Source organism: Dendrobates tinctorius, unplaced genomic scaffold, assembly GCF_039654945.1.
Source record: "Dendrobates tinctorius isolate UK_male_01 unplaced genomic scaffold, ASM3965494v1 ptg000032l, whole genome shotgun sequence".
Taxonomy (NCBI): domain Eukaryota; kingdom Metazoa; phylum Chordata; class Amphibia; order Anura; family Dendrobatidae; genus Dendrobates; species Dendrobates tinctorius.
The window spans coordinates 13,198,784-13,270,872 of NW_027361700.1; positions in this window are offsets into that span (position 1 = coordinate 13,198,784).

The following is a 72,089-nucleotide window of genomic DNA, read 5'->3' on the forward strand; positions in this document are numbered from 1 at the left end:
AGTATGGAAAACCAGGCAGAGACAAGAAACAAGAGAAGTACTAAAAGGCTCAGAATAGCAAAGACTAGACATGGCAAAACAGGCAAGGCAGAGAAAAGAGGAAGGACTACAAGTCAAAGAACAGCTAAGGCGAGACATAGCAAAACAGGCTAAGGCAGAGAACAGCGGAAGTACTACAAGACAAAGCAAGGCAAGGACAAACATTGCACGAGAGACAACACAAGACATGGCACGAGACAAGAGGCAGAGTACACGACAGGACAGAGTGCAGAGGCACAGAATAGAGGGAGCGGCCGAGCAGCCCAAGCAGCCATGCAGGGAAGCAACACGGTAATCAGGCCCTGATCATAGGGAGGAGCGGTCTGATATAGCACCATAGCACCTGCAGTTCCGGGTCAGGATCATGGAAGGACTTCCGGTTCAGATCCTCCAGGATCATAGAGAGTATCGCTAGAACAGCCTGGGTAGAACCATAGAGGAGGTCACATGGTCAGGGGTTTCCAGGAATACAGCGGATTGCAGAGTCAGACAGAGATGGATGGTTACCCAGCAACAGTGTGCAGCCATGAGGTAAGGCACGCGTGCACACTGCTCCAGGCAACTTGCAGCATAACAGACATGGCGGACATGGCAGACATGACAGGCGGACTCTGTTATTCCACGGAGTCCACACAAGCTGGCGTGTAAGTGAGACCTGTTAATGTCACAGGTCACTGCTATATGTAGCACCGCTCAGAGCGAATGCAATGTCTGCCCTGGTGATAACCACCAACCAGCCTAAGAACTGTGCTGGTATGCGCACACAACAGAGCGCGGCCCTGCTCTGGCAGACACAGCGGTACATAAGGCCTTTACTGGCCAATGCCCCAAGGCGCTAGAGAATGGTGAAAGACTAGACTGCGGTGCTAAACAGTGCTAGAACTATGGTGCTACTCTGATCCCTGAACTCTAGCTCATATGTATCAGAAGAGGGGGAATCTTAATGAGTCAGTCACCAGTCTCATACATCCATCATCTCACACACACTAAGCGTTATAGCATCAGAGTGTATCATAGGGCGGCCGTGCGAACCTTTTATAGCTGCATCCTTCCGGGACCCCCCTGATGGTCCAATCCGAGCTGGAGAAGGACCTGAACATGTGACCTCCGATCTCCAATGAGAGATCGTCCCATGGGCATGCTCAGTGGACCGGTCTGCAAACTCTGTCTTATGAGGAAAGGTTGCAGGATTTGGGAATGTTTAGTTTGCAAAAGAGAAGACTGAGAGGAGACTTAATAGTTGTCTACAAATATCTAAAGGGCTGTCACATTGTAGAAGGATCAACTTTATTCTCATTTGCACAAGGAAAGACTAGAAGCAATGGGATGAAACTGAATGGGAGGAGACACAGGTTAGATATTAGAAAAAACTTTTTGACAGCTAGAGTGATCAATGAGTGGAACAGGCTGCCACGAGAAGTGGTGAGTTCTCCTTCAATGGAAGTCTTCAAACAGAGGCTGGACAGACATCTGACTGGGATGATTTAGCGAATCCTGCTTTGAGCAGGGGGTTGGACCAGATGGCCCAGGAGGTCCCTTCCAACTCTACGATTCTATGATTCTATGATTCTAAAAGGAGGACTTAGTCCCTGGAGTCGTTCGCTGTTGACTAGCATGCGTTGCTATAGCTGCCAGGCGTGGCAGCAGCAACCAAAGCTACAATGCTGGTGTGAGCAGAGTGCTGGGATCGACGAGTCTGCTGAGCAGGCTCCACTGCGGTCGGAGAGGAATGGGAGACTGCTTAAGAAAAAAAAGCTCGGGATTCCTGCTGTGCAGTGACAGGAACTCGACGCCTAACATTACCAACCCCTAGGGCCCCCTCCTCTCTGAGCCTCGCTATGCTCAAATGCCGCAATAAGGAGCGGAGTGTGGATGTTCTCCACTGGCTCCCAGGTCCAAGCCTCTGGACCATGGCCCTTCCAATCCACAAAATAAAACTTTTTGCCCCGCCTCACCTTGCATCCCACAATGGCATTGACCTCAAACTCGTCCAAAGACAGGTCTGATGTCCCGGCAGATGACTCGGAGAACCGGGCCATGTGAACAGGCTTAAGGAGGGACTCGAGGAAGGTGTCAGAGATAGCCAAGTGTGGTAGAAGGGCCAGGCGGTAGACCACTGGATTGATCTGCTCAAGGACCTTGAAGGGGCCAATGTAGCGTGGTGCAAAACTTAGTGGACTCGACCCGCAGCCTGATATTACGGGTAGAGAGCCACACTAAGTCGCCAGGGGCAAAAGTCAGAGCGGGACGCCAATGCGTGTCGGCAGACGCTCTCATTCTCTCCTTAGAGGCCCGGATGGCATCCTGAGTACGGTCACAAATGTCCCGAGCCTCCACTGCCCAGTCTGCCACCCTTAAATCATTGAACGATGCTGGCATCAGGACAGGGACGCGCGGATGCTGGATGTAGTTAAGGAGGAACGGGGTCTGACCGGTGGAATCGGCTACAGCGTTGTTCAGGGCAAATTCTGCCTATGGTAGTAAGGATGCCCACTCATCTTGACTGGCCGAGACAAAATGTCGCAGGTATGTGACCAGGGTTTGGTTAGCTCTCTCAACCAACCCGTTTGTCTCGGGGTGATAGGCAGAAGACAAATTTAGCTCAATACTAAGCAAACTGCAGAGCTCCCTCCAAAACCAGGACGTGAACTGGGGACCCCGGTCACTAACTATCTTGCCTGGCATACCGTGCAAGCGAAACACGTGTTTTATGAACAACGCCGCCAGGCCTCGGGCACAAGGCAGCCGCGAGAGTGGCACCAGGTACACCATTTTAGAAAAATGATCGGTGACCACCCAGATCACCATGCTGCCACTGGACTTGGGCAGACCGACCACGAAATCCATGCCATCTCCCAAGGTCTGTCCGCCACCGGTAGGGGGTAAAGTAGTCCGGCCGGTCTCTGCCTAGAGGACCTGTTCTGGGCACAGGAGACGCATGCCCAAATGTACTCTCCCACGTCCTGAGCCATATGCGGCCACCAATATGTCCTTGCCAGGAGTTCCATGGTCCGCTTCGTCCCAAAGTGACCGCCAACCCTAGACGCATGAGCCCACGAAAGGACCTCTGGCCGCAGGCGGGGAGGGACAAAAGTCTTGCCCGGCGGGACAATTAGCCGAGGCGCAGCCTCGTTCTCCTCCGCTGACATCACGGAGCGAGAGAGGGCCTCAGCCCGGACATTCTTCTCACCGGACAGAAAATGCAGGGTGAAACGGTAATGGGAGAAGAAAAGTGACCATCTGGCCTGTAGAGAGTTCAGGCACTGGGCCATTTGCAAGTACACCAGATTTTTATGGTCAGTGTACACCTGAAAGGGGAACTGAGCTCCCTCCAGGAGATGCCTCCTCTCAGAGAAGGCCAACTTCATTGCCAGCAGTTTCCTGTCCCCGATGGTGTAGTTTCTCTCCGCCGGTGAAAAGGTCCTGGAGAAGAAGAAGCAGGGATGCTTCCGACCTTGAGCATCCTTCTGAAAAAGGACTGCTCCAGCACCGACGGACGAGGCATCTACCGTCCATCGGGACGGTGGAGGATAGGAGCACCAGCAAAGTGGGTCTTGATGGCGGAGAAGGCCTCGGAGACTTGTTCCGACCATACCTTAGGATTGGCTCCCTTTTTGGTGAGGGCAAACAAGGGAGCCACCAAGGTGGAGAAGTGGGGAATGAACTGGCGATAGTAATTAACGAACCCCAAAAAGCACTGCACCACCTTAAGGGAGTGGGGTTCTTGCCAGTCCATTACAGCCTGCAATTTGGCAGGATCCATAGCCAAACCCTGGGCTGAGATACTATAGACAAGGAACAGCAAGGACTCGTGCTTAAAGTGACACTTCTCCAACTTGGCATAGAGAGAGTTCGCTCGCAGGCGGTCGAAGACCTTGCAAACATCTCTCCGGTGGGATGCCAAATCTGGAGAAAAGATAAGAATGTCATCCAGATAGACCACCACTGAGGTGGAGAGCATGTCCCAGAAGACATCATTCAAAAGTCTTGGAAGATGGCTGGGGCATTTCAGAGGCCGAAGGGCATGACCAAATATTGTGGCCATCCCTGGTGTTAAAGGCCGTCTTCCATTCATCCCCTTCGCGAATACGTATCAGGTTGTAAGCCCCCCATAGTTCTAGCTTGGAGAAGATCCACGCCCCACGCAACCTGTCGAACAACTCAGATATCGGGGGCAGAGGGTATTTGTTCTTAACGGTTATAGCGTTAAGACCCCTGTAATCGATACAAGGACGCAGTTCTCCACTCTTCTTCTGCACAAAGAAGAATCCCGCCCTCGCTGGTGACACCGACTTCCTAATAAACCCTCTTGCCAGGTTCTCTCTGATATATTGTGACATGGCTTCCATCTCCGGGAGAGACAGGGGATACACTCGACCTTGAGGAGGCTCTGCACCTGGCAACAGGTCTATAGGACAGTTGTGGGGGCGATGGGGCGGAAGGGTCTCTGCTGCCTTTTTAGAGAATACGTCAGCGTACTGTTGGTAGTGATTGGGAGCGCGGAAAGATCCGCGGGGACCTCGGTAGAGGCTACCTGAATGCACTCCCTCACGCATCTACCCTCGCAGACTTGCTCCAGCCAAGTATTCTCCCCGAGGACCACTCTATGTGAGGAGAGTGGCAACGTAACCAGGGAACTCCTAGGAGAACCTGATTGATGCTCTCGGGCATAATGAGGAGAGACAAGGCCTCGTGGTGGGATGGCGACAGCGATAGCCTAAGGGGAGCAGTCTGGTGTGTAATTTGGGAGGGCAGAGTCGAGCCGTTCACCACTCTGATGGTAATGGGGTGAGGTAGTAGCACCAAAGGAACTGCGTGCCGTTGGGCGAAGGCAGAAGACATAAAATTGCACTCTGCACCGGAGTCCATGCAGACCTCTACCTCCAGGGTGGACGCTCCACTCTCTAACGTCCCTTTAAAGGACAGCTTGGAGGAGAAAGCTCCAGTGTCTAGTAGGCCTACTCCAATTACCACTAGACGCGGGCGTTTCCCGACCGCTGTGGGCACCTGTTGGCCAGGTGACCAGGCTGTCGACACTGAAAACAGAGGGTGGAAGTACACACCGAGCGTGACTTGGAGCCCGTGCGAGACACCTCCATGGGCTCAGGAGGCATGGACCCCTGATAAGGAGGTTCCAGGGGTTTAGAAAAGATGGGAGCCAACTTAACCCTCGATCTGGACTGGGAGCACTCCATGCCGCGCTCCGTGAAACGGAGATCTATGCGGATGGAGACGGTAATGAGCTCCTCCAGATTAACGGGGACCTCCCTGGTAGCCAGAGCATCCTTGACGTGCTCCGCCAAACCCCTCCAGAACACCGGTATGAGCACCTTGTCAGGCCATTTCAGTTCGGACGGCGCAATGGCTGACTGAAAAGGAACCCTGTGTCAGTGCTAACAACAGCAGTGAGGTGTCATGCGTGACCCCTGGCCCCAGAAAAACCTGTTTCAGGGAGACCAGGACCTGGGAGGCACTCTGTACCACGGGGTCACCACGCTCCCACAGTGGGGTGGCCCATTCCAGAGCCCTGCCCAACAGGAGGGAGATGATGAATCCCACCTTAGCCCTTTCTGAGGGGAATCGTGTGGCTCAAGCTGGATAGAGCACTGGCTTACGAAACCCCTGCAGGAGGCGCTGTCAGCCGAGAACTTGTCGGGCAGCGGGAGACAGGACAAAGTCAGGGCAGGTATGGACGTGGAGGCGCGGGAGACAGCTTCTGCAGCTGCCTGAACAGCGACCGCAGTGACATCTGCAGCTGAGGCTGACCGCTCGAGAGCTGACAACCTGCCCTCTAGCTGCAGGACATATCCCTGCAGACGCTGCTCGTCCGTCATTCCTAGCCAGACCCTGGCGCTGTGGTAATGTTAAGGGCTGGCGGAACCCAATAATAAAGATGGTAATAGGATTTGAGGTGTGTTCGCAGCCCGGGGTCCACCATGCAGAGGTGATAACCTGCAGCTAAGCAATGAGGAGAGATATAAAGTATGAGAAAGCCGGATATCGGCGGGTAACCCCTGACCCAGTGCTTGCAGAGGCAGATTCTGTTACTCCACGGAGTCCACACCAGCCGGCGTGTAAGCAAGACCTGTTAACGTCACAGGTCACTGCTATATGTACAGTTGTGGCCAAAAGTATTGACACCCCTGCAATTCTGTCAGATAATACTCAGTTTCTTCCTGAAAATGATTGTAAACACAAATTCTTTGGTATTATTATCTTCATTTAATTTGTCTTAAATGAAAAAACACAAAAAAGAATTGCCCTAAAGTCAAATTGGATATAATTCCACACCAAACATAAAAAAGAGGGTGGACAAAAGTATTGGCACTGTTCGAAAAATCATGTGATGCTTCTCTAATTTGTGTAATTAACAGCACCTGTAACTTACCTGTGGCACCTAACAGGTGTTGGCAATAACTAAATCACACCTGCAGCCAGTTGACATGGATTAAAGTTGACTCAACCTCTGTCCTGTGTCCTTGTTTGTACCACATTGAGCATGGAGAAAAGAAAGAAGACCAAAGAACTGTCTGAGGACTTGAGAAACCAAATTGTGAGGAAGCATGAGCAATCTCAAGGCTACAAGTCCATCTCCAAAGACCTGAATGTTCCTGTGTCTACCGTGCGTAGTGTCATCAAGAAGTTTAACGCCCATGGCACTGTGGCTAACCTCCCTAGATGTGAACGGAAAAGAAAAATTGACAAGAGATTTCAACGCAAGATTGTGCGGATGTTGGATAAAGAACCTCGACTAACATCCAAACAAGTTCAAGCTGCCCTGCAGTCCGAGGGTACAACAGTGTCAACCCGTACTATCTGTCGGCTTCTGAATGAAAAGGGACTGTATGGTAGGAGACCCAGGAAGACCCCACTTCTTACCCCCGAGACAAAAAAAAGCCAGGCTGGAGTTTGCCAAAACTTACCTGAAAAAGCCTAAAACGTTTTGGAAGAATGTTCTCTGGTCAGATGAGACAAAAGTAGAGCTTTTTGGGCAAAGGCATCAACGTAGAGTTTACAGGAGAAAAAAAAAAAAAAGGGAAATTCAAAGAAAAGAACGCGGTCCCTACAGTCAAATATAGCGGAGGTTCCCTGATGTTTTGGCGTTGCTTTGCTGCCTCTGGCACTGGACTGCTTGACCGTGTGCATGGCATTATGAAGTCTGAAGACTACCAACAAATTTTGCAGCATAATGTAGGGCCAAGTGTGTGAAAGCTGGGTCTCCCTCAGAGGTCATGGGTCTTCCAGCAGGACAATGACCTTCAAAACACACTTCAAAAAGCACTAGAAAATGGTTTGAGAGAAAACACTGGAGACTTCTAAGGTGGCCCGCAATGAGTCCAGACCTGAATCCCATAGAACACCTGTGGAGAGATCTAAAAATGGCAGCTTGGAGAAGGCACCCTTCAAATATCAGGGACCTGGAGCAGTTTGCCAAAGAAGAATGGTCTAAAATTCCAGCAGAGCATTGTAAGAAACTCATTGATGGTTACCGGAAGTGGTTGGTCGCAGTTATTTTGGCTAAGGCCGGAGTCACACTACAGCGAGATACGGCCAAGTCTTGCAGCTTAAAACCAAGCTCTGGCACCAGCACTCCGGAGCGGAGCGTGTAGCTCCATGTATTGCTGTGCGGCTGCACGCTCCGCTCCAGAGTGCCGGCGCCAGAGCTTGGTTCTAACCTGCGAGACTCGGCCGTATCTCGCTGTGTGTGATCCCGGCCTAAAGGTTGTGCAACCAAGTATTAGGCTGAGGGTGCCAATACTTTTGTCTGGCCCATTTTTGGAGTTTTGTGTGAAATGATCAATGTTTTGCTTTTGCTTCATTCTCTTTTGTGTTTTTTAATTTAAGACAAATTAAATGAAGATAATAATACCAAAGAATTTGTGTTTGCAATCATTTTCAGGAAGAAACTGAGTATTATCTAACAGAATTGCAGGGGTGTCAATACTTTTGGCCACAACTGTAGCACCGCTCAGAGCGAATGCAATGTCTGCCCTGGTGATAACCACCAACCAGCCTAACAACTGTGCTGGTAAGCGCACGCAACAGAACGCCGCGCTGCTCTGGCAGACACAGTGGTAGCAGCGGTACGTAAGGCCTGTACTGGCCGATGCCCCAAGACGCTAGAGAACGGTGAAAGACTAGACTGCAGTGCTAAGCAGTGCTAGAACTATGGTGCCACTCTGATCCCTGAACCCTAACTCATACGTATCAGAGGAGGGGGAATCTTAATGAGTCAGTCACCAGTCTCATACATCCATCATCTCACACACAATAAGCATTATAGCATCAGAGTCTATCATAGCGCATGACGGGGCGGCCATGCGAACCTTTTATAGACGCATCCTTCCGGGACCCCTGATGGTCCAATCCGAGCTGGAGAAGGACCTGAACATGTGACCTCCGATCTCCAATGAGAGATCATCCCACAGGCATACTCAGTGGACCAAAAGGAGGACTTAGGCCCTGGAGTTGTTCGCTGCTGACCAGCATGTATTGCTATAGCTGGACCAGAAGTGGCAGCAGCAACCAAACCTACAATGCTGGTGTGAGCAGAGTGCTGGGATCGACGAGTCTGCTGAGCAGGCTCCACTGCGGTCGGAGAGGAATGTGAGAACGCCGAAGGCAAAGCTCGGGATTCCTGCTGTGCAGCGACAGGAACCCGACACCTAACAATATTAGAAACATTAAACAAAAATTCCTGGGTCATCCACTCTGAAAACACTTTGTGGAACACCATGGAAGTGAATTGCGATCTATGGAGTCATAGGTCTTGAAATTGTGTCTCAACACTGTAGGTGGGGGTAACTATATTACTCTTAAGTCCCATGCAGAAATCAAATGGATATGTACTCTTGACACTCTGATTCCTAGGGGTCTGAGTAGCGAAATAGAACTGTTTGGCTTTTACTAATTTGATTTGATTAATACCGGACATATAAAAGGACTCCTATTGCCAGAAGGACCATCCCTGAGAAAGGAAACCGTGTTTCCGAAACACGTTGAATGCTTTGTGGTCCTTTCTACTATGCGTACCCAGTCTTGGTCACAAGGTGTCATGTGATCCACCTCGTCACACAGGTCCTGCTCCTACAGTTCACAACCAGGACGCAGCTACCGACCAGAGTGACCAAGATCCACCGCCGACCGCTGGAAGTATCGCAGCCTGCAGTACTGTGGAGAGTCATTAATCAACACAGCCACATCAGTCCTGCATCAGGTAAACCTTCACAGCATGTAGCTCTTCACCATGTGACTTGATCTACTGTGTACTGCCGCAGATTTGATTCGGAGGAGCTGCCAGCGGCCGGGGCAGTTTTCCTCACACTCTTGAACATATTTCTACAAGCCGTACCATGGCTCAATGTTTCCTCTAGACACAGGAATCAGGACTATTTGGAAAATCCTTTATGCCAGGACCTATCATACATCTTTGTACGGTCATATTTAACCCTTGCTGTGTGGTCCTAACTAGTGGTGTTGTGCAACCTACTATCTGGAAGTGATTATTGAAGATTTCTAACGGCTAACCCTTTCTATCTTTCTTGACAGCTGGGCCAAGTGCAATAATTAATAACAAATTGACCCTATATTTTTTTCTAGCTTTTTTTCAGCTTTTATTCGCTAATATTGTTTTTTTTTTTTTGCAATATCTAATAATACTGTGCATGTAATTTTCATGGATCTTGTTGATTAATATCATTAAATCCCCCCCCCCCCACCTTTTTCTTTCACTTATCTTTCTTTTCTCCCACAGTGGGCCTTACTAGCGCGAATCTATTTATTACTTATTTACCTAATTTGACAACCTTGTGGTTATTCTCTAGAATCGCAGCAGTTCTCAACCCCACTATACATCAGCGCTACTAAACCATATACATTTTTAGATAAATAAAATAGTTACACTTCTTGGAAAAAGGATAGGACAAAACAAAGGTGCAAACATGAAAATTGTATCAGACTGGAAGGGGTTAACTTTACATTTTCTTAAGTTTTGAAAATATGTCTATCCAATGTTGTTTCCTGTTAATATATTAGACATAGATGGGGATGCATTTGGGTTGCTGCAGGCTACATAGAACAGAACTACTGGCTAGCAACAGAATCAATAAAGCTAAATGACATGCTGCCAATGAATTAGACTAAAATATATTTATTCCCATTTCTGGCAAACATGTATATCTAATTTATCTCTGCAGACAGTGAATCAAACTGAATATATTTCCACCCAATTCTCTAGGGCACGGCATTGCTAAATGCAATAATTGCTGTAGAATTAAGTTAAAAACAAACTACGGTACAATTTTTTTGGGTGAAAAAAGAAAACTAAATCAATGTGTTTGCATAAATATGCACACCCTTAAACTAATACTTTGTACCTTTTGAATGTATGACAGCATTCTGTCTTTTTTGGATTGGAGTCTATTAGCATGGCACAACTTGAATTGACAATCTTTGCTCACTTTTCCTTGAAGTAGTGCTCCACATTTCTCAGATTGTGAGGGCATCTCCTTTGTACAGCACCCTCTCAGGTCACCCACAGATTTTCAATTGGATGCTGGTCTGGGCTATGGCAGGGTGGTGCCAAAACTTTGATCTTCTTCAGGAAAATACTTTTTTTTTATTTTGACGTAAACTTAGGGTCTTTCTCAAGCTGAAAGGTTAAATGCATCTTCATCCTCAGGGGCTTTAAGGTCTTTATGCAAAATTGACTGATATTTGAAACTGTTCACAATTTCCTCAACCTGTACTAAAGCCCCAGTTTCACCTACCAAAATCAGTCCCAAGCATAATGCTGCCTCTACCATGCTTCACTGTGGGTAATGTGTTCTTTTGGTGATGCGTTGTGTTGGCATTGCAACAAACATATCTTTTGGAATTATGGCCAAAAAGTTCACAGGTTACGCACAAACCAAGAGAGGAAAACACCTGAACCCAATAGGACCCGGTTCAGACTAGAAAATACCCTAATCTGAGCCTGATTTGTCCCTGCCTGACTGTACAAGTTGGTACCTTTAGGCTATGTGCACACGCTGCAGTTTTTGCTGCGGTTCCGCTGCGGTTTTGGCCGCAGCAGAACTGCAGCTGTTCTGCAGACAGTGTACAGTAGCATGATATCCTATGGGATTTACATTCTACGGATTTTTAACTGCGGAAAAGCTGCGGTTTTGAATCCGCAGAAAGAAATGACATGTCAATTCTTTTCTGCAGATTCTGCTGCGGTTTACCATCTCCTCCATTGTAGAGATGATAAACCGCAGGGAAAACCACAGGCCAATCCGCAGGTAAAACCGCAGGTCATTTTACCTGCGATTTTACCTGCGGTTCCGCAGATAAAAAGTCCGCAGACCAATCCGCAGCATGTGCACATAGCCTAAGTATACACTCACTGGCCACTTTATTAGGTACACCTGTCCAACTGTGTGTTAAGACTTAATTTCTAATCAGCCAATCACATGGCGGCAACTCAGTGCATTTAGGCATGTAGACATGGTCAAGACAATCTCCTGCAGTTCAAACCGAGCATCAGTATGGGGAAGAAAGGTGATTTGAGTGCCTTTGAACGTGGCATGATTGTTGGTGCCAGAAGGGCTGGTCTGAGTATTTCAGAAACTGCTGATCTACTGGGATTTTCACGCACAACCATCTCTAGGGTTTACAGAGAATGGTCCGAAAAAGAAAAAAAATCCAGTGAGCGGCAGTTCTGTGGCCGGAAATGCCTTGTTGATGCCAGAGGTCAGAGGAGAATGGGCATACTGGTTCGAGCTGATAGAAAGGCAACAGTGACTCAAATTGCCACCCGTTACAACCAAGGTAGGCAGAAGAGCATCTCTGAACGCACAGTGCGTCGAACTTTGAGGCAGATGGGCTACAGCAGCAGAAGACCACACTGGGTACCACTCCTCTCAGCTAAGAACAGGCATCTGATGGCTACATTCAGCAGGATAATGCGCCATGTCATAAAGCTCGAATCATCTCAGATTGGTTTCTTGAACATGACAATGAGTTCACTGTACTCAAATGGCCTCCTCAGTCACCAGATCTCAATCCAATAGAGCATCTTTGGGATGTGGTGGAACGGGAGATTCGCATCAGGGATGTGCAGCCGACAAATCTGCGCCAACTGTGTGATGCCATCATGTCAATATGGTCCAAAATCTCTGAGGAATGCTTCCAGCACCTTGTTGAATCTCTGCCACGAAGAATTGAGGCAGTTCTGAAGGCAAAAGGGGGTCCAACCCGTTACTAGCATGGTGTACCTAATAAAGTGGCCAGTGAGTGTATGCAATGGCGCCCCCACTCAATGCCAAATTATCCTGAATGTTCTTAACTGTAACCTCTCTATAGACAATGTGTAACACTAAAACAATAATAACTATAAAGTGAATTACACAAAAATCTGAGGAAGAGGTACAGGCCAATGAATGTGTTCACACACACAGGAAAGACAGAAGAAAATAAGAAGAACCACACGACAAATGGAATAAATTGAAAGCCTCTCAGACTCCAAAAATAAAAGAAAGGAAAGGGTACTGGAGAGGAAGACACACAAACAAACCATAGTAAAATCAGCAGAGATTAATTAGGTAAAATAATACCTTAGCTGAGGAGCTGGAGTTCCAAACACCCATCTGTCTTGAAATATAGGCAACAAAGAAGGCAGGTGCAAGGTGAGTATAAATAGCCCATCCCAAAAAAGTGATAGGACATAACCAAGTAGGGAAGTGAGAAACACCTGAATAGAAATAAAAATAGAAAGGAAAGAGGAGACAAAAGAACCATCAACAGTGGGACAGAGACCAAAACCTAGGCATGATGGTATTCCTTGGTATATCTAATGCCCTGGAAATTGTTTTGCACCATTCTCCTGTCTGATAACTTTTAACAAAGAAATCTCTTTGCTATGTTATTAGATGTTATTGATCTTGAATTTTGCAATGAAATGCAGCTAACAAAATGTCAGGAAAATTTTACTAGAACAGGTAAACTTGATATGGAATTCATCAGAATCACTTTAAAGCACAGCATTGATTTTTTTTATTTCACTACTGAAGTGGTATCACTAATGCTCGTTCCCTACCCGTAGTAAAAGACTAAGGGTACCGTTACACTTAGCGATGCACCAGCAATCCCGACAACGATATGGATCGCTGGTGCATCGCTAAGTGGTCGCTAGTGAGCTGTCACACAGGCAGATCTCACCAGCGACATAGCAGGGGTCGGGGGTCGCTACTTACCTGTCAGACGAGGCGATCCTGATGTCCTCCCGCCCGCGTCCACGCGTCGCTCGTCGGCGACACAGGAAGCCCAGCAGGAAGCGCCCAACGAGAAATGATCCAGGACCTTCTCGCGCGACCAGCGATAATCAGCAGGGGAGCCGGTCAGAGGTAAGTATCACATGTAGCGATATCGCTAGCAATATCGCTGCTACGTCACAAAATCGGTGACTTTACAGCGATATTGCTAGCGATATCGCTATGTGTAATGGGGGCTTTACAGTGGGGAAAATAAGTATTTGATACACAGCTGATTTTGCATCTACAAAGAATGGAGAGGTCTGTAATTTTTATCGTAAGTACACTTCAAGTGTGAGACAGAATCCTTTAAAGAAATTCCAGAAAATCACATTGTATGATTTTTACATAACTAATTTGCATTTTTTGCATGAAATAAGTATTTAATACTATAGAAAAACAGAACTTAATATTTGGTACAGAAACTTTTGTTTGCAATTACAGAAATCAGTCATATCCTGTAGTTCTTGACTAAGTTTGCACACACTGCAGCGGGAATTTTGGCCTACTACTCCATACAGGTCTTTTGCAGATCTTTCAGGTTTCAGGGATGTTGCTTAGCAACATTGATTTTCAGCTCCCTCCAAAGAATTTTGATTGGCTTCAGGTCTGAAGACTGGCTAAGCCACTCTAGGACTGTGAAATGCTTCATACGAAGCCACTCATTAGTTGCCCTGGCTGTATGTTTTGGGCCAATGTCATGCTGGAAAACCTAGCCACAACCCATCTACAATGCTCTTACTGAGTAAAGGAGGTTATTGGCCAAAATTTCAAGAGACATGACCCCATCCTTCCTCCCTTCAATTGCTGTAGTTGTCCTGTCCCCTTTGCAGAAAAGCACCCCCAAAGTATGGTGTTTCGCTCACCATGCTTCACGGTTGGGATGGTGTTCTTGGCATTGTACTCATCCTTCTTCTTCCTCCAATCACAACGCATGAAATTGATACCAAAAAGTTCTATTTTGGTCTCATCTGACCAGATGACCTTGTGCCATGTCTCCTCGGGATCATCCAGATGGTCATTAGTGAACTTCAAACTGGTTTGGACATGTGCTGGCGTGAGCTTAGGTGCCCTGCAGGATTTTAATCCATGACTGCCTAGTGTGTTACTAACGGTAATGTCTGAGACTGTGGTCCCAGCTTTCTTCATGTCATTGACCAGGTTCTCAAATGTAGTTCAGGGCTGATTCCTGACCTTTTTCAGAATCATCCTTACCCCATGAGACATGATCTTGCATGGAGCCCCAGACCGAGGAAGATTGACAGTCATCTTGTGTGTCTTCCATTTTCTATTAATTGTACCAACTGTGAACCATAATGAAAGAAAGTCTGAGTATGATGTTGTCTGAGCAGCTATGTACTTCATTCGCATAATGTAGCCTAGTTCTGCTGACAACTGTGCTCTAGAGGTGGGAACCTGGTATTTGCAAGGTCTAACCATTTTTGTAACAGCAAGAAAATGGAGTAGCTTTACTAACTGTACAAGGATTAAGTATGACTGACAATGCATCAATTTCTCATGAGGGGCTTTCAAGACAACATTGTATCCCCTTCGTGATCATGCCAAATTTTTCAAATCTGACGTGCCATTTTATATAAGGCTGGAATGTTTCGCTATATCACACTGATTTTGATATTCTTTTTTTCATGACATATTATGTTTTATGATAATGGTAAATTTAGGGTTGATATATTTTGCGTTTGTTTATAAAAAATATCAGAAATTTGCAAAATTTCTAAAAATTAACCATTTTCAAACACTGAATGATTATTCCTTCAAGGCCACGTTTACACATTCAGTATTTGGTCAGTATTTTATCTCAGTATCTGTAAGCCAAAACCAGGAGTAGGTGAGAAATCCAGAAGTGGTAACGTGTTTCTATTATACTTCTACTCTGATTGTTCCACTACTGGTTTTGGCTTACACATACTGAGATAAAATACTGACCAAATATTGAACGTGTGAACATGACCTAAATATAATATAATAAATGCCACATAAAGTTAATAAATAACATTTGCCTCATGTCTGCTTTACATCAGCACCATTTGTAAAACTTTCTTTTATTTGGTTACAATGTTAGAAGCCTTAAAATTGTAACAGTAGTTATTCATTTTTTCAAGGCAATGTACAAAACTTAATTTTTTAGGTACCTATTCAATTTTGAAGTACCTTTGGGAGACATTTTTTAAAAACAAAAAAAGACCATTTTAACCCCTTCATGACCCAGCCTATTTTGACCTTAATGACCTGGCCATTTTTTGCAATTCTGACCAGTGTCCCTTTATGAGGTAATAACTCTGGAACGCTTCAACGCATCCTAGCGATTCTGAGATTGTTTTTTCGTGACATATTGGGCTTCATGTTAGTGGTAAATTTAGGTCGATAATTTTTGCGTTTATTTGTGAAAAAAATCAGAAATTTGGCGAAAATTTTGAAAATTTCGCAATTTTCAAATTTTGAATTTTTATTCTGTTAAACTAGAGAGTTATGTGACACAAAATAGTTACTAAATAACATTTCCCACATGTCTACTTTACATCAGCACAATTTTGGAAGCAAAATATTTTTTTGTTAGGAAGTTATAAGGGTTAAAAGTTGACCAGCGATTTCTCATTTTTACAACAAAATTTACAAAACCATTTTTTTTTAGGGACCACCTCACATTTGAAGTCACTTTGAGGGGTCTATATGGCAGAAAATACCCAAAAGTGACACCATTCTAAAAACTGCACCCCTCAAGCTACTCAAAACCACATTCAAGAAGATTATTAACCCTTCAGGTGTTTCACAACAGCTAAGGCAATGTGGAAGGAAAAAATGGACATTTTAATTTTTCCAACACAAATTTCCTTTCAGCATCAATTTTTTCATTTTCACATGGGCAACAGGATAAAATGGATCCTAAAATTTGTTGGGCAATTTCCCCTGAGTACACCGATACCTCATATGTGGTCATAAACCACTGATTGGGCGTACGGCAGGGCTCAGAAGGGAAGGAGCACCATTTGACTTTTTGAATGGAAAATATGCTGGAATATTTAGCGGTTGCCATGTCGCGTTTGGAGAGTCGCTGTGTGCCTAAACACTGGAGCTCCCCCACAAGTGGCCCCATTTTGGAAACTAGACCCCCCAAGGAACTTATCTAGATGCATAGTGATCACTTTGAACCCCCAGGTGCTTCTCAAATTGATCTATAAAAAAAAAAAAGTACTTTTTTTTCACAAAAATTATCTTTTAGCCTCAGTTTTTTCATTTTCACATGGGCAACAGGATAAAATGGATCCTAAAATTTGTTGGGCAATTTCTCCTGAGCACACCAATACCTCATATGTGGTCATAAACCACTGTTTGGGTGCAGGGCAGGGCCCGGAAGGGAAGGAGCGCCATTTGACTTTTTGAATGGAAAATTAGCTCCAATCGTTATCGGACACCATGTCGCGTTTGGAGAGCCCCTGTGTGCCTAAACATTGGAGCTCCCCCACAAGTGACACCATTTTGGTAACTAGACCCCTTAAGGAACTTATCTAGATGTGTAGTGAGCACTTTGAACCCCCAAGTGCCTCACAAAAGTTTATAACATAGAGCAGTGAAAATAAAAAATCATTTTTTTTCCTCAAAAATGATTTTTTAGCACGCTATTTTTTATTTTCACAAGGGTAACAGGAGAAATTGGACCCCAAAAGTTGTTGTCCAGATTGTCCTGAGTACGCTGGTACCCCATATTGGGGGGGGGCACTGTTTGGGTGCACGGCAGGGCGCAGAAGGGAATGAGCGCCATTAGACTTTTTGAAATGAAAATTGGCTCCAATCGTTAGCGGACACCATGTCGTGTTTGGAGATCCCCTGTGTGCCTAAACTTTGGAGCTCCCCCACAAATGACCCCATTTTGGAAACTAGACCCCCTAAGGAACTTATCTAGATGCATAGTGAGCACTTTGAACCCCCAGGTGATTCACAGAAGTTTATAATGCAGAGCAGTGAAAATAAAAAATCTTTCTTTTTCCTAAAAAAAAATTTTTTTAGTCTGCAATTTTTTATTTTCACAACGGTACCAGGATAAATTGGACCCCAAAAGTTGTTTTCCAGTTTGTCCTGAGTACGCTGGTACCCCATATGTGGGGGGAGACCACTGTTTGGGCACACGTCGGGGCTCGGAAGGGAAGTAGTGACATTTTGAAATGCTGACTTTGATGGAATAGTCTGCGGGCATCATGTTACATTTGCTGAGCCCCGTGTGCCTAAACAGTAGAAAACCCCCACAAGGGACCCCATTTTGGAAACAAGACCCCCCAAGGAACTTATCTAGATGTGTGGTGAGCACCTTGAACCCCCAAGTGCTTCACAGAACATTGTAATGCAGAGCCGTGAAAATAAAAAATCATTTTTTTCCCTCGAAAAAAATGATTTTTAGCCCGCAATTTTTTTTTTCACAAGGGTAACAGGAGAAATTGGACCCAAAAGTTGTTGTCTAGTTTGTCCTGAGTACGCTGATACCCCATATGTGGGGGATAACCACTGTATGGGCACACGTCAGGGCTCGGAAGGGAAGTAGTGACGTTTTGGTATGCTGACTTTGATGGAATGGTCTGCGGGCATCATGTTACATTTGCAGAGCCCTTGATGTTCCTAAACTGTGGAAACCCCCCACAAGTGACCCCATTTTGGAAACTAGACCCCATAAGGAACTTGCCTAGATGTGTGGTGAGCACCTTGAACCCCGAAGTGCTTCACAGAAGATTGTAACGCAGAGCCATGAAAATAAAAAATCTTTTTTTTTCCTCAAAAAATGAATTTTTAGCTCGCAATTTTTTATTTTCACAAGGGTCACAGGAGAAATTCGACCCCAAAAGTTGTTGTCCAGTTTGTCCTGAGTATGCTGGTACCCCATATGTGGGGGGAAACCACTGTTTGGGCACACGTTGGGTCTCAGCAGGGAAGTAGTGACATTTTGAAATGCTGACTTTGATGGAATGGTCTGGGGGCATCATGTTACATTTGCTGATCCCCTGTGTGCCTAAACAGTAGAAACCTCCCACAAGTGACCCCATTTTGGAAACTAGACCCCCCAAGGAACTTATCTAGATGTATGGTGAGCACCTTGAACCCCCAAGTGCTTCACAGAAGTTTATAACGCAGAGCCGTGAAAATAAAAAATCATTTTTTTCCCTCAAAAAAAATGATTTTTAGCCCGCAATTTTTTTTTTCACAAGGGTAACAGGATAAATTGGACCCCAAAAGTTGTTGTCCAGTTTGTCCTGAGTACGCTGATACCCCATATGTGTGGGGGAACCATTGTTTGGGCACACGTCAGGGCTCGGAATGGAAGTAGTGACGTTTTGAAATGCAGACTTTGATGGAATAGTCTGCAGTCGTCATTACGTTTGCAGAGCCCCTGATGTGCCTAAACAGTGGAAACCCCCCACAAGTGACCCCATTTTGGAAACTAGACCTTCCAAGGAACTTATGTAGATGTATGGTGAGCACTTTCAACCCCCAAGTGCTTCACAGAAGTTTATAATGCAGAGACATGAAAATGAAAAAAACATTTTTTTTCCACAAAAATAATTTTCTAGCCCCCAATTTTTAATTTTCCCAAGGGTAACAGGAGAAATTAGACCCCAAAAGTTGTTGTGCAATTTTTCCTGAGTACGCTGATACCCCATATGTGGGGGTAAACCACTGTTTGGGCACACGTCGGGGCTTGGAAGGGAGTGAGCACCATTTGACTTTTTGAACGCAAAATTGGCTGGAATCAAAGGTTGCACCATGTCGCATTTGGAGACCCCCTGATGTGGCTAAACAGTGGAAACCCCTCAATTCTAACTCCAACCCTAACCCCAACACACCCCTAACCACAACCCTAACCCCAACACATCCCTAACCCTAATCCCAACCCTAACCCCAACACACCCCTAACCCCAACACTAACCATAACACTAACCACAAGCCTAAACCTAATTCTAACCCTAACCCTCTTTTCAACCCTATCCCTCTTTTCAACCCTAACCCTCTTTCCAACCCTAACCCTCTTTCCAACCCTAACCCTCTTTCCAACCCTAACCCTCTTTTCAACCCTAACCCTCTTTCCAACCCTAACCCTAACCCTCTTTCCAACCCTAACCCTCTTTCCAACCCTAACCCTAACCCTCTTTCCAACCCTAACCCTCTTTCCAACCCTAACCCTAACCCTCTTTCCAACCCTAACCCTAACCCTCTTTCCAACCCTAACCCTCTCTCCAACCCTAACCCTGATGGAAAAATAAAAATAAAAATATTTTCTTTATTTTATTAGTTCTGCCTACCTATGGGGGTGATAATCGGGGGGTTCATTTACTTTTTATTTCATTTTGATCACTCTGAGAGTGATCAAAATGAAATAATGGAATCTGCAGCCGGCAGATTCGGGCGGGCGCACTGCGCATGCGCCCGCCATTTTCTAAGATGGCGGCGCCCATGAACCGGAGCCGCCGGACACCGGGAGCGACGGGGGGACTTGGAAGGTGCCGGGGGAGGTGAGAGGGGGTGAGGGGGGGATCGGAAGCTGGCGGGGAGCGAAGGGAATGGGAGGGGGGGCAGATGATGACAGCGGCGGCAGATCGCCGCTGTCATTCAGTGGCAGGAGGGGCGATCGGCGGTGGGGGGGGTCAAATCGGTGTCTCCAGCCATGTCCGATGCTACTGCAGCATCGGCCATGTCTGGATTGTAATATTTCATCAATTTTCATTGATGAAATATTACTATCGCTCTGATTAGCTGTTTCACTTTTAACAGCCAATCAGAGCGATCGTAGCCACGTGGGGGTGAAGCCACGCCCCCTGTGGTGAATTACAAAGCCCCCTGTATCTGCGGGTCAGGTGACCTTTCATTGACCCCGGTCACCTGACCCGCAGGGGGGCTTTGAATTCATGACACAGGGTATGCGTCATAGGTCGGATTGGCACCGACTTTCATGACGCATACGCTGTGTCACAGGTCGGGAAGGGGTTAAAAACAGCACCACTCAACATATTCAAAACTACTTCCAGATACAGCTGACAGCTGTTGCATTTATAACAGTCGGTGGATGTTATTCACTTATATCTCAGGTCAGATGTAAGTCACTATAGGGTTAAAATCTAGACAGTGATGAATACAGGCAGAAAAAGCCCATTTTGCTATAACAATATATGGGCTCTTTGCAGACCATTAGTTCTGTTTATGACAGAATCTGCTTGTTGCTTTGGAGGTGTTAGAAGGGTCCCTTACCTCTTGGGCCGTGTGCGACTGCACAGGTTGCACCAGTGATATGTCTGCCCCTGAATCTTGAACAGTGGTATCCAAAGTTATTATCAAAGTGGAATCCCGGAAAAAAATTCCACCACTAAGAAGCCCCAACTATTTTTCTCATCCAAAGAAACTTACAATCTATTTTCTAGATATGAATTGTTTAACTATTTGCAGCCCTCATGAGAAACATCTTTGAAAAAGCTAAAATATGATGGCACCTGCTGCTGCTGCTGTCTTTTTGGCATCCTTTGACTAGGTTCAATGATACAGCAGACAGTCAGTGTGCAAATTGTTAAATTGCAGACATGCGACTGCTATGGACAATACCATTAAATTAGACATTCTAATTAATAATCATTACACCTTTCTATTTGTTAATTATACATAAATTGTGAAAGTAAAGTATTATTAAATAATATTTTATCCATGTTTTCTTTGCTGTCCATTGATACTAATTATTAAGCCTGTTTTTCTCTATCAAGTTACCTTTCGTAATATAGAAATACTGTATTTTGGGGCAGTTTGAAAAAAATAATGTTGCATATTTTCTGTAACAAAGACAAAGAAATATTTAAGCATGTACAGTATGCTATAAAATAGACTAGGGCTGAATAAAAATAATAGATGTCCCTGCGACAGATATAACAGAAAGGCAGAAATGTAATGCCAATAATCATACAGTTGCACAAACTCTCCTGGGTTCAAATTCCACCAAGGACAACCTATTCCAGGAGTTTACATGTTCTCCCCGTGCTTGCGTGGGTTTCCTCCAGGTTCTCCGGTTTCCTCCCACATTCTAAAAAGACACACTGGTAGGGAATTTAGATTCTGAGCTTCCATGTGGAATAGGATAGCGCTACATTAGCAATGCATAATAAATAAATAAACTCTGTACGTGAATGAGTTTTACTTTTTTCTTTTTTTTTTACCAGTAACTGGAATTGTGTTTATATTTAGCTTTGAATGATTTTTTTTCTCTTTTTTTTTTTGTCACTCAGCTCGGTAATTTGCAACTGTAACCCTTACACATAAACCATAGACCTCTATTGCAAAAAAACGTATACCACACAGTTTCTTGGATCCTGAGATTTTCCTATAAAGTACTTCATAAAAGCATCCCGTCAATGATTTGGTCTTCCAATGAATATAAGAAAAGTGTCTGTTTGGTGTATGAATATGGCATCTATGGATCTTTTTTTCAAAATGTTAAAAGCTCAAAACAGCCCCCAAGGGAAAAAAAAAACAGAAAAACTAATGTTAATACACAGATCAATTCATGTTTTGCCTCTCAATAAAAAGAATTTTTCTATACATATCAAAAATTCTCCCCATTTTGCTTTTTTATACTGTTTTTTTTCCTTCATTGGCTTGTCCCTCTCTGTGATTTCTGTACGCTGTCTGTCCCCAGCTGGAAAGCCAGTCCTAAGGCAGTGACTGTCTTCACATTATAGCCCTGTCAGAAGCAGTTATTGATGGGCTGCCCTGTATTGTATATTCAGAGCTATTGAGAGCAGGCCTAGGGAGCACTTTTCTCTACTTGCTTGAAAAGGAGAAAGATTCACATATTTAAAAGAAGAGAAAGAATAGACTAGGGGAGTTACGGCTGAAGTGGGATTTGCCATATATCTAATAATATTCCCAGAGGTTCCATCAGACAGGACAAGGTAGTAAAGATAAAAAAAAAAGCTTAGTGAGATGTTGGAAAATTGAACAGTGAGTATACACAAACAGATGCCTAATCTGAAAGGGCAGATGTAGAGTGTGAAGTGCAATTACACATAAAAAGGGGGCAGTTATACTGTCACAGTCATGAAATTCTATATATTTGTCCAGCCTCCTATACTTCAATCATAAAATGATACTTTGCAGCATGAGATAACTGGACGTAAACAATGCTGTTTGGAATCTAGCTTAAAATATTCCTATTCACAGAAATAACAAGACAAAGACACCTAACTAATCTGCATAACAGAAAATTATCACATTTGCAATGATTTTAAGTAAATAGTGCTCCCTATAGACATTAAATCATCAGCATTGACATGGAGATGAGGCACGAAGGGTGGTTGAAGAATTGCTTACTACTCTACGTTTGCACAACTGTATTATTGTGCAAGGTGTTGTAGACAATGTAGACAAAATATCATTGACCATTTAGCCACCGTCTATTGCCTTTTGAGGGCACAGGTCACTAGTTGGCAGCAAAGTTTTTTTTCATATTGCTGTATTAGGCCAGGTTCACATTGCGTTATGCAGACCGTTCAACGTATAGCGTTGACAGTCTGCGTTAACGCTATAGCATTAACGCGATCTCGTTAATGCTGTACCGCTAGCGCAGATGCTTTATCTGTGCTAGCGGTGACGAAGCCTCAGACGTTGCAGTCTGCATCCGAGGCTCCGCCACTGAATGACGGCACATCACGAACGCGGGCCGCTTTACGGCATGCGTCGCGATGCGCCCGACAATGGAGGGCTATAGCAGCGTTAACGGACTGCGTTATGTGAACCCAGCCTTAATGCTTCTGGAATTGAGCAATAGCAGATCAAGTCCTTGGCACTGGGAGAACCTGAGTAAAGCACAGTAGTTTCATAACCATTACTGTCTTCTCTTTTTCAGCCCATATAGAGCACAATGATCAATGGTCCCCACAATCACATGATCACTGGGTGTCTCCCTGCGATAGTGTTGGGGGGGACTTACCAGGTGGAAATGATCTTTGCTAGTTACAGTGAAAAAATTGTAAGACAGCTTATGTCTGGCCATGTGAATGGACCATTAAATGAGTGCTCATTAATGCTTGTATACGGTAGTCAATAGGACAATTTCTGCCCATAAACAAAATAGCCAGTGAAAATAGGGAAAATATTCCTTCTCAATTCTAAATATGGCACCCAAAATAACATTACCTGGGCAACCTATCAATCAGGAAATGTACAGTATATACTGGTGCATAAGCCAAGGTTTTCAGCACATTTTTTGTGCTGAAAATGCCCCCCTCGGCTTATACAGGAGTCAATTGTCCCAGAAAGACGGCGGGGGAGGGGGAGCAGAGGAGCAGCGGGTCACAGAGGCAGGAGCCGGCGGCTGCGGCTAAAGCCTGTGCCACTGCTGTAATAGCGCACAGTGCTAGCCGCAGCCGCCGGCTTCTAGCACACATTCTACTTACCTACCTGCGCGCCCTTGCTTGCACTGCATCTCGTTCGTTCCGGCACCAGCATCTCTTCCGGCCGAGCGATCACGTGGCCCTGCTCATTAAGGTAATGAATATGCACGCCTCTCCACTCCCATAGGCATGGAGTGCATATTCATTACCTTAATGAGCGGGGCCACATGATCGCTCGGCCGGAAGAGATGCTGGCACCAGAACGAGGGCACGCAGGCAGGTAATAGGATGTTTTTTTGTTTTTGTTTTTTTTTTAACAGGAATCATGCATACAAGGATAGGGAATAAATAGCCATACGTACAAGGATAGGGGATAAGGAGCCATGCATATCAGGACAGCGACGGGGGAGCCATGCATACAATGACAGGGACGGGGAGCCATGCATATCAGGCTAATGATGAGGGAACAATGCATACCCGGCTTATGCTCGAGTCAATAAGCTTACCCAGTTTTACTCGGGTCGTCTTATACTCGAGTATATACGGTATCTAAAACCACCTTGAACTCTTTCAACAAATTAACCGTCACAGCATCCACAGTTCCAAAGCTCTTATAAAATTGAAACCTAATTTCTGATGATGGTAAAATCTTCTTTCTTTTAATTGTAGTGATTGCCCCCTTAGCACAATTACAATCATAGGTATTAGAAGGCGAAGACATTCCTGCAATGCATGGATAGAAAAAGTGTAATTACTAAAACAGAAGTGTCAAGATAAGTGACAAGTCCTCTTTCATCTGTTTGATGAATTTTTATCCATTGATTTAACTGTAGTCAATTAAAACTGTGAACAACTGCACTTAAAACATATGCTAGATCATTTTGGGTATTTGTTGTTCTGCTATGTAAGAAATGATTTTTTTTAATTCTTTTTTATTCATCATCCTTTTCTGACATATTCCACACTGCCATTCAAAGAAATATCTCGCTCACTCCATCTCAAGTCACTAATGAGGTTTCCAATCTACATTCCCAATGTAAGCACTAGGACAAATTATGTACTGTACACATTATATAAACTTCATGGTGTTTTTCAGAAAAAAATGTTTTATTACATGCATATACTTGATGTTCATTGAAAGAGTTTTTATTCTATTAAATGTATAGAATTGCAACACACTTGTAAAAGAAGTAATTTTGCAATTTACCTCTAACTAAAAATCTCTTTCTCAAGAACAAAGATTTTTAATTCTATAGTGCACTGCTAGTGGCCAAGATTAAGGCCACCTCAGAGGTGGCCAATTTCCTTGGTAAGGAACAAACACTTGCACAAAGTTTGCTATACACATTGAAAGCAGTGCTCTGAAGATGACCACAATCTTCAGGACCGCAACACATTTCTAGTCCATCTTCTGTTTCAATATCCACTGTATGATACACATATTTTTTTACTTCATTGAGGAAATGTAACACTCAGCAATACCAAGTACAATTTATTTTTACATTTTGCTTGGAGAAAAGGGTGGCGAATTTAAACAAAAATTTAAAACATGAGTATGAAGTATTTTTTTAAGGTCCCTGTAACCCCAAGGGTGGTTTGCATGTTAATGACCAGGCCAATTTTTACAATTCTGACCACTGTCCCTTTCTGAGGTAATAACTCTGAAACACTTCCATGGATCACGGTGATTCTGACATTGTTTTCTCATGACATATTGTACTTCATGATAGTGGTAAAATTTCTTTGATATTTCTTGCATTTATTTGTGGAAAAAAAATCAGAAATTTGGCAAAAAAATCTTAAAATTTCACAATTTTCCAACTTTGAATTTTCATACCCTTAAAACAGAGAAATATGTCACACAAAATAATTAATAAGTAACATTTCCCACATGTCTACTTTACATCGGACAATTTTGGAAACAAATTTTTTTTTTGTTAGGAAGTTATAAGGGTTAACAGTTAGGCTATGTGCACACGGTGCGGATTCTGCTGCGGATCCGCAGCGTTTCAGGCTCTGCAGATCCGCAGCAGATTTAGGTGCGTTGTACAGTACCATTGTTTTCAGTGGTAAACTGAAAAACGCTGTGCACATCCTGCGGATTTGCTGCGGGTTCAAATCCACTGCATGTCAATTCTTTGTGCGGACTCCACTATGGTTTCACACTTTCTCCATTGTAGAGGTGTGAAACCGCAGGGCTAAACCGCAGGCTAATCCGCAGGTCTTTTGATTTGAGAATTTACCTGCAGATTTTTACAAAGCCGCGTGGAAAAATCCGCAGCACCTCAAACTACGTGTGCACATAGCCTTAAACAGCGATTTCTCATTTTTACAACACCATTTTTTTCAGGGACCACTTCACATTTGAAGTCACTTTGAGGGGTCTATATGATAGTAAATACCAAAATTGACACCATTCTAAAAACTGCACCCCTCAAGGTGCTCAAAACCACATTCAAGAAGTTTATTAACCTTTCAGGTGCTTTACAGGAATTTTTGAAATGTTAAAAAAATGAAAATTTAACTTTTTTTTCACAAAAAATTTACTTCAGATCCAATTTGTTTTACTTTACCAAGGTTAACAGGAGAAATTGGACCACAAAAGTTGCTGTACTATTTGTCCTGAGTAGGCTGATACCCCATATATGCAGGTAAACCACTGTTTGGGCACATGTCAGATCTCAGAAGGGAAGGAGCGCCGTTTGACTTTTCAATGCAAAATTGGCTGGAATTTAGATCGGATGCCATGTCACATTTGGAGAGCCCCTGATTTGCCTAAACAGTGAAAATCCCCCACAAGTGACACCATTTTGGAAAGTAGACTCCCTTAGGAACTTATCTTGATGTATGGTGAGCACTTTCAACCCCCAAGTGCTTCACAGAAGTTTATAATGTAGAGCCATAAAAATATTAAATCAGAATTTTTTGACAAAAATTATCTTTTCGCCCCCAATTTTTTGTTTTCCCAAGGGTAACAGCAGAAATTGGACCCCAAAAGTTGTTGTGCAATTTGTTATGAGTAAGCTCATACCCAATATGTAGGGTAAACCACTGTTTTGGCACATGGCAGAGCTCGGAAGGGAAGGAGCACCGTTTGACTTTTTCAACACAGAATTGACTGGAATTTACATCAGACGCATGTCGCATTTTGAGAGCCCCTGATGTGCCTAAACCATGGAAACCCTTCCAATTCTAACTCCAACCCTAACCCCAACACACCACTAACTCTAATCCCAGCCTTAACCATAACACTAACCACGAGAAATTGGACTCCCAAAGTAGTTGTGCAATTTGTCTTGAGTAAGCTGATACCCCATCTGCGGAGGTAAACCACTGTTTGGGCGCATGGCAGAGCTCGGAAGGGAAGGAGCACCGTTTGACTTTTTCAACACAGAATTGTCTGGAATTGACATCAGATGCATGTCACTTTTGGAGAGTCCCTGATGTGCCTAAACAGTGGAAACCCCCCAATTCTAACTCCAACCCTAGCCCCAACACACCCCTAACACTAATCCCAGCCTTAACCATAACACTAACCACAAACCTAACCATAATCCCAACCCTAACCCTAATCCCAACCCTAACCCCAACCCTAACCCTAACTTTAGCCCTAACCCTAACTTTAGCCCCAACCCTAACTTTAGCCCCAACCCTAACCCTAACTTTAGTCCCACCCCTATCCCTAACCCTAATGGGAAAATGGAAATAAATATATATTTTTTATTTTATTATTTTTCCCTAACTAAGGGGGTGACAAAGGGGGTTTGATTTCCTATTTATAGCAGGTTTTTATAGTGGGTTTTTATGTTTGGCAGCTGTCACACACTAAAAGATGCTTTTTATTGTAAAAAATAGTTTTTACATCATTACCACATCTTGAGAGCTATAATTTTTCCATATTTTGGCCCACAAAGTCATGTGAGGTCCTGTTTTTTGCGGGACGAGTTGACGTTTTTATTGATACCATTTTCGGGCACGTGACATTTTTTGATCGCTTTTTATTCTGATTTTTGGGAGACAGAATGAACAAAAAACAGCAATTCATGAATTTCTTTTGGGGGGGCGTTTACACCCGTTCCGCGTGTGGTAAAATTGATAAAGCAGTTTTATTCTTCGGGTCAGTATGATTACAGCGATACCTCATTTCTATCATTTTTTATGTTTTGGTGCTTTTATACAATAAAAACTATTATATAAAAAGTAATTCTGAGAGCTATAGCTTTTTTATTTTTTTGCTTATGATGCTGTATGGCGGCTTGTTTTTTTGCGGGACAAGATGACATTTTGAGCGGTACCATGTGTCATGAATTACCAGGGAAGATATATTCGTATATCCCACTGCTGCCAACAATTTGTCACAAATTACCACGAAGGTTATATTCGTATATCCCATCGCTGCCACCAATTTGTCACGTACCCACTTCTTAGCATGTGACTTGGGGTTGCGCCTGCAAGGGTTAATCTGTCTCCTCTCACTCAGTCCAGCATTCAACCTGTGTTCTATGCATCAGTGGGAGCATAAATCACACCCTGACACAGACCACACACCCCGCTCATACACGCTGCCACCACTCACCGAACACATGGGCAATGAGTCCCGGAAGTACTACTACTACTACTATGTTCCAATCATCAGGAGCACACCCTCTAAGGCTATGGATTCTTTAGAGCAACAAGGTTCAGACTTATTAAAGTTTTAAGCTTTAATATAAAAGGTACAGTGCTTACAATAAAAAGGATATAAAAATCGATATAAAAAGTGACATACAAATATGCAAAACAGCGATAAAATAAAAGGGAGAAAACTTACAGAAATATCGAACTTTGCATTCTGATTCTCTGCCCCCGAGGGAGGAGGGAATATGAAATGGAGCACAACAGCTAGGCTGCCCCTCACTGTGAACCCCTTTCTTTGTGTGTAGGCCTAATTTATAGATGTGACTTGGAGATACAATTTTTAGACCTGCCTCTCATGTTAATATTCTAATTGTTGGTTTGTGACTGGACCATGGCTATTTTACCAATGAATACATTAATTTTTCTCTGAGACTCTTTGTGTAACCTTTCTCATAGATAGATAGTGTCATTCTCCAATTGGCATCTCTTCTTCAAAAGAGCTGGAGGGTATGAAATGTTTCCATTTGTGGTTCTCAGTAAAGCCCCCTTGTGAGATTGGAGACAGGAGACTGCCTTCTCAGGATAACATGAGGTGATGACCTGTGTGGAGAGCTGCAGTGTAAGGACAGTTGTGAATTTACTGCTGGTCATACATCCATACATGTACATATTTCACTACACCATGTTTATTTATAGTCTTCTTTTTGATTGCGTGTTATTCCACTTTTTGTTCGGCGGTATGATGATAAAGCATTGGTTTTTTTTAATGGTGTTCACTAAAGGGGTTATCTAGTGGAACAGTTTTATTGGTCGGGTCGTTACGGATGCGGCGATACTAAATATGTGTACTTTTATTGTTTAGTTTTTTTATTCAAATATTGATTTAATTATAGAATACATTTTTTATTATTATTTTTTAAAAATATTTTTACAATTATTTAAAAAAAAATTAATTTAATTCTTACTTTTACATTTTGTCCCACTATGGGACACTAATTTTGTGCAGGATGATCACTTCTATAGCATGAAGATCTGTATGCTATAGAAGCTGTCAGCTCTGCATCTTCTGCACACTGACCTGTGAGACTTCCTGACATGCACTGCGCATGACAGGAAGTCTCTCAGGCCTGGCGACCCGGATGTCATCATGACAACATTGGGTCTCCATGGCAGCGATCGGGACCCTGCGTCATGCTGCGGGTCTCTTATCCAAAGTCAGAGGGGCTGACAGAGCTGACAGCCCCTCTGCCTGCTCCCAGAATGCTGCGATCATGTTTGATCGTAGTATTCCGGGGGTTTAAGTGCCGGGAGCAGTCCTTGACGGCTCCTGGTACTTAGTGCCGGGTGTCAGCTGTGAGAATCAGCTGACACCCATCTGTGAACATGACTGATCGCCTATGACGTACTATCCCGTCCATGTGAATTAAGTCCCGGGGCACATGGATGGGATAGTACATCATCTGGCAGAAAGGGGTTAAAGAACTTGAATCTGTAATTGCTGGATCTGTACATACTTAACCCTGCTATTCTGTTCCCTCCCATGTACTATACACTTGTATTGCTCCCGGGTCACTATGACCCGGTTTACTAAATCTTGATTTTAGATACTCTAACTCAATTATTTTTATACCTTTTGTTTACTAGACTGTATGGGAACATGTTTGGAAATAAAAAAATGAAATTGAAATCTTTATTTTTTTTTATTCAGAAAAAACTTAGTAATAAGCAAAACGAAAAATAGCAAACTACACATATGTGGTAAAAAAAACAAACCAAAACAAGCAAATCAAACATTTTGTGAAAAAAAATTAAAGATAATAAACACTTCAATTTGAACATATTTACATGGTAATATTACATTATGTATTCTTGCAAGAAGAACAAAAAACATGGGCTTTGCATAAGAATTTTTTTGCATTCAGAACATGTAATACTTGTTTTATTATCACAAGAATAAGGGCAATAGCTGCACCTTTTTCTTTTTATTCTTGAAGCACCGCTGGTAGAGGCTATGGGGATAGAAGTGCTTGTGGAGGTCATGGTTTCACTTTCCTGAGCATGTTGCTGGATGCTCTGTACAAGGCCTGCTGCTCCTTCTGTTCTGGGTGTGACCTTTCTTTTCTCAATATACAGCCTAACCAGTGATTTTCCAATAATAATAATAAAATCTGAGAAAAAAACAACCAGCTTCAAAAACAATATGAGCTTCTGTACTACATCAAAACATACCAGTGCTCAATGTCCAGCCATCTAACATGCTAATCATTCAGTCAGAGCAGTGAGAATACTACACCAATTGTAAAAACATTGAGTCTTTCAAATGTAAGTAGCCCCCTGCTTCAACAAAGAAGGAGCCAAGGAAAAAAAACAGCTCTTAGCTGAAAAAAGTTTTTCAGCTTTGCAGACAGTATGCGGTGACCTATAGCTTACAGAATCACACAGTAATAACACTAAGAACATGTAAAAATATAAAACAAAAGTATTCCTTTACAATATACAATCTACCAACAGAATTTAATAAGAAAAGCATAACAAGCTAGATACCTGTAAAAAGCCATGATACAGCCCTGAACAGAGATGTGTACAGAGCTGCTGTCCAAAGAAACTGAAAGGCCAAATCGCTAAGTGTGCTAGCATATGTGTACTGATAAGATCAGAGAAGACAAGAACCCTTCTGAAAACAAGGAGATAAGCCAGGAAGACAGACTTAAGGGGGTTTTACACTAAGCGATATCGCTAGCAATATCGCTAAATCGTCACTGGTTTTGTGACGTTATAGCGATATTGCTAGCGATATCGCTATGTGTGATACTTACCAGCGACCGGCTCCCCCGCTGCTCATCGCTGATCGCGCGAGAATGTCCGGCTCCATTTCTCGTCGGGCGCTTCCTGCTGAGACTTCCTGCTGTGACGACGAGCGACGCGTGGAGGCGGGCGGGAGGAGGTCAGGATCGCTGTGTGTGAATGGTAAGTATCGTGCGCTGCGTCGCTGCTGCATCGCTGTGAGGTCTTTCTGTATGAAAGCTCACTAGCGATCATTTAGCGATGCACCAGCGACCCTGACCGGGTCGGATCGCTGGTTGGATCGCTGGTGCATCGCTAAATGTAAAAGGGCCTTTAGGGTACCGTTACACTAAGCGATGCACCAGCGATCCCGACAACGATATGGATCGCTGGTGCATCGCTAAGTGGTCGCTAGTGAGCTGCCACACAGGCAGATCTCACCAGCGACATAGCAGCGGTCGGGGGTCGCTACTTACCTGTCAGACGCGGCGATCCTGACGTCCTCCCGCCCGCGTCCACGTGTCGCTCGTTGGCACCACAGGAAGCCCAGCAGGAAGCGCCCGACGAGAAATGGACCAGGACGTTCTCGCGCGATCAGCGACAGACAGCGGGGGAGCCGGTCGGAGGTAAGTATCACACATAGCGATATCGCTAAGCAATATCGTTGCTACGTCACAAAACCAGTGACGTTACAGCGATATTGCTAGCGATATCGCTATGTGTAACGGGCCCTTTACTTAGCAAAAAAAAATAATTTGGAGGCCTTTAGAGCTCAGCTTTACAAAATAAGGCCCTCTTACACAGCGCATTCTGCGCAGTCCGTTTGCGCAGAGTATACACGTGTAGTGCACACCTAGTGATCTCTCTGGATGCGCTCTACATTTTAGTATAGACTGCGCACCAAAAATAATCAATATAAAGCCATTTTTATGGTGTGCAGATCTCAATGCATACACCCGGCAGAGTGTGTGTACGACCCCATTGAAATAATTTAGGAAATAAATAAATTGATATACAATAGTAGATGCAATAAATAGACCCAACCTCAAGTTTTAGAAACTTATAGAAAAATATCTACAGGGCCACACAAATTCTCTTACGGGTCACTAACCTGACCCGAACATAACAGCAGGGTTTTAAAAAAAAACCACAACATTCTACAGGCAGGTGCCAGCAGTGGCACCTGCTCTGCAACATAATCGCATGTTTCATGTGCCAATAATATCTGTTCTTCAGTTAGAAAAAAAGTCAATTTGAAAATGGCGCCCGCCGCGGCTGCGCAGTAGCAGCTATCAATGTATATAGCTGTGATCCGATAGCTGCTACTGCGCATCTTACTGGAGAAGAAAAAAATTCTCCTCCAAGATGGCACCACCCACACCTGCGCAGTAACAGCTCTCGGTGCCATTTTCAAATTGAAAATCTAGCTGAATAACATGAAGAACAGGGATTATTGGCACATGAAACGTGATTATGCTGCCTGCAGAACATTTTTTTTATATATATGTACAGATATTCATTATGCAAACTAGAGGGCAGGTCACTGAGGGTCTGCATTATGAATACCTAATCAGAGCCCCACATAAAGAACCTCCCTCCAGGCCCGCCCTGGGTCATGAGCCTATCACAAACTAAAAACTGAAAATAAAGATTAAAGAACCACAATATGGATTTAATCAACCAAGGTATCATTTTAATCAGTATTACTTCGCAGACCTGACACTGTGTGTAGGTTACTGTGCACAATCCTGCTGACAGGTTCCCTTTAAAGATATAACATAAAAATGCACAACATTCAAAATTATTATATCAATGTTATTTTACTCTGATTTTCCTAAATGGTCTATGCAAGTGAGTCATTATAATCAAATTATCAACCGTTAGCATATGAATCACAGTTTATAGGACAATCCTCCCAATGATGTCAGTATTTAAAAAAAAACTAATAAAACTCAGATTGCACTGTTACAAATTGTTATGCACAACAGAATTTCCAAACCCTTTTCATAGGTTGTAAAGAACTGAGAATGGCAATTTGTTGACTTTGCAGAACTAAGATGTCACATTTACTGACATCAAAAGCATTTTCAATCAAAAACATCTTAACATGCCAAGTTACATGTGAGCACAGAACCTCTTCTTTGATATCACTTTTGCAATTCTTGCATCCACTGAATGTGTGAATTTTTAGATAGTTTATGATTGAATTACCTTTGAAGGGTGTAAGACTAGCCTCCCAGAGCTGATGCTTTGAAGGGAACTGCCCCCCACCCTCATAGATATTTTGCTTGGGATACTCAAGCAAAAAGGGTTGAGATCACTAGAGGATGATGGCAACGCCATGATTTTTTTCTCCTTTTATGCCCATAGCATCCAATGACTTAGATGTATTCTTTGCAGCATGAGATGGTGCATTGTAATGCATGAAGATGATTTTGCAATAGATGGCACAGTTGTTCTTTTTGTAACATGTAAGAAAGCGGTCAGTCAGACACTGTATATATATCTTGCCAATGTAATTTTCACATGTTCAGGGACCCTAAAGGGGCCTACCAGCTTTCTCTCCATGATTCCGGCCCAAAACATGACTCTACCACTTACATGCTGATTTCACAACCTTGTAGGGACAAGGTGGCCATCCACCAACCATCCTCTACTCCATCCATCTGGATCAACTAGGGTTGCACAGCACTAAACAGTAAACAAAACTATGTTAAAATTAGTAATTAATTTCTGCTCGTGAGAACTGTTTAAGGATGCCAGAATAGTAGGTTTATGCATAACTACACATCTATACCTTGAGGCTGGAGGGTTTCTTGAGGTAGCAGCTTCAAATACCTATCCAATATGTTATTGAAATGAACATATGTCTTATATGAAATGGTAATCCATAAAGAATTCAGATAGTATTATGCACTGAGTATGCAATAAAATGCAAAAATCATGACATGCACACAAGGGTCGAAGGAGAGTAAACAATAAGACTGTTTATGTAATAAACTCATATAGTGTGTGTCAGGGCATGGCCAGCATATATATAAATTGCACAATGCCTGTATACATTAGTCCTAGGAACTAAGAAACATGCTGCCCCTATATCCCCTATACAATAGTGCCAATATGCAATAGTAGATCCACATGTTGAATGGTCAGCATTACATATAAAGTGCAACAGTGCACTTTATTCTCTCACATTATGCTGTGTTGTAGAAGTTCCAAACAGAGATCTTTGGCTGCATTAGCTGTGTCACTGCCAAATATATACCTTATAGCCGCAGCCTAAATGTGATGCACTGTGTTCTAATAAACTCGCACCTTCTCTCCTCAGGATATAAAAATATGTAACAGAAGTGTGCAGGTATATGGAGTAGGCTCAGGAGATGAGCCCACTCCACGCAGGGGAGGTGTCGGCAGTGAGTGTTACACAATCGGCTCTTGCCTCTAACAGCAGAGATTGGAGCTATCTTTTTTGGGGGTAACTACTAGTGTTGAGCATTCCGATACCGCAAGTATCGGGTATCGGCCGATACTTGCTGTATCGGAATTCCGATACCGACTTCCGATATTTTTTCAATATCGGAATTCGGCATCGGAATCGGAAGTTCAAAGTTGATTGACAGCCTGACGTCATCATGATGCGCGGTGTGTGCGCATCATGATGCGCCGTCATTTCGGGCCTTCCGGGGGTCTCTGCCGGCCTGCCGGGGGGCTGTGCCGGCCTGCCGGGGGGCTGTGTGGACTGCCCGGGGTCTGTACCGGCCTGCCGGGGGGCTGTGCCGGCCTGCCGGTGGTCTGTGCACCCTGTGGGGGTCTGTACCGGCCTGCCGGGGGGCTGTGCCGGCCTGCCGGTGGTCTGTGCACTCTGTGGGGGTCTGTACCGGCCTGCCGGGGGGCTGTGCCGGCCTGCCGGTGGTCTGTGCACCCTGTGGGGGTCTGTACCGGCCTGCCGGGGGGCTGTGCCGGCCTGCCGGGGGGCTGTGCTGATGTCCGGGGGTCTGTGCAAGCATCGTCCGATGGGACTACAAGTCCCATCGGGCGATGCCTGCTACCATGACAGTGATTGACACATTAGCCAATGATGGGACAGTAGTAGTCCCATCATCCGGCTAATGTGTTAAATGTTAAAAAAAAAAAAAAAATACTACATGCATGCTACATACATACTACATACTACATACATACTACATGCTACATACATACTACATACATACTACATACATACTACATGCATGCTACATACATACTACATGCATGCTACATACATACTACATGCATGCTACATACATACTACATGCATGCTACATGCATGCTACATACATACTACATGCATGCTACATGCATGCTACATACATACTACATACTACATATATACTACATGCATGCTACATACATACTACATGCTACATACATACCACATACATGCTACATACATACTACATATATACTACATGCATGCTACATACATACTACATATATACTACATGCATGCTACATACATACTACATATATACTACATGCATGCTACATACATACTACATACATACTACATGCATGCTACATACATACCACATATATACTACATACATACAATACATTCATACAATACATACATAGACATACAGTACATATAACATAGAGTAACATACTTACCAATACTTGTCACATTGTTCCCCGAAGCCATTGTCTTTTCCGGAATAAATATTAACATAACAAACCACAAAAATACTCACCCACGATCCGAAGCAGTCCACGAGTGTGTCCCACGACGATCTTGGGTAGAGAACTGCAGCATCAGATGATGCTGCCGTTCTCTACGGGCTGCAGGAATCCAATGACGGAAGGTAGGTATCCTTCCGCACTGTATTCCTCCGCCACTTAAAAAAAAAAAAGTCCCTAGTCTCACTTTATGCCATTGCTGCGTGGGAAATTCCCACACAGCAATGGCATAAAGTGAGACTAGGGACTTTTTTTTTTTTAAGTGGCGGAGGAATACAGTGCGGAAGGATACCTACCTTCCGTCATTGGATTCCTGCAGCCCGTAGAGAACGGCAGCATCAGCTGATGCTGCAGTTCTCTACCCAAGATCGTCGTGGGACACACTCGTGGACTGCTTCGGATCGTGGGTGAGTATTTTTGTGGTTTGTTATGTTAATATTTATTCCGGAAAAGACAATGGCTTCGGGGAACAATGTGACAAGTATTGGTAAGTATGTTACTCTATGTTATATGTACTGTATGTCTATGTATGTATTGTATGAATGTATTGTATGTATGTAGTATATATGTGGTATGTATGTAGCATGTAGTATGTATGTAGTATGTATGTAGCATGCAGTATGTATGTAGCATGCATGTAGTATGTATGTAGCATGCATGTAGTATATATGTAGTATGTATGTAGCATGTATGTAGTATGTATGTGGTATGTATGTAGCATGTAGTATGTATGTAGCATGCATGTAGTATATATGTAGTATGTATGTAGCATGTATGTAGTATATATGTAGTATGTATGTTGCATGTAGTATTTATGTAGTATGAATGTAGCATGTATGTAGTATGTAGTATGAATGTAGCATGTATGTAGTATGCATGTTGTATGTATGTAGCATGTAATTTTTTTTTTTTACATTTAACACATTAGCCGGATGATGGGACTACTACTGCCCCATCATTGGCTAATGTGTCAATCACTGTCATGGTAGCAGGCATCGCCCGATGGGACTTGTAGTCCCATCGGACGATGCCTGCACAGACCCCCGAAGCCTGCACGGACCACCGGCAGGCCGGCACAGCCCCCCGGCAGGCCGGCACAGCCCCCCGGAGCCTGCACAGCCCCCCGGCAGGCCGGCACAGCCCCCCGGCAGGCCGGCACAGCCCCCCGGAGCCTGCACAGCCCCCCGGCAGGCCGGCACAGCCCCCCGGCAGGCCGGCACAGACCACCGGAGCCTGCACAGACCCCCTGGCAGGCCGGCACAGCCCCCCGAAAGGCCCGTACAGACCCCAGAGAGGCTGTACAAGGGCAGGAAAGGGTTTTTCTTATTCCGATACCGGAAGTCCCATAGACTTGAATGGGACTTCCGGTATCGCAATCGGCGATACCGATACTTTTTTTTAAAGATCGGCCGATACCATCCGATACGATACTTTGAAGTATCGGACGGTATCGCTCAACTCTAGTAACTACTTAAATGCTACTTTTAGAACTATAGTGAACTTACATTGAACTTATAATATAGAAATTGGTATTTGTCCTTGTAGTTCTTCAAATGAATGCCTAGCAGTGTGCTAGACATAATTATGCAAGAAGTCATGAGATTGTAATGGAAAAGATCACATAAAGGATTGCCATAATAGATGATATGTTTGGCTGGCTTTTCTTTCTGTGTTCAACAAATCCATTTGGAAAATGCATTCCACTTTTTATACAGCTCAAGTCAATGCTGCTGAAGTAAGGTTTCCCCAGTGTTTGGAGATCCTGGTATATTATAATGCAGCTATCGTTTTTTCTATATTTAGCTTTGGCAGAATCAGTAAGGACATTAAAAATTACCCATATGGCTACATGTTATACTTAGATACATGATCCCTGGGTAACACAATTTTAATTTATTTACATTAGATAATTGTTTTTGACTAACGCTTCTGAATCCAAAAGTGACCTCAGTTTTTCCATAACACAACAACTTTTTAAGCTACAGGATATCCTTCCTTTGTATCCAAAACCATAGAAAATGTACATAAAATGGAAAATAATGCATAAAACAGCCTGCCTGTAATGTTAATTTAAAGCTATTTTGTTTATACAAAAGGTATATTGTTACTGTAAGTCAAATTATGTGCAATTAGAAAAGTTATGCAGCAGTTAAGGTAAGAATTCACGCATAAAACTTTTCCTGAAGCATTCAATATGTGGACAATCTCACCTGATGTTCCAACAATCGTCAGCCATAATATGTACTTCCCTTCTACTCTGATACCGTCCATCCATGACCTTCAAATCCTGGTGGAATCGTTCACCCTGATCATCACAGACTGCACCAAGGTTTTCAGGAAAGTTGGCAAGAGGGTTAAACAGAAAATGCACCTTGATGCTCATGTTGCAACCAAGCATTTTTTAGCGCTCCAGGAGTTACTGGCAATTTTGGTGTAAATGTTTGCTTGCGTATTTCCAAGAAAGTCCTCAACAATGTTTTTGAATGATAACCAAGCATTATTTTGGAGTTTTGACATTATCCAATGAAATGTTTATCTTTGATGAGCTGCCAAATCTGTGGCCCATCAAACATACCGGCCTTTCAAATGACAGGCTAGGAAATGCTAAAAATAGGTATTTGAAACAGTCTCCATCAGTTGACAAAGCTTTAACAAATTGCTTCATGAAACCCACTTTCACGTACAGGGGTGAGAATATAATATTCTTTCTGTAAACAAGTGGCTCATGTAGAATCTTTGGATCACCAAGATTGAAGTCAGTTCTTGGAAGCCAAGAATGTTTCCCACATGCACAGAAAACAAGGATACTTGGTGTAGACGAGTTGCTGACCAAGAAGTAAGCATACCATTTTAAGGCCAACACTGTTGATCCAACTGTGTTTGTGATATTGCAACAACTCAATAACTCTCTTTATGTCTCTGTATTCTTCACAGAGAAACTGAATAGCCATTTGGGACTGCACCTGTCATGTCCGCCATGTCCGCCATGTCTGTGATGCCGCAAGTTGCCTGGAGCAGTGTGCACGTGCGCCTTACCTCATGGCTGCACGCTGTTGCTGGGTAACCAGCCGTCTCTGTCTGACTCTGCAATCCGCTGTATTCCTGAAACCCCTGATCATGTGACCTTTCCTAGGCTCCAGCGCTGTCTGGTTCTGCAATCATCTCTGCATGTCTGGATCCCCTGATCATGTGACCTTTCCTAGGTTCCAGTACTGTCTGGCTCTGCAATCATCTCTGCATGTCTGGAATCCCTGGTCATGTGACTGCTCTCTGTGATCCTGGAGGTTCTGAACTGGAAGTTCTCCCCTGGTCTTGACCCGGAAGTACTGGTGCTGTGGTGCTATATCAGACTGCCCCTCCCTATGGTCAGGGCCTGATTATTGTGTTGCTTCCCTGCATGGCTGTTTGGTCTGCTCGGTCGCTCCCTGTATTCTGTGCCCCTGCACTTTGCCCAGTCGTGCGTCTCTGCACACGCTCTGTGCTTGTACTCTGCCTCTTGTCTCGTGCCATGTCTTGTGTTTTCTCTCGTGCCATGTTTGTCCTTGCCTTGCTTTGCCTTGTAGTACTTTCGCTCGCTGTTCTCTGCCTTAGTCTGTTTTGCTATGTCTCGCCTTAGCTATTCTTTGACTTGTAGTCCTTCATCTGTTCTCTGCCTTGCCTGTTTCGCAATGTCTGGTCTTTGCTATTCTGAGCCTTGTAGTCCTTCTCATGTTTCTTGTCTCAGCCTGGTTTTCCGCAATCTGCTCTATTGTGCTCTCTTGCACATTTCTATGTCTAGTCCCAAGGCTTTGCCTTGGCCCGGCTCTGGGCTTCGGCCTACCCTCCGCTGATAGACCCTGTCCTCTGGTGCTCTCTAGCACACTCCCTGACTAGTCCCAAGGCTCTGCCTTGGCCCGGCTCTGGGCTTCGGCCTATGCTCCGCTGCTAGTTCTATGTTTCATTTCCTGGCTAGTCCCAAGGCTCTGCCTTGGCCCGGCTCTGGGCTTCGGCCTACACTCCGCTGCTAGCTCTGTTCTCGCTCTGATCTGACTCTGTGCTTCTGTCTCTGTTCCTCTCCGTGTTCTGCTCCCTGCCTTGCCTCGCTCCCTGTCTTGCCTTCCCTGAACCCCGGCGTGGGTTCCCTCGCCGCCTCCTGTGCCTTGGTCGTGCCTCGTGTTTGTGTACAGCCGTGTGCACTGGCCAGTGAGGCGTGCCTCCTGCGTGGCTCCTAGAACACACCCTGCCTTGAACCCTGGCGTGTCTCCTAGCATGCACCCTGCCTTGAACCCTGGCGTGGCTCCTAGCATGCACCCTGCCTTGAACCTTGGCGTGGCTCCTAGCATGCACCCTGCCTTGAATCCTGGCGTGGCTCCTAGCACGCACCCTGCCTTGAACCCTAACCCTGGCGTGCCCTCTGCACGTGCAGGACTCTGCTTTATTTCTTGTGCTTTGGCGTGTCTCTACACACGCACCCTGTCTTGTTTGTTGCACTTTGAACCCTTCTGTCTTGTACCTTGTGTCTTGGCGTGTCTCTGCACATGCACCCTGTCTCATTTGTTAAGCCTTGAACCCTGGCGTGTCCCCTACACACGCACCTTGCCTTGCACCTTGCTTTGTACCCTGGCGTGTCCCCTACACACGCACCTAGCCTTGCACCTTATCCTGGACCCTGGTGTGCCCCTAGCACGCATCCTGACTGGAATCCTGCCTTGGACCTCGGCATGTTCCCTAACACGCACCTTGCCTGGAGATCTGTCATGCCTCTTTGCCTGAACCCTGGTTTGCCTGCTGGATGCCGGAACCTGCCGATCGCTGTCAGAGATCGTAGGCCTGATGACTGCGGCCTGATGTCCGGAGCTGATGTCCGCAGCCTGATACCCTGATCGTGTTGATTGTTGACAGCTGTCCGGAGTCCGATGCCATTGTGCCTTTACCTATACCCAGGCGTGCCTCCTGGCCCGTACCATGCTATGGACCTTTGCGTGCCTACGCACGCACCCTGCCGTGTTGCTTGTTTTCACGTTCGCATTGAATGTTATCCTGAAGTTCTTAATGAAGATACCTTGAATTTACCTCTTGTCTTATCTTGCTTCCTGCTCGTCCTTGTTGTCAGACACTTGCACATAGTGTTCCCCTGAGCCGGCCGTCTGGTCCCAGCAGTCGTGGTGGCTCACCCCCTTGGTCTTGCCCCTGACGCTCCCTGTATAGGGGGTGGTTTCTCACAAAGTAAGCTCGCCCTCGGTGGGTGGGTGCCACGACCCAGAGGGTCCACTCAAAAAATAGGCTCAGCAGAAGCTGAGTCCGTCACAGCACCAAACAGGTTGCTATTGTGAAACAGGACACAATTTAAGTTCCACTTTGAGCAATCGATGAACAGTCGCCATTCATTTAAGCTATAGCTTGGAATTCCCAACTCAATTAAACCATTTACGTTATGGCCATGCACAAAGCCATTAAAACTTATAAAGTATTGCAGAAATGCACCTTCTCTGGATCAAAAGTAGGATACCTTTGCTCCTTTTTCAAGCAAGTTTTTCTCAAGCAATCTTTATGCTAGAAGTTCTGAAGCCTTTTTTGATAGTCCAAAATCTCATGCCAAATACATTCAACTCATGCTGGTCAAATCCCTTACACACTGAGACATCTTCAATTTCAAAATCTTCATCATTACTGTCACTATGCTCTTCACCATAATGCTGTTCTTGAAAAGAGGGTAGTTCAAGGGAAAATAGCACTGGAATGTCAGCTCAATGAGGCACTGGCTATATAGCTAATGGTAGACTAGGATACTCTATTTTATATTTATGTTTCTTGTTATATCCTGAAGTTTTCACTTTACAAAAGAAACAGTTACTGGACTGGTGTCTTTGCTCTCACCAAACCATAGATATACCAAGTGGCATCTTATCACATGTTCCCTTCATCCACATTCGTAAACTCTCTACACACTGCTTGAACACCTTGTGAGTGGTCCAAGACTTATCTTGATCAACAAGATTTACTTTGAAACATAAAAATAGGTTTTCTTGACAAATGTGCTGATGTTCGTCCTGACTGAGAATGATGGGTGAAACTTCCACAGATATAATAATAATAATAATAATAATAATCTTTATATAGCGCTAACATATTCCGCAGCGCTTTACAGTTTGCACACATTATCATCACTGTCCCCGATGAGGCTCACAATCTAAATTCCCTATCAGTATGTCTTTAGAGTGTGGGAGGAAACCGGAGAACCCGGAGGAAACCCACGCAAACATGGGGAGAACATACAAACTCCTTGCAGATGTTGTCCTTGGTGGGATTTGAACCCAGGACCCCAGCGCTGCAAGGCTGCAGCGCTAACCACTGAGCCACCATGCTGCCCTATATAACAGATATAACAAAAGGAATCGGGGCTGTTTAAGCACGACGAGAAATAGCAGAGATAGACATTATCTAAAAGAAAGGAAATAAGTGTGTAAATAAAAAAATAAATTCTGCCATCCCTTTGCATGCAGACTTTCAGAATATGTCACTACAGAGCGGCACACAATAGCCTAGACTAATAACAACCTGTTGCCGATCGCCACGGTCATCCTCCACCCCACCCCACTGGAGTCGGTTCGCTCTCAACCAATAGGAGAGAACTATTGCTACTTTCGATCCAACCTAGGGTAATCACATTAAGAAAAGCTGTAGAGAAAAAACCTGATGTGCATAAAAAAAACTACCTGCAGCTTTAAAATCAGCATGCCTATTTTAGTCTAAATCAGCAGAAAAATCGAACTCAATAAAAATTATCTTCAAAATTGTTCTCCAGTGAATCGTATCAGAAAAAACTTTTATGTATTAATTCATGCATATAATAGTGACTAATATCTTCTTCTTTCTTGTGAAACATCATTGCAACATCAGTTACTCTAAAACACTCCAAACTTCTCAAACTTAGCTAAGGGAGAAAGCTATAGCTTTAGGCCTCTTTCACACATCCTGATATTTCGTTTACTGCAAAAAACAATACTGGAGAAATCAGTGTGTGTAATACTTGTGACATACGTGTGGCAACAGTTTACCACATCAGTATTACACGTACCGAAGCCTGCAAAGCAGCGGTCTTGTTAGCGCTGTTCCCCATTGTCGGGTGCTGAAGACTGCTCTGATCATTCTCCCCTTCTTGCGCTGTGATCATCACCACTGCTTCCCAGGTGCCGGTACGTGTCACACTGATGACACTTGGATGTCATCCATGGATCATCAGTGTGGAGGACATTTTGCGGCCCGTGCTGCTGTTAAAAAATGCACGTCAGCGTATTTTGCCTGTGGACACACGGTCCGTGGAAACACACTGACATGTGCAGAAAACCATTCACTTGAATATGACTACTAGTGTGTCTCCGGTACGTGTGAAAACTGTCACCACACGTACCAGACACACTGACATGTGAAAGGCCTTAGTAAGCGGAAAGTCTTTCCACATGTGGAGGTAATGTGTGAAGTCTTTCTGTGCCAGACATTGTCCCGCTCTCTCTACTTTACAGCTGGTTTCCTCATGGACCAGAATGAATGATATACTGTACTCCCATCAATTTCTATGTTCCAACGGATCTGACACACCAGTCTGTAAGTGCCACTCCAGAGTGTCAGCTGCTGCTGTCTACTGCTCCACCGAGGAAGCGAGGTGAGAAACGCATGTCGGGGTTTTCTTGTGATGTGGTAACATCTTCACAATGGGTAAGGCAAATTCTGTTGCCTATGTACACTCACTGGCCACTTTATTAGGTACACCATGCTAGTAACGGGTTGGACCCCCTTTTGCCTTCAGAACTGCCTCAATTCTTCGTGGCAGAGATTCAACAAGGTGCTGGAAGCATTCCTCAGAGATTTTGGACCATATTGACATGATGGCATCACACAGTTGGCGCAGATTTGTCGGCTGCACATCCCTGATGCGAATCTCCCGTTCCACCACATCCCAAAGATGCTCTATTGGATTGAGATCTGGTGACTGAGGAGGCCATTTGAGTACAGTGAACTCATTGTCATGTTCAAGAAACCAATCTGAGATGATTCGAGCTTTATGACATGGCGCATTATCCTGCTGAAAGTAGCCATCAGATGTTGGGTACATTGTGGTCATAAAGGGATGGACATGGTCAGCAACAATACTCGGGTAGGCTGTGGCGTTGCAACGATGCTCAATTGGTACCAAGGGGCCCAAAGAGTGCCAAGAAAAAATTCCCCACACCATGACACCACCACCACCAGCCTGAACCGTTGATACAAGGCAGGATGGATCCATGCTTTCATGTTATTTACGCCAAATTCTGACCCTACCATCCGAATGTCGCAGCAGAAATCGAGACTCATCAGACCAGGCAACGTTTTTCCAATCTTCTACTGTCCAATTTCGATGAGCTTGTGCAAATTGTAGCCTCAGTTTCCTGTTCTTAGCTGAGAGGAGTGGTACCCAGTGTGGTCTTCTGCTGCTGTAGCCCATCTGCCTCAAAGTTCGACGCACTGTGCGTTCAGAGATGCTCTTCTGCCTACCTTGGTTGTAACGGGTGGCAATTTGAGTCACTGTTGCCTTTCTATCAGCTCGAACCAGTCTGCCCATTCTCCTCTGACCTCTGGCATCAACAAGGCATTTCCGGCCACAGAACTGCCGCTCACTGGATTTTTTTTCTTTTTCGGACCATTCTCTGTAAACCCTAGAGATGGTTGTGCGTGAAAATCCCAGTAGATCAGCAATTTCTGAAATACTCAGGCCAGCCCTTCTGGCACCAACAATCATGCCACGTTCAAAGGCACTCAAATCACCTTTCTTCCCCATACTGATGCTCGGTATGAACTGCAGGAGATTATCTTGACCATGTCTACATGCCTAAATGCACTGAGTTGCCGCCATGTGATTGGCTGATTAGAAATTAAGTCTTAACACACAGTTGGACAGGTGTACCTAATAAAGTGGCCAGTGAGTGTATATGGTCACTATTGTTAACGCTTTTTGAAGGATTGTACTGTGACTGCTTCCCTTTACGTAGGGAGCCCTTATTTGTATTTTACTTCTCTTTACCCTTGTTCACCTCTATGTCATGAGGTAGTATTTGTATGTATTAACAATATGGCCATTGTTTTATATATCCATATGGGAGTTTCTGGCCCCTATCTATTTACATAAGTCCCCACGCCACTATCACGGCTGCATCACTGTCTGCCTTTTTTATGTATGTTACTCCTTGTAATTTTTTGTATCTTTATTATGTCTTGTCTTTGGTGAATTTTTTGTATTTAATAAAGATAATTTTTTGCATATATGACGAGACGTTCTTATGACTTCATTTACTTTTTTGTTTATATATTGTTTCTGAAGGATAAAAAACTCATTTTTTCTTGATGTTTTTGCTATTGGTTGGAGAGTATCCCTAAATTAAATTGAATTATGGTATCTTTGTATATCCATGTTCCTGGCTATGTATTTATGTCTAATGCTCCAGCTGTGTGTATTTTTCAGGTGACATTACATGCCAGTCTGGGAGAGCCAATCCAAACACAAGCCAATACTGTTTGCCATGTCTCTACATGCCATCTGATGTGAAACACTCCCTATAAAAGTGGAAGCTCCTCTGATAATACTCCTATATATATTCGTTTAAATTGGTGATTAAAAAAATGTACGTGTCCTACATTTTTCAGTTTATGAATAAAGTTTTCGGAGGCGTTTCCGTTTGAAGGTTTAATCCCAATGTGTATTGCAATCTAGTCTCCGACTGAATAACCAAACTGGTGGGAACCTCGGCTTCCTGGTGAGCACATACAGTACATATCACCCACATATTTTTTTATACATCTTTTATTGCACTTAGGAGCGTTCCTGTATTTTCTCTGTCCAACAGTTTCCTTCAAAAAGAAATACATTTTTCAGTTTAGGAGCTAAAGGGGCCTAGGCTTTTTTCTTAGTTTGGACTACTAAAATCAGTTTTACTTATTTATATTTAATCAAGGATGCACAAACATAGAAACAGTACAGGGAAAAAAAAGGTTACTCCAACAAAGGAGATGACAATTATGAAAGCAGAAACCGGCAGTATCTTTTGTCAGTACAGATGAAAAAATAAAGCAAATAAAAAGATTGTGTAATTTTATCAAAATTGTGGTTACAACAGCTATAAAGGGTTATATACGTAAATAGGTAAGGTAACCCTGCCATAAAGAGACTTACAGAGAAAGTGGAAGAAACAAAGAAAAGGAAAAAGTAGAAAAAAAATTATGAATTTATTTAGGATTATACAATTAGTCACATAGCAATACACATTATAATTTGTGCAGTGCGTCTTTACTATAAAAGCCTTTGTCGACATAAAGTTAAACAAAGATGTATATTGTAGATCAAAGACATCTAGCCACTGTCAGACATGCTTAAAGTCTGTACCATAGCTTTGATATTTAAATGTGACATCAGGGGGTCTATGTACTAGTAGAAATCAAGCATTACAGTGGGATGAAAATTACACTACTACCTGACAGTGTGGTGTAGCTGCCTCAGGTACAGGCAGCTGGGGGTGAGAGTCTGTCATGGGTGGCATGTACTATGAAGGACGATGGTGATCAATCATGTATTTCACATAATATTGCACAAATTCAGCCTTAAGCAGTAAAGAGAACTAATGTCTTCAAAAAGTGGAGAGGTTTAATTATAGCAGAATAAAGAAGAGAGCATTCTAGTACATGGAAAGCTTTACTGTTGTGATTCATACATCCTACTGTTTACTATGTTCAAATAGAACCTCTTCAAGATACAGTTTACTTTTGTTTTCCAATTTGTTTTTTTTCCTTCCATTCCAAGAGCCATAAAATAACTTCATTATGTTTCCAGCTGACAGTCAAAAAGGGCTTGTTTTTTTTTAATGATTTTTGAGTTACACTAAACAATGTACTGAAAAACTAATAAAAATTCTTAAGTATAACCCTTAATAATACATTTAAGTGACAACCAATAATTGTGTACAGTCTATCCACTTTTATATTTCAATAGTGGATATTGATAAATAACCAGACACTGGTAGCAGACTGTTCACACTATGCTTATGCTTGGATGTGACAGTCAGTTTTTGAAATTTGTATTCATTTACCTTCTGACTGAGCACTCCACCTGTTAGCTGCAGGCGTTTTTAATCAAACCAGGGCCATTTCCCCTCCATAGAGATATAGAGTTCAGTCCTAAGGGTACCGTTACACCTAGCGATGCACCAGCAATTCCGACTAGCGATATGATGCGGTCAGGATCGCTGATGCATCGCTAGGTGGTCGCTAGAGAGCTGCCACACAGGCAGATCTCACCAGCGACATCGCTGGGGATGGGGATCGCTACTTACCTGTCAGACGAGACGATCCTGTGTCCTCCCGCCCGGCTCCACGCGTCGCTCGTCGGCGCCACAGGAAGCGCCGCAGGAAGTGACCAACGAGGAATGGTCCAGGAGCTTCTCGTGCGATCAGCAATAACCAGCGGGGGAGCCGGTCGGAGGCAAGTATCACATGCAGCGATATCGCTAGCAATATCTCTGCAACGTCACAAAATCGGTGGCTTTACAGCGATATTGCTAGCGATATCGCAGTGTGTAACGGGGGCTTAACAGAGGATTTTTCATAGGCTCCCATTCAGATGGAGACTTCAGTCTTAGTGAGGATTGGCATAGAATAGGGACCTGGAAAACGAGAAATGCCTTAACGTGGCTTCCAGGTACACATAACTTGGCCATTTTATGCGCTAAACTTTCTCAATTTTTCATACTTCTAATGCAGTAATGCAATTCATTATTCATTTTTCATGTTTGCATGGTTTGGCGCTACAGTGTGCTTCCTTTTTTTGCTTGAATGTATATGAGTTGGTGACTCTAGGTTAAGCACCTGTTCACACTATGCTTATGCTTGGATGTGACGGTCAGTTTTTGAAATTTGAAATTTGCAGACACTGGTACCAGACGGGATTGATGATACTTAATCTACCTATCAGGAGAAAATCTTCCAAAGAAAAGGGAAATGAGGTATATTTATTTCTGAGTATTGCACTAAAGCCCTAAATGAGATCCTCAATTAAATATTGCACTAAGGCCCTATATCAAATCCTCAGATTTCTCAACAAAGGGTTAGCATAGATAAAGTAGCGCTAGATCGAACCCTCGCTGGGTAAAATTCAACCAGCTTAGGAATACTACATCAATTGCACACTAGCCCACTAGTGTAATACTATTGTAGGAACTCGAGGATTCTGATAGCGTGGGGCAATGATCAGACAGAAGCGGGTTACTTTAGTGCAAATAGTGTATTTTTATAACAGCAGTGACCAGGGGTGGATTAAGGGTAGCCAGGGCCCGGGGCAGTTCAGACTCTGTGGGCCCCCCTCGTCACGTGACGGGGGTCACGAATCGTAGAGCCACACTCTACATAGAGAATAATGGGGCCTCCAGCACCGACCTCCACCCGCAGAGCCACACTCCACATAGAGAATAATGGGGCCTCCAGCACCGACCTCCACCCGCAGAGCTGCACTCCACATTGAGAATGGAGCCTCCAGCACCGACCTCCACCCGCAGAGCCCCACTCCACATAGAGAATAATGGAGCCTCCAGCACCGACCTCCACCCGCAGAGCCACACTACACATAGAGAATAATGGAGCCTCCGGCACCGACCTCCACCCGCACTCCACATAGAGAATAATGGGGCCTCCAGCACCGACCTCCACCCGCAGAGCCGCACTCCACATAGAGAATAATGGGGCCTCCAGCACCGATCTCCGCCCGCAGAGCCCCACTCCACATAGAGAATAATGGAGCCTCCAGCACCGACCTCCACCCGCAGAGTCACACTACACATAGAGAATAATGGAGCCTCCGGCACCGACCTCCACCCGCACTCCACATAGAGAATAATGGGGCCTCCAGCACCGACCTCCACCCGCAGAGCCGCACTCCACATAGAGAATAATGGAGCCTCCAGCACCGACCTCCACCCGCAGGGCCGCACTCCACATAGAGAATAATGGGGCCTCCAGCACCGACCTCCACCCGCAGAGCCGCACTCCACATAGAGAATAATGAAGCCTCCGGCACCGACCTCCACCCGCAGAGCCGCACTCCACATAGAGAATAATGGAGCCTCCAGCACCGACCTCCACCCGCAGAGCCACACTCCACATAGAGAATAATGGAGCCTCCAGCACCGACCTCCACCCGCAGAGCCGCACTCCACATAGAGAATAATGGAGCCTCCGGCACCGACCTCCACCCACAGAGCCGCACTCCACATAGAGAATAATGGAGCCTCCAGCACCGACCTCCACCCACAGAGCCGCACTCCACATAGAGAATAATGGAGCCTCCAGCACCGACCTCCACCCACAGAGCCGCACTCCACATAGAGAATAATGGAGCCTCCAGCACCGACCTCCACCCGCAGAGCCGCACTCCACATAGAGAATAATGGAGCCTCCAGCACCGACCTCCACCCGCAGAGCCACACTCCACATAGAGAATAATGGAGCCTCCAGCACCGACCTCCACCCGCAGAGCCGCACTCCACATAGAGAATAATGGAGCCTCCAGCACCGACCTCCACCCGCAGAGCCGCACTCCACATAGAGAATAATGGGGCCTCCAGCACCGACCTCCACCCGCAGAGCCGCACTCCACATACATGGCTGCTCTCAGTGCTCTGTGCTGTGCGCACAGGACCTGTGATGAGGTCACAGGAGGGGAGGAGACAGGGGTCACATGATCGGGGGCCCTGACACCTTACCTCCTGTGATCTCATCACAAGCCTTTGCACGCTACCAGCAGCATCAGCGTTCAGGCTACTTGTAGATGCTGCTGGTAGCAGAGCACATAATGCCGCCCCCAAGGTCACTCACTTTTAGGTGGGGAGAAGATGGAGTGCCATTGCAGCAGCCAGCAGGAATGTGGTGGGGGCCCCCTTAGAAGCTCTTGTGGTGGGGGCCCCGGGGCTGAAGCCCCGCCTGCCCTGCCTATAATCCGGCCCTGCGCGGTGGCGGATTATAATGGGGCAATTTTCTGGTCTGGGCTGTGGGCCCCTTAACCCCACTGGGCCCGGGGCAACTGCCCAAATTGACCTCATTATAATCCGCCACTGGCAGTGACACCCAAAAACAATATGCTGATAACCTGAAATGAGACAAGTCGTAAAGCTATATAGCCATTCAGTAAAGTTCCTAAGACAGAGTCCTCATAAACATGTGATCCAAAAGTTGAGTGCAACACTCAGGTGACGTGGCGCAGTTCACACAGTAGTGATGCAGAGAGAGTCCAATCCAGGTATGTAGCAAGCACAGGGAAGTCCAGAACAAGTCTATAGGTAAGTCCCAGACGAGCAAAAGCACAGGACAGTCCAAAAGCTGATTTACAAGTTGATTCCAGGAGCGGCGTTAACACAGGTGAGTCCAGGAACAGGTTCACATTAAAGCATACGGTTGGTGACAGTTCCGACTGCTCTCACTGGGGAGAGTGAAGGGTTAAGAATAACACATAGTTCAGGAACACAGTTCTTACCAGATAAAGTGAACCAAGGGTTAAGTTCCAAAAATGAGTGCAGCTTTCCCTACAGAGAACAGGGAATGTCCAGAGCCACAGCAGAAGCACACTAAGAAACCAGCAGCACAGCTGAAGGAAGCAGAATACTCCAGCAAGGAAAGGTAGCACCTGAGCGGGGTTTTATACACATGAACAGGAAGTAGGGCACACAAGAACAGCAACCTCCATCTTGACAAAGGGCAAATTCATTCACAAGGTGATTTAGAAAACCCGGAATACTGACAACTAGCAAGTCAGACACCATTAGTTGTTATTGGCCAGATTTCCCATTGCTAATCATATGTCGCCAAATAGCACTGACTTAGCAACCAGTGTCACAAGACTAGACACTAAAAAAGGGGTCAACACACACAAATATCACATGATTGTGACTATATTTGCTTTACACACAACATTCCTTCTGTGCATATGCTGTCCTTATAATTTGTGTCCAAAGGACAGCATCCGTACAGTTATTAAATATATCTGCTCCTATCATTCACATCTAAGTGGAAGTTAATGGGGTATAATATAATTCATTCCCTTTTCCCTATATATATGTACCTTCCACTCACTAACAATGCTGTCACCAAATCATACTGGGACAAGCGTCAGTGTGAATCATGCCAGACCATGATGTGTGGTCTAGGCGCTATAATAGCATCGCCTCAACGCGTTTCGTCCAGCATTCATCTACTGGATACATCAGGAGGCTATTGTTTGTATACTGTTTTGTGTTATCACATATAATGGAGCATAACTAGCTATGATAGGAGCCACACGCGGCGGCACAAATGCCCGACATAAATAGATAACTCTCCATTCCCCATCCTGACGCGCACAAACATCAGCCAATCCACAGATCTCTACCATAGAACCAATAGAAGAAGGCCATGTCACATGATGATGCCATTACGTCAAGAGAGGGATGGCTGTTGCCTAGTAACCATGAACACAAACAAAACTGCGTCAGAGAACCAGGATTATGAACAGATAAGTTCCATGCAAAGAATCCATTGAAGGAAACTCGCATTGTCTATACTAAATATCCCACAGGAAGAGAGGAATCTTTCTCATTATCGCCCTGTAAACCATATTTACCATGCCCCTACAACACAACCACGGAGCACAGAGATAAATCTAAATACTATTTAAAGGGCCATCCCCATCAATTCAAAAGGATGTCAGTAACCCCTATATAATGGCCAGACCTTCTAAAACAAAAGTAGTTATATGGATTTGGGTATTCTAATATAGGGTGATTATTAACCGTATTGCTAGTGTAGGCAGGATAGTGGGGAGCATGGCCAACTGGGGAATCTAAATGAATGTAATTCCATTTTCCCATTAGGGTTAGAGTTGGGCTAAAGTGAGTTGGGCTAAAGTTAGGGTTAGGGTTGGAGCTAAAGATAGGGTTAGGGTTGGGGCTAAAATTAGGGTTAGGGTTGGGGCTACAGTTGGGGTTAGGCTTGGGATTAGGGTTTGGGGTGTGTTGGGGTTAGGGTTGGCGTTAGAATTGAGGGGTTTCCATTGTTTAGGCACATCAGGGGCTCTCCAAATGCGACATGGCATCTGATCTCAATTCCAGCCAGTTCTGCATTGAAAAAGTCAAACGGTGCTCCTTCCCTTCCGCTCTCTGCTATGCGCTCAAACAATGATTTACCCCCACATATGGGGTATCGGCATATGTGTGGGTACATGGACAACTTTTGGGGTCCAATTTTTCCTGTTACCCTTGTGAAAGTAAAAAATTGGGGGCGTAAAGATCATTTTTGGGAAAAAATATTTTTTATTTTTATGGCTCTACGTTATAAACTTCTGTGAAATACTTGGGGGTTCAAAGTGCTCATCACATATCTATATAAGTTACTTAGGGGGTATAGTTTCCAAAATGGTGGGGGGTTTCCACTATTTAGGCACATCAGGGGCTCTCCAAATGCAACATGGCGTCCGATCTCAATTCCACCCAATTTTGGTTTGAAAAAGTCAAAAGGTGCTCCTTCCCTTCCGAGCTCTGCCATGCATCCAAACAGTAGTTTACCTGCATATATGAGGTATCAGGGTACTCAGGACAAATTGTACAACAACTTTTGGGGACCAATTTCTGCTGTTACCCTTGGTAAAATGAAAAAAATTGGATTTGAGGTGAGTTTTTTGTGTTAAATGTTCATTTTTTTAAAAAACATTCCAAAAATTCCTGTGAAGCACCTGAAGGTTTAAAAAACTTCTTGAATGTGGTTTTGAACACCTTCAGGGGTGCAGTTTTTAGAATGGTGTCTCTTTTTGGTATTTTCTATCATATAGACCCCTCAAAGTGACTTAAAATGTGATGTGGTCCCTAAAAAAAATGGTGTTGTAAAAATAAGAAATCGCTGTTTAAGTTTCAACCCTTATATATTCCTAACAAAAAAATATTGGTTCCAAAATTGTGCTGATGTAAAGTAAACACATGTGGTAAATGTTAACAATTAAGTATTTTTGTGACTTATCTCAGTGATTTAAGGGCATGAAAATGCAAAAGTGGAAAATTGCGAAATTTTCAAAATTTTCACCAAAATTCCATTTTTTCACAAATAAACACAAGTCATAACAAAGAAATTTTACCACTATCATGAAGTCCAATTTGTCATGAGAAAACAGTGTCAGAATCACTGGGATCCATTGAAGCATTCCAGAGTTATTACCTCATAAAAGAACAGTGGTCAGAAATGTAAAAATTGGCCTGGTCATTAACATGCAAACCACCCTTGAGGGTAAAGGGGTTAACAAGGGGTTGTCCTAGTAGGGGAGTAGAAGTTTTTTTTTACATTGTCCCAGGAAAGGATATCAACTGTATTCTGACAGATGGCTGACCTAATACTCTGCAATGCTCTTGCAGGGAGGTGTGTCAGCTCCTGCTCTGAGCATAAGATTATAGGCCACCCTCCCTTGATGACCCTGTGGCCATCTTTCGGCCCAGGGTCACCACAGAGACCATCGACAATCGCATTGTGTCAAAGGGATCACAGGGTGAGCTTCTTCCCTCTGTGATGCTCCGCAATATCGCTGTCACTATTGACAGCGGCATCAGAGGGGCTAAACGCCTATGATCGGTGATAGCACCGATAGTGGGCATTGCGACAAATGATGCATTGCATTGCTGCAGGGTGTCATCTCTCATATAGAGCTGACACCTTCACTTGATCAAGGCGGTTTTCAGCGTGAGCTTGTGCGATCATCATGCTGTATATACATGCCTATGGGGAGTGCATTATACTATATGGAGTCCTATGGGGAGTGCATTATACTATATGGAGGCCTATTGAGAGTGTATTATACTATATGGAGGCTATTTAAGGGGCAATCAAATACTGTGGAGATTACAGTGAGGGAGCCATCATACAGTGTCTTTGTACAGTTTGAGGGTCATTATACAGTGTTGGGGCCATCAAACAGTTTGGGGACTACAAAGTAGTCAGTCTACTGTGTGGGTAACATACGTTGCGGTGGTCATATATATAGGACAGCATCATACTGTGTAGAGGGGCGCTGTACTGGGGGAGACTCAGGACATTATTAAATAAGGGGGCACTTATTGTTATAGGGGAACTCAGGCTATTGTGACTGTCAAAAGGGGCACACAGAGGGTTTTTTTACTTTCTATGGGCAAAACGTGGGCACTTTTTTCTTGGGCACTTGCACAGGACATTAATATATTCTAGAGGTTTGTTTTACCATTAAGGGTAAGTTCACAATAGGAGATTTTTCAGTGTTTTTTTCTGCAGTAAAATAAAACCTGATCTCATTGCAGGAAAGAAGCTGCAGAAAAAAAAGCATGTTTTCTTTGTTTTTTCTTGTGTTTTTTTGCTGCGGTTTTGGCATGCTGATTTGCCTCTTGAGCATGCTGATAAAGTTTAGTGTTGAAAAAAAAGTCCTATTCTATAGAATCAGGTTTTGCAACACAAAAAAAAAGCAGCAAAACCTGATAACTGCGTTTTTCGTGCATTTTTTCAGTGTTTTTCATCACTCATTAATTTCAGTGGGTGAATAACGCTGAAAGAAATAACATGCTCTATTGTCCAAAAAATATAGGGAACTGGGACCATAATACAATATATATGGGCTGTGGGGCCAACATACTACACATATATGGGGCAATGGGGCTATCATACTATATTTATATGTGCCAGTGGGGCCAACATACTATATACAGTGCCTTGTGAAAGTATTCGGCCCCCTGGAACTTTTCAACATTTTCCACCATATCATGCTTCAAACATAAAGATACCAAATGTAAATTTTTGGTGAAGAATCAGCAACAAGTGGAACACAATTACAGTATGAAGTTGAATGAAATTTATTGGTTATTTTAAATTTTTGTGGAAAGTCAAAAACGAAAAAGTGGGGTGTGCAATATTATTCGTCCCCTTTAACTTAATACTTTGTTGCTCCACCTTTTGCTGCGATTAAAGATGCAAGTTGTTTGGGGTATGTGTCTATCAGTTTTGTACATCGAGAGACTGAAATTCTTGCCCATTCTTCCTTGGCAAACAGCTCGAGCTCAGTGAGGTTTGATGGAGATCGTTTGTGAACAGCAGTTTTCAGCTCTTTGCACATATTCTCAATTAGATTCAGGTCTGGACTTTGACTTGGCCATACTAACACATGGATACTTTTATTTCTGAACTATTCCATTGTAGATTTTGCTTTATGTTTGGGATCATTGTCTTGTTGGAAAACAAATTTCTGTCCCATGCTCAGGTCTTTTGCAGACTCCAACAGGTTTTCTTCAAGAATGGTCCATCCATCTTCCCATCAATTTTAACCATCTTCCCTGTCCCTGCTGAATAAAAGCAGGCCCAAACCATGATGCTGCCACCACCATGTTTGACAGTGGGGATGGTGTGTTCAGGGTAATGAGCTGTGTTGCCTTTACGCCAAACATATCGTTTGGCATTGTTGACAAAAAGTTCGATTTTGTTTTCATCTGACCAGAGCACCTTCTTCCACATGTTTGATGTGTCTCACAGGTGGCTTGTTGTAAACTTTAAAAAACACTTTTTATGGATATCTTTGAGAAATGGCTTTCTTCTTGCCACTCTTCCATAAAGACCAGATTTGTGCAGTGTACGACTGATTGTTGTCCTATGGACAGACTGTCCCACCTCAATTGTAGATCTCTGCAGTTCACCCAGAGTGATCATGGGTCTCTTGGCTGCATCTCTGATCAGTCTTCTCCTTGTTTGAGATGAAAGTTTAGAGGGACGGCCAGGTCTTGGTAGATTTGCGGTGGTATGATACTCCTTCCATTTCAATATGATCGCTTGCACAGTGCTCCTTGGGATGTTTAAAGTTTTGGAAATCAATTTGTATCCAAATCCAGCTTTAAACTTCTCCACAACAGTATCACGGACCTGCCTGTTGTGTTCCCTGGTCTTCATGATGCTCTCTGTGGTTCAAACAGAACTCTGAGACTATCACAGAGCAGGTGCATTTATACGGAGACTTGATTACACACAGGTGGATTATATTTATGATCACTAGTCATTTAGGACAACATTGGATCATTCAGAGATCCACAATGAACTTCTGTAGTGAGTTTGCTGCACTAAAAGTAAAGGGGCCGAATAATATTGCACGCCCCACTTTTCAGTTTTTGACTTTCCACAAAAATTTAAAATAACCAATACATTTCGTTCAACTTCACAATTGTGTTCCACTTGTTGTTGATTCTTCACCAAAAATTTACATTTGGTATCTTTATGTTTGAAGCATGATATGTGGGAAAAGGTTGAAAAGTTCCAGGGGGCCGAATACTTTCACAAGGCACTGTATATACAGTATATATATATATATATGGGGCCATCATACTATATATATGGGTCACTGGGGACCATCATGCTGCATATATTTGGTAGTGGGGACCTTCATTCTAAAATACTTCCTTCTCACCCCCCAATGAGGGGGTGGTCTTTTTTTGTCCTTTCTCATTCTCGGGTCCTCTACCAGAGGCCTGGGAGTTTGAGGGTTCTGCGCAGTATCTTAGTTGTTTCCAGCATTGAGCTTTTCTTGACAGAGAGTTCAGATGTTGCTCCTGGGATCTGTTGTAGCCATTTTTCCAACTTAGGACCACTTGGAGCAGTGACCTCTATCACCACTGAAATCACTGTTGTCTTCACCTTCCACATCTTCTCCAGTTCTCCTTTGAGGCCCTGGTATTTCTCCAGCTACTCATATTCCTTCTTCCTGATGTTGCTGTTACTTGGTACTGCCACATCTATTATCATTGCTGTCGTCTGATCCTTGTCTACTATGACAATGTCTGGTTGGTTAGCCAACCCCTGCTTATCTGTCTGGAACTTGAAGTCCCGCAGGATTTTATCTCTTTCATTCTCCACCACTTTTTCTGGTGTCTCCCAACTGGACTTAGGGGGGCTTAGCCCATATGCTGCACAGATGTTCCTGTATACAATTCCCGCTACTCGGTTGTGGCGTTCAGTATACACTGTCCCTGCTTGCATTTTTCATCCTACCGCTACGTGTTGGACTGTTTCTATTATATATATACATATATATATATATATATACTATATAATCGTCTAATTCTGTCTGTCTGTCTCTCTCTTTGTAATGGAAATCCAGCGTAGCAAATTGTCACAGTATTTTTTACTACAGAGTACTTTTGTCATTCTGTGCTTTCTTTTTGTGTTTCAGTCAGTGGGTGGTGTGAACACTGTCCGACCGACCTGTTCACATATGTGCATGTCACATGTGTTTTTAATCCTTTATTTCCTTGCTTATGCATGGTTTGGGAGATCCCCACCTCTCTCTTGTGTGGCATGCACATAAAAAACTATCTTACACCACGTGCCCACATCAGGAAGCGCCTGTCTGAATCCTGCTCATTCAGGTACTGTTCACAGGTTCAGGTTTTAAATACATTAGATAGAGACTGCTCCGTTAAGGGTTACGTGACGAGATGGAGTAGCTTGGTATACATTTTTTGCAAAAAACTTATCGACTAAATACCGTGTGTTTGTTATCATCTTTCTACTAGCACTAGCTGACTACTGTTATATTTTTACTAAAGAGTATTTTTGCACGTTTGTCATTCTGTGCTTTCTTTTTGTGTTTCAGTCAGTGGGTGGTGTGAACACTGTCCGACCGACCTGTTCACATATGTGCATGTAACATGTGTTTTTAATCCATTATTTCCTTGCTTATGCATGGTTTGGGAGATCCCCACCCCTCTCTTGTGTGGCATGCACATAAAAAGCTATCTTACACCACGTGCCCACATCAGGAAGCGCCTGTCTGAATCCTGCTCATTCAGGTACTGTTCACAGGTTCAGGTTATAAATAAATTAGATAGAGACTGCTCTGTTAAGGGTTACCGTGACGAGGTGGAGTAGCTTGGTATACATTTTTTGCAAAAAACTTATCGACTAAATACCCTGCATTTGTTATCATCTTTCTACTAGCACTAGCTGACTACTGTTATATTTTTACTAAAGAGTATTTTTGCACGTTTGTCATTCTGTGCTTTCTTTTTGTGTTTCAGTCATTGGGTGGTGTGAACACTGTCCGACCGACCTGTTCACATATGTGCATGTAACGTGTTTTTAATCCATTATTTCCTTGCTTATGCATGGTTTGGGAGATCCCCACCCCTCTCTTGTGTGGCATGCACATAAAAAGCTATCTTACACCACGTGCCCACATCAGGAAGCGCCTGTCTGAATCCTGCTCATTCAGGTACTGTTCACAGGTTCAGGTTTTAAATACATTAGCTAGAGACTGCTCTGTTAAGGGTTACCGTGACGAGGTGGAGTAGCTTGGTATACATTTTTTGCAAAAAACTTATCGACTAAATACCCTGCATTTGTTATCATCTTTCTACTAGCACTAGCTGACTACTGTTATATTTTTACTAAAGAGTATTTTTGCATGTTTGTCATTCTGTGCTTTCTTTTTGTGTTTCAGTCAGTGGGTGGTGTGAACACTGTCCGACCGACCTGTTCACATATGTGCATGTAACATGTGTTTTTAATCCATTATTTCTTTGCTTATGCATGGTTTGGGAGATCCCCACCCCTCTCTTGTGTGGCATGTCATTCTGTGCTTTCTTTTTATGTTTCATATATATATATATATATATATATACTATATAATCATCTAATTCTGTCTGTCTGTCTTTCTCTTTGTAACGGAAATCCAGCGTAGCTGATTGGCACAGTCCGGCTGAGAATTGGCACGGAATTCGAACGACGCATGCCACCGCTACCGTCGAAAGATCTACGGCGCTAGCTGCTGATCTCCTGATGCTTGCCGCGGATCATCTCCTTCCACACGGAGGTCAGCGGCGACCTATTCTAGAATACCCAATGCGTTAGAATTGGGCCACCATCTAGTATATATATATATATTTATATATATATAGTGAGGTAGCGCTGTTAGTAGGGGATACTCGCTTGGCAGCCACAAAACCAGATCCGGCACGGGTTTTCCATAAAACAAGCATAGTCCATGCAGTTTTTTCAACCTCATAAACCCACAGCAGCAACAAAACTTCATATAAACAGCAGAGCGTCCATGACAGAGCTTCACTCTGTAAACCCTGTGTTCACACAGGTTGTACAATGTCCAGCATACAGGCTCTCTTAGCCTCACTTATCTCACCCACGTCCGGGTTTCCTCATGGCTGCTTCAGCTTACTGCAGACGTTCATTCCCTCCCCTGGGAACTCTCAGACACGTGCAGCCATTCACCACAGCCACTTCACAGGCTGTTAGCCAGGATGCTCCAGCTCAGCGGGACCTTCCACACTGGACCAACTGGCTCCCAGCATTCACCACCTGTGACCTACCCTGGCCATCATATATGGTCCGTAGCCACTCCCACTGGGTCACATGGCTATGACCTCATCACAGGTCCTTCACACACTCACAGTCTTTTACTATAGTGTACTAAACACACCCCCTGGGTGGGTTTGTAGGTAACTAGGCTCGCCCATCTCCCTAGTTACCTGGAGACTTCTCCCTGACACATTGAAACCACACCTCAGCAATATCACTGCTGATCAATACACACATCAGTTTCCATCTCAAGGTCACCCACCTTGAGATACATAACGGTCATTCATGACTCTGCCATTCATCCTCTCTCCTCAGACATCCACACAGCGCCCCCTAGCGGACACAGTGGTCACTACACCACATACCTCCCCCCTTTGTTCAAACCTGTGGGGTTGAACACACAGCATAACCTGAGGATCTCGAGACCGGGCACTCATTACACCTTGCCCCACCGGTCGAGAGAACCATCTCCATTTGTCATACGGCCTCATCTCTGCGTTAGGCCTCCCCGGCCCCTAGCGGTCAGAATATTGGCCCTGATCTTTGGCCCTCCAGTTACAGTCTGTCTTCATCATCAGACACTGTTTAGTCATCCCATTCCTTTCTCTATCTGTTCCGTTCCCCGACCAGCTCCCTCGGTTGGTACGGTCATAAGTCTTAGTTAAGCCTACTGTCTGGCCTGAGTCTGACTCATTCAGCGTTTCACAGGAACTACGGTCTCTCAACATTATCCTGCCAGTCGAACTACCACCTGCTGACATTCTTCGACCATCTGCCATGTCACTTCTTGGAGGAACCCTTCGGGTCCTTACATCTTGGGTTGGAGGCGTCCGCCACCTGGTATTCTGTGTTTCTTTATTAATTTGCCGATGGTCCAGCCTCAACTGCTCAATTTCTTGCAGGTATCCTACTCGATACTCCACACGCATCCGAAAGTCTCTCAGGCTCTCCGCGGAGACAACCACCATGATGGAAATTCTACCCACTTCCCTGGATACCTGGTCTTCATCATCAGGAGGGATCCTCACCCTCACCACACCGGAGATATTCACGAGGTCTTGCATTACCTTCCCGGATCTTCCAATGATCCTTCCAATCAGAGCTTTGGGTACCGGAACCACATCTTTCCGCAAACCCAGCCGATCCATAGCCTCCTTCGCTAACTCTAGGCGTCGAGCAGCCCTCATATTACTCCGCCTGACCAGCTGTTGGGCGTGGAGACATTGTAAATGCTTCTCTTTCAGGACAGCTACTCGGTTTGATGTATCTTTTCAGGCTGATACTGTCACCAACTGCCGAGTCTCAGGTGCCCAGTGCACCTTACACGCTTTGACCACCTCTTTGAAAGCCTCATGCACACCTTCCTCAACACTGGCTACTTGCATGTCTTCTGGTACATCAATCACAGACTGGAAGGTCGTGGTCTTGCTCTCTTCCTGGACCGAAGGCTTTGGCTTTACCACGGACACTTCCCTCACTACAGTTGACCCGACCAGGTGACTGTCTTCTTCAGTTCTTAACTCACAAACTTCACACAATTTGATCTCTTCATGACCCTTGGCCATGATGGATACTGGCAGTTCCGTCTTGTTGTCACTCGTGCTCACACGCGGTAAGTCCTCGTCCAACTTCTTCTCCCGCAGAAGACCTTTTACTACTCCTCTAAGTTCTTCCATCTCTTCCTTATGGCCCTTGTTCACACTTTGCCAGGTGGACAGGTGACCTCTGAGCTCAAAGACTTCTTTCTCGAGCCCCTCCACCTTGCGCTCGGCCAGCTGTCTCAAGATTCTTTCTCGTTTGACAAGTTCTTCCACTGTCTCTTTTGTTAACTGTATCTCATGATCTTGTTCTCTTTTTGCCAGCATGTGTTGCACCACTAACTCTTTAATTATATTGTCAAAGGGTACCACTGGGTCAGTTCTATCAGTCGAGTGAACCCTCCAGTTACCGTCCACCAATGTGTCTCGCCCAGTCGTCTCATCTCCCAGGCCACCATCCGTCATGTCACGAGACGTCAGGTCCATAAGTTGGGCAGATGTACCTTTTCTTCCGGTCGGTTCTACCTCTGACCTGTCTACTTTAGGAGGCGTCACTGTCTCAGTGTCTGCTGGCCCCACAGTTGAAACGTCTCCATCGTCCGACCCTACGTCATCAAACAAAACAAAGTCCCGGGCCCTCTCCAAGGCATAGACTAAGTCCCGTGGTATCCCGCTCCCTTGGCACTCAACGCTATGGGACGGGTCAAACATTACTCTGTCTACCCCATAGTTCACCATGGCCCCATGTTTACAGCGAACCTGGACCATTTTCTCAGTCAACCACAAAGTGAGCGAAGTTCCTGTCAGAGTCACCTGACTCTTTGATTCCAGCCGACCAGAGACTCTCTTCCGGTACAACATCACAGTGCATACCTGCGGCCCATCGTTACTATCCGGAAAGACTATCCCACATTCTGAGCAAGTCATACACACACACTGCGGTTCCCCAGACATATCCACTGAGGTACCCAGTGCTGTTATGTCTTCAAACTCGGCCCCTTTCTGGACCACCACCCCACTTTGGGTCACCGCCCCCTCCTGGGACTCCACCCCTTTTTGGGTTACCACCCCAATTTGGGACTCCACTCCCTTTGGGTCACAGCCCCCCTCTGGGACTCCACCTCTTTTTGGGTTACCACCCCAATTTGGGACTCCACCCCCTTTTGGGCTACCACCCCGATTTGGGTCACCGCCCCCATCTGGGACTCTACCCCCTTTCGGGATCTCCCCATGTCTGTTATATTGGTCTTCTCAGACCACAGTTCACACTACACAGTTTGTGTCTCTTACGATACCACACAAGTCCTTGTTGGCACCACCACAGCTCCTGCTGTCACCGAACACCGACACTACCAGCTGCCGTTCACACACCGCTGCTGGTGTCGTCTTCGTAACCCCGCCCAGTTACCGGAAGCCGCTAGTCCCCTTCGTAAGCCCGCCGAGTTACAGGAAGCTGCTTGTCACCTTCTTGACTCCCACTGAGCCATCGCAGGCTGAGAAAAAAAAAAAACACACCACACAAAACTCACGTGTCCTGTCTGTGTGCTATTCAGGACGTTCCGTCTCCTCCTGAGACCGTCCAACACACAGGGTGCACCAGATGCTATTCAGGGAGCCGACCCTCCTCCCAGGGTTTCCCAACACACCGACCTCACCAGGTCCAGGGCTCAGCGGGTGCTATTCAGGATATCCGTCTCAGCCTGAGACTGCCCAACACTCATGCCTCACCAGATCCAAGGTCATACCACGTGCTCCAGGGATCCGATTCTTCTCCCAGAACCTCCCAACACTGACCCTCCACGACCTTGCTCACTGACCCAGGTGAGTACAACAATGAACACCTGTCCGTTACCTGTGTCAGCCACACAGGTCCTCGGGTACCTCTTATCCGCAGAGGCACCCTAGCATTCACCAGTCTCTTTTTCCTGGGGAAACGGCCGCACTGGGCTCACCGATCCGGACAGTGCCTTACTCACTAAGCCGCCCCACGGTTCCAGAACCACAGTCGGGCAGTGGCTTCCCCAACCGTCAGCCCTCCTGGCTCAGCGTTGCCAGCACTGCAACATGTGCCTTTGAAACCGTTGCACTTAGCAACCGACTTTGCAGTCCTCTTCCGTTGCTCCCAGCAACAAGTCTACCACATTGCCCATAGCTTTCTCCACCATTTGTGAGGTAGCGCTGTCATTCGGGTAGGGGATATTCGCTTGGCAGCCACAAAACCAGATCCGGCACGGGTTTTCCATAAAACAAGCATAGTCCATGTGGTTTATTCAACATCATAAACCCACAGCAGCAACAAACCTTCATATAAACAGCAGAGCGTTCATGACAGAGCTTCACTCTGTAAACCCTGTGTTCAAACAGGTTGTACAATGTCCAGCATACAGGCTCTCTTAGCCTCAATTATCTCACCCACGTCCGGGTTTCCTCATGGCTGCTTCAGCTTACTGCAGACATTCACTCCCTCCCCTGGGAACTCTCAGACACATGCAGCCATTCACCCCAGCCACTTCACAGGCTGTTAGCCAGGAAGCTCCATCTCAGCGGGACCTTCCACACTGGACCAACCGGGTCCCAGCATATGGCTATGACCTCATCACAGGTCCTTCACACACTCACAGTCTTTTACTATAGTGTACTAAAAACACCCCCTGGGTGGGTTTGTGGGTAACTAGGCTCACCCGTCTCCCTAGTTACCTGGAGACTTCTCCCTGACACATTGAAACCACACCTTAGCAATATCACTGCTGATCAATACACACATCAGTCTCCATCTCAAGGCCACCCACCTTGAGATACATAACGGTCACTCATGTCTCTGCCATTCATCCTCTCTCCTCGGACATCCACACAGTGCCCCCTAGCAGACACAGTGGTCACTACACCACTATATATATATCTAATATATAAAGCTCAAGTGTGTGTATGTATGTATGTATGTATGTGTGTATGTCCGGGATTGGCATCCTCACCGTCGCAGCTACAGAGCAACAGCCACAAAATTTGGCACAGTCACACGTCTGGACCCCGAGAGCGTCCTAGGCTATGCTGTGAGGTGAAACCCCACGCATTCCAATTCACCAAACAATTTTGCCCCTATCTACATAATGGGGAAAAAGTGTGTGTATCAAGCCCACCCCTCATTATGATGTCATAATGGTTGCCATGGTGACGCTGATGTCATCATAGGTTGCAAGCCCCGCCACTCATTATGATGTCATAATGGTTGACTATGGGACAGAGGATGTGTGATGGGTATATGGGCACTGGACTATGGGATGGAGGATATGTATGATGGGTATATGGGCACGGGACTATGGGATGGCAGATATGTGTGATGGGTATATGGGCACGGGACTATGGGATGGAGGATATGTATGATGGGTATATGGGCATGGGACTATGAGATGAAGGATGTGTGATGGGTATATGGGCATGGGACTATGGGATGTAGGATGTGTGATGGGTATATGGGCATGGGACTATGGGATGGAGGATGTGTGATGGGTATATGGGCAATCGACTATGGGATGGAGGATATGTATGATGGGTATATGGGCACGGGCCTATGGGATCGTGCATATGTATGATGGGTATATGGGCACGGGACTATGGGATGGAGGATAATTATAATTTGCTATAACTAACCACAGTTAGTTACTATGCCCGGGCAGCGCCGGGCTCTTCAGCTAGTATATATATACAGTGCGTATGGAAAGTATTCAGACCCCTTTAAATTTTTCACTCTGTGTCATTGCAGCCATTTGGTAAATTCAAAAAGTTACTTTTTTTTCTTATTAATGTACACGCTGCACCCCATCTTGACTGAAAACTCCCCACAGAAATGTAGAAATTTTTGAAATTTATTAAGCTGTGTTTCCACGGTCAGTAAACACTGCGGGTTTGATGCAGCGTCCAGATGTTACAGCACAGTGGAGGGGATTTCATGAAATCCCATCCCCACTATGCATTCAGAGACGCAGGCAGCAGACCTAAACGGATATGTGGCACGTCTTTCTAGACTACAGCATGTCTATTTACAATGCGGAGACGCTCCGTCCCCGCAGCGTAAATTTCCCATAGACTATCATTAGATGCAGTAAAACCGCATCTAATGATTAGTCACATACGTATTAACTGCGAAAACGCAGCTTACTACGCATGTCTACTAATTTACATAAGGTCTTACCTGTCACACCGCCAGAAGTCCGCGTTCACTGAAGTTCTCGAGATAACTTAGCTTACCGCGAGAACTGCCGTGCACGTGACTGGGGGTTATCTCCGGTCACACTAGGCTAGTTCTCACAGTCAGCTGACCGCGAGAACTAGAGTGTAGGTGATCGCCGGAGATCTCCGGTGGTTATCTACTTACAAGCTCTGCTATGTCTGAATGTCATGCATCCAGGAGAAGCAGAGCTGGACTCGTCGTGAGACACTCATTATTAAGGACTACATCGGAACAGGAAGCATTTGTATTTGTTTATTTATTTTTTTCAGGAGATTGAGGACTTCCCATGGATTAGGAGTATAATAAAATTGGAAAACTGTGGTGTTTTATTTTATTAAAATACTTTATTCTGCACTTGTGTGTTTATTTAACCCTTTACTAACTTTAGGATTAGTAATGGATAGGTGACTTATTGACACCTCTCCATTACTAACCGAGCTTAATGCCACATTAAAAATATAAAGGTGAAATTAACCCCTCATTACCCCATATGCCACTGCTACACTGCAGTGGGAAGAGAGAAGCTAAGCGCTGGAATTGGTGCATCTAAGAGATGCGCCATTTCTGGGGCAGCTGCGGGCTGGTATTTGTAGCCAGGGGGCGGCCAATATCCATGGCCCTTTCCTAGGCTATTAATATCAGCCCGCAGCTGTCTGCATAGCCTTTTCTGGCTATTAATAAGATGGAGACCCCTCATCATTTTTTAAAATTTTAATAGCCAGTAAAGGCTAAGTATACAGCTGTGGGCTGATATTTATAGTCTGGGAAGATCCATGGGTATTACCCACTTCCCAGGCTATACACATAGGCTGCCAGTCGCCGGTTTTCCCTGTCTGGTGCAGAAAATTGTGCGGGAGCCCACACCATTTTTAAAAAGAAATTAAACAGATATTGCATTTAAGGCCGGGATCACAGTTGCAAGAAACTCGCACAAGTATTGCACTTCAATACTCGGCACTGCCGCTGGCACTCGGACCGGAGCGATCAGTTGCATAGAAATAAAAGCTCAGTGTGAGCCAAAACGTTGCCACAACATGTGGATTTGAAGTAAACCACATTTTTTCACTTGAATTATGAAGTGCTGTCTTCATTTTTTCCTTTTGTCTGGATTTGGGCATTTTTGGATACTTTGCTGAGGAGACGTGCACACCCACCTATTGGTATTGTGCTGTTCCATTTCTTTGTATATAGCTATAGATAGCTAGATAGATATAGCTAGATAGATATAGCTATAGATAGATATAACTATAGGTTTGATATATATATATGTATATAGGTGGGCACCACGGAAAATATGACATGAATATGATAACTGGGTGCAACACTGTGCCAAGTACATCAAATGAAAAAAAGGGAGAAAAGAGACACAGGATAACATGCACGCAACAGCAGAATGTCCATGTGAAAAAAGGCTTTTATTGACATACAATAGCCAGAGAGATCCAAGTGTACAATAAAAACCACAAATGAAACAAAAGTGGGCAGGTGGAGAACACATGCAGTATACAAAGGAAGAACTGTTTTATATAAATAAGTGTTTCAAAAAAATGCATTCACAACAATGCCCTCTATCACCATATAAGGCCTCTTTCACACTTCAGTTTTTTGTATCAGTTATAATCCGCCAAAAAGGCGGACAAGCGGATCCGTTCTCAACTGATGTGAACGGATGGCACAGGATCCGTTTTCAGACGGATCCTGAAAATGAGGAAATTTAAAGGAACCGCTGGGAGAGAGAGAGAGAGAGAGAGAGAGAGAGAGAGAGAGAGAATGAATTTTTTTTTTTTTTGTCCGGCACCCAGAAAGAAATTCGGGTTAAATCAGTGTTTGCAGGATCCGCCAGAGAAAAAAACGTTACAAGCTCCGTTTTGAAATTTTTGAGGATGGTGACGGACAGCAACTTTTGGCGGATCCTCACAAAAAACAGATGCAACGGACAGCAATCCGTCACAATCCGCCATTAATGCAAGTCAATGGGAAAAAAACGGATCCTCAAAAAAAATTTGAGGATCCGTTTTTTTTCAAAACCTGGCGGATTGTGACTGATTGTAAAAAACGGAAGTGTGAAAGAGGCCTAATATGCATAAATTGTTTAGTATAAACATATGGACAATTTGCAGCAATGAAGTCCGATCAGTCTAATAGTCACTTGTAGGTATGTAAACAATCCAAATGATTACCATGCAAGTCCATAGATGAGGGAAGGCAATTGCTGAATCACATGAAAATTACCTAAGCATACTCACACTCCCCACAGAACCCAACGCGTGTCGCTGCTAACCTGCAGCTTCGTCAGGGGAAGTCAAAGCCTTTTTTCACATGGACATTCTGCTGTTGCGTGCATGTTATCCTGTGTCTCTTTTCTCCCTTTTTTTCATTATAGGTTTGATATAGCTATAGATAGATAGCTAGATAGGTATATCTATCTATTATCTATCATCTATCTATCTATCTACAGTGCCTTGCGAAAGTATTCGGCCCCCTGGAACTTTTCAACTTTTCCCACATATCATGCTTCAAACATAAGGATACCAAATGTAAATTTTTGGTGAAGAATCAACAACAAGTGGGACACAATTGTGAAGTTGAACGAAATTTATTGGTTGAAAGGTTGAAAAGCTCCAGGGGGCCGAATAATTTCGCAAGGCACTGTATCTATCTATCTGTGTGTGTAAACATTATTCTTCAATAATAATTATTCTGTATGTAAAAGAAGAGGTTAGACAAGGAAATTACATCACAATTCTTTTTTTTTGCATATCTTTATTTAGCTTATAAAAACACATACAAATCCGCATGAAAAAACACATGAAAATCTGCATCAAAAACGCAGGTGACCAGCAAGTGACCTCAGATGCAGATTTCACCTGCGGCAAATCCTGAGCAAACACTGAGCCAATCCTGACCGTGGAAACATAAACTTAAAAAAGAAAAACTGAAACATCACATGGTCATAAGTATTCAGACCCTTTGTTCAGACACTCATATTTAAGTCACATACTGTCCATTTCCTTGTGATCCTCATTGAGATGGTTCTGCTCCTTCATTGGAGTTTAGCTGTGTTTAATTAAACTGATAGGACTTGATTTGTAATGGCATACACCTGTTTATATAAAAGCTCACAGCTCACAGTGCATGTCAGACCAAATGAGAATCATGAGGTCAAAGAAACTGGCCATAGAGCTCAGAGACAGAATTGTGGCAAGGCAAAGATCTGGCCAAGGTTATAAAAGAATTTCTGCAGTACTCAAGGTTCCTAAGAGCACAGTGGTCTCCATAATCCTTGAATGGAAGAAGTTTGGGACCACCAGAAGTCTTCCTAGACCTGGCCGTCCAGCCAAACTGAGCAATCATGGGAGAAGAGCCTTGGTGAGAGAGGTAAAGAAGAACCCAAGATCACTGTGGCTGAGTTCAACAGATGCAGTAGGGAGATGGGAGAAAGTTCCACAAAGTCAACTATCACTGTAGCCCTCCACCAGTCGGGCCTCTATGGCAGAGTAGCCCGACGGAAGCCTCTCCTCAGTGCAAGACATATGAAAACCTGCACAGAGTTTGCTAAAAACACATGAAGGACTCCCAGACTATGAGAAACATCATGCTATGGGGGTGTTTTTCAGCTGCAGGAACAGGACGACTGGTTGCAATTGAACAAAACATGAATGCGGCCAAGTACAGAGATATCCTGGATGAAAACCTCTTCCAGAGTGCTCTGGACCTCAGACTTGGCCAAAGGTTCATCTTCCAACAAGACAATGACCCTAAGCACACAGCTAAAATAACAAAGGAGCGGCTTCAGAACAACTCTGTGACCATTCTTGACTGGCCCAGCCAGAGCCCTGACCTAAACCCAATTGAGCATCACTGGAGAGACCTGAAAATGGCTGTGAAAAACTTGTATCATTCCCAAGAAAACTCACGGTTGTTGTCATGTCCCACGTAGAGATACCTCTGTCCACACTTGTCGAGTGCAACCAGACACCATCCAATAGAGAGGAGATTCCAACGCCAGAGGCTGCTCTTCACCACCCTCATCTAATGACTGTAGCCAACAAGATACCAGCTCTTGACATTAGTCCAGATATCATGATCCTGCTTGGTAGAGACATTCTCCGACTGCACAAGGTACTTCAGCAGATCAATGGACCGCCTGATGCTCCGTTTGCTCAACGCTTTGATCTAGGCTGGGTTATCATGGGCAATGTCTGTATAGATAAGATGAAGAGGCCTACAAAGATTTACTCATGTAAGACTCATGTTTTGCCAAATGGTCGCATTACATACTGCTAACCATGCCCACATCACTACTAGGTGAAAGAAACACTGATTGACTGTAAGCGGCAGTGAGAAACCCATGACAACATGAAAATGTTCTTGTCCCGCTACAAAAACCTCGGGTAAACTGTGTTTGATTCTACAAATGAAGATAACAAGTTGGCACCAGCAAGAGAGGACAAAGAATTCATTAAGGCCATGGACAAGGAATTCACCCAGGATGACTGCAACAACTGGACAGCTCCCTTACAGTTTCGTTCTCCAAAGACAAGGTTGCCGAACAATCTGCAGCAAGCAACTGCAAGACTTACATCTTTAAAACGCACTTTAAAGAAGAAACCAGAGCTGGAAAAACATTTCATTGACTTCATGCAGAATATCTTTAAGAGATCATGCGGAGCCTGCTCCACAACTAAAGGAAGGAGAAGAATGCTGGTATCTTCCATCCTTTAGTGTCTACCATACTCGCAAACCCAATCATATCAGAGTGGTGTTTGACTCCAGTGCTCAGTATGAAGGTATCTCTCTCAATAATCCGCTCCTCACCAGACCCAACCTGAACAACAGTCTCTTAGAAGTACTGGTTCACTTCAGACAAGAACCCGTTGCAGTAATGGCCGACATCCAACAAATGTTTCACTGTTTCATTGTGAGGGAAGACAGTAGAAATGACCTCAGGTTCCTATGGCACAAGGACAATGACATCTGCAATGAGGTGATCGATTATTGGATGAAGGTACACGTATTCAGCAACAGCCCCTCACCTTCTGCGGCAATCCATTGGCTGAGACGGACAAACCAACAAGGTGAGAGAGAGTATGGATCGGATGCCTGTCTATTTGTGGAAAGGAACTTCTACATTGATGACGGACTTAAGTCTTTGCCCAGAAGTGAAAAAGCAATTGATCTGTTGGCACCACGGTGGCTCAGTGGTTAGCACTGCAGTCTTGCAGCGCTGGAGTCCAGGGTTCAAATCCCACCAAGGACAACATCTGCAATGAGTCTGTATGTTCTCCCTGTGTTTGCGTGGGTTTTCTCAGGGTACTCCGGTTTCCTCCCACATTCCAGTGATATACTCATAGGGAATTTAGATTGTGAGCCTCATTGGGGACTGTGATAATAATGTCTGTAAAGCGCTGTGGAATATGTTAGCATTATATAAAAATAAAGATTTTTATTATCTGCTGTCCAGAACACAGGAAATTCTGTCTGCAGCAAACCTCAAGACTGCACAAGATTATCTCCAACAATAAGGAGGTAATGAAAGCATTCCCATCCGAAGACCATGCAACAAGCCTGAAGGACCTTGATCTGGGTTCCAATGTTATTCCCATGCAAAGTAGTCTTGGTCTGTTGTGGGACATTAAACAGGACACGTTCACATTCCAGGTATCGGCCTGCGATAAGCCTTTCACCAAACGAGGAGTCATATCCGTGGTCAACAGCATTTACGATCCCCTTGGATTTATAGCACCAATCACTATCCTAAGGCAAGATACTGTAGAGAGAGTTAACCACCGTGAACACAGAAGGAGACACTCCGCTACCATCCCAGAAATAACAAGGGTGGGAAACATGGAAGAAATCTTTAAAGATCTTAGAGCATCTTCAAGTCCCATGTTGTTATTCCTTAAAAGAGGTCCACATACTTTCTGATGCATCTATAGAGGCTATAGCTGCAGTGGCCTATATGAAAGCCTCAGAATCCAGCAACAGGGTACATTGTGGCTTCATCCTGGGTAAGGCAAAACTAACTCCGAAACCCGCACATTCCATACCAAGGCTTGAACTTTGCGCTGCCGTACTGGCAGTAGAAATTGCAGAAGTTATAAGGGATGAATTGGACATTGCTATTAACGCAATTATATTCTACACAAACAGTAGAGTGGTGCATGGTTACATATACAATCAAACAAAACAATTCTACTTCTATGTCAGCAATAGGGTAGAACGAATCAGAGCATTTTCTACTCCCGAGCAATGGCATCACATCCCCACTGATCTGAACCCAGCTAACTGAGGAACAAGACTTACAGCTGTGACTAAACTCAATGACAACATGTGGCTGTCGCCTCCAAGTTTCCTGTACAAAGACCCTTGTTCAAAGGACATCAACAACACTTATGAGCTGGTAGAACCAGAATTTGACAAGGAAATCAGACCAACCATCTCTACTCACTACACTTCTGTGATACCAAAACCGAAGCTAAGGTCTCATCGGTTTGAACACTTCTCAAGCTGGGCGTCTGTCATGCGGGCCGCAGCTTGTCTTCTTCACATCGCCCATTGTTTTAGCAGCAACAAATCATCTGAGTGCCGTGGCTGGCACAAGTGTAAAGGTGGTTCATCACAGGTTTTCCTTCGCCCAGTCACTGAACTTGTACTGCTTCTGCCAAAGGAGGACATCACATGAAAGATATTTCTACTGGACACAGCTCACGATGGGGAGTGTACCGTCATACACCCTTAGCTGTAAAAAACTTGAACTTTCATCTTTGGATTGTTTGGGTTGGTGGAAATGTTTGCATGTTGCGGCTTCTCCAATATGAAGATAGGTTCTCCTATGGACTTGGACTATCCAACCGTTGAGGACTTCACGTCAGCAACCAAGAATTAGACGACTTACAACTGTTAGTTTATTTTCACATGTTGTGTTTTCTTTCTTGTCTTCCAGGTTTCTAGGACGTCACTGAACATCATTGTAACACTTCATGTCAAGTTGGATCATCATGAAATCTAAAGATTTCAGACGGGGAGTGTCATGTCCCATGATTTACATACATACAGTATTGCATTTTATTATATTGTTGTTGTCATTGCTGTGTATAGATCTGTCAGTTTTAGAGGTTGT